Source organism: Phaseolus vulgaris, chromosome 4 (assembly GCF_051622355.1).
Source record: "Phaseolus vulgaris cultivar YP4 chromosome 4, ASM5162235v1, whole genome shotgun sequence".
NCBI classification, from domain to species: Eukaryota; Viridiplantae; Streptophyta; class Magnoliopsida; order Fabales; family Fabaceae; genus Phaseolus; species Phaseolus vulgaris.
This window is the reverse complement of record NC_143501.1, coordinates 2,013,381-2,082,436: the sequence shown is the minus strand read 5'-3', so window position 1 is coordinate 2,082,436 and position 69,056 is coordinate 2,013,381. Positions and strand designations below refer to the sequence as shown.

Below are 69,056 nucleotides of genomic sequence, written 5' to 3'. Positions count from 1 at the left end.
TACATGTGCTTGAGGAAGAAAGTCAATATATAGGAAACAAAAGTGTAAATGTGCACATGTACGCTTGAGAAAGAAAGTCCATATATAGAAAACAAAAGGACGATTATGGTGGTTAAAGAAATGAAACAAAGATGATTATAATTTTAAAATTTAGTTGATAAGTCATTTGTACTTAGTATTCTAAGTGTTATACTTATAAAATTTGCAAATGTATGTTATATTATATTGAATGGATTTTAGTTTATCATTTCACATATTCCATATAAAGATTTATTAACATGTGTCTAAGATTTGATTTATAAAAAGGGAAAGAATATTGATGATAATTGTATTAAATCTTAAATTATTTATTTGAATAATTTAAAAAAAAAAAACATATTTTTGTAATTCATAGGTATGTTGAAATTGTTTCTTCTTAAATGTGAGTGAATTAAATTATAATATTCTTCGGTTATGTTGTAATAGTTTATGGTTGAACAAAGTAATATACACTAAAGAGAAATAAGAATTCACACAAAACTTCATTTGCAAGTTTGATTTGCAAGTTTGAAAGAGGTTTGAGACCTTGAGACTCTAACAAGAAGAAGCAATTTAGTTTGATATCTCTCCTATAATTAGAGTCAACAACCAAGAGAAATCATTTATGTTTTATATCTAATAATAAATTGAGTTATAGCTTAATCATTATTATTTCCTCAATTTTTTTGAAAGATTTTTGGAGAAGTTGTTATGTAACATGTGTCTTTCTCCATAAAGATATGATCACTATACAAAATCATTGAATTTGAGTGGACCAAAAACACATAAAAATAGGAGAATATCGACTGTAAAATAAATATTTTCGTGAACTTAACGTCGCATAAACAATAGATGTTAAACTCATCGACACAAACACACTTGTGTCGCAATTGAAAGCCCACACTATTTTGCGTAGGTTTAACCCATGCAACTATTGTAGGCTAAGTTCATACAAAACCGACAATATAATATAAAAATATAATATGTAATAAATCTAACTTTCTTCCACCAAGACCACAATTGTAATTATTGGAGGCTAAACCTACACATAACCGACAATATAATATAAAATATATAATAAATCTAGCTTCCGTCGGACATCACCACAACGGAAATTTTCTTTCAAAATTATAGCATTTTATAAGCTGACACTTATGTAAATGGATCCCAATTCCAAACTAAAATTGAATTTTCAATTCTCTATAAATATAACATTTATATCTCCAAATATAAATTCCTTAGCAAATTAAAATTAAACTTTAATTTCAATAATAAAATCTGTAAATTTCTTAAGTAAAATTAAATTTGAACCGAAATTAATTAAATAATAAATCAAATTTAAAAGACCAACACCATCTATCATGGAGGATGGATCGGAGGACAAGTTTAAAAACAAAACAAAACAAGTGAAATTGTGAACCCTAAAAAAAGCCCTAAATTGTCTCTCAACCGGTCACACCTCCGTTGCAGGTGTGTCCTTCATGCGCACCTGTTCTCCTCGCCGTCAATGGCGTCGCTTTTGTTTAAGATCTTGTTGTTGAAGATATCGTCACTACAGTTGTCTTCGCGCTCACCTCATGCAACCATCGTTCGCGCTCGCCGTTGTTGCAACCCCTACTGTCGTGTTCGTCGTCACCAAATCTCGCTTTTAATTCCAAATCTCGTGCGACAAAGCTTCAAACGGTCAACGGAGCCCGAATCACCACCATCTACCATCGCTCACCTTCAACGAACTACATTTATTGAATAACTATATTTATTGAACTAACTACAATTTGTACAAATTGTCCTTGTTTTTTTCTTTCATTACATGTACTATTTCGAGAATCCAGTAAAAAGATGTTATTGTTGATTAAGACCTCACTAATTGTGGTTTAGCAAAAGTGTGTTTCCCTAGCTCCATTGTTGGATTCTTGAGTTATTTTTCGAACTAGCCGTCGGATATTCTTTAGATCTGTTGTTAGCTTGATGTCAAGACTACTGATGATCGATTATCCACCTTATATTAAGAAATAAAGACAATTTTTGCAAAAGCCTAAATAAATTTAGGTTATATTATAATACTTTGAACTTTTTTAAGAAGTCATGTTGAAATTTATTTATTTTTACTGATAAAAAAAAACTAACCAAAAGCTCTCCTAGGAATAATGCAACAAAACAAAAAGGTAGTTGCAGCAATTGAGAGATCTTGAAGATTTCACATTCACCTGGGCCAAACTGCACTTAATATTGTCCATGCTGCGGTCCACACTGCATCCACTTCTTTCTACCTATATTTTCTCAATAACTTACATGTTCTTATCTTTCTATTTCATACTACTTTATTTATTTCACATTTTATAATTAGTAATCATATATTATATTAATCTTCATCAAAATTTGATTCTCAATAGTCTTATTATCTATTTTAGAAGTCTAAGTTTCAAATTAAATAATAACTGTTTGCATAACTATTTGTTTAAGAATATAAATTTAAATCATTTCAGAAATTAATTTCTGAAGTTGCAAAAATTTTGTAAATTTTGCGAAATTAAATTAATTATAGAACATGTACATATTATCAAATATATAATAATAAAAACTAATTTAAATATCAATAGTTTTTTTTCTTTAAAATAATATATAAGTTAGTCAGTATAACAACTAATTATTTTTTGTCTCCAGAATTTATAAACTAGTTTATAAATTGGTTTTTAATTAGCTATCAATTATTTATATTATAAAATTAGTAGTTAATTAGATATCAATTTATAAATCATTTATCAATAATAGAAACTAATTCAGATGTAAATAATTTTTGTAGTATCTAAAATAGTATATGATTAATCAATATAGCAACTAATTATTTTTTATGTTCAAAATTAGTTTTTATCTAATGATTTTCTTGTATGTTTGAAATAAACTTTAGTAAGAAAAAATATTTAAAAATACAAAATAAAAACACACAAAAATTGTAGTGAGAGGAAAAAAAATTGAGTGGAAAAAGAAATATATATCCTTGAGCAATTATGTTGTTGGGCCCAAAGAGGTGTTTTTTTTTCTTTCGACACCTACTTCTTAAAGAAATATAAAATTGCTTTTAATATGAATAGTACACAATGATCTTTATCTTCCATTTTTGATTTGGAATCATTGCTTTTAATATAAAATTGAATTTTTTTTTATTATCCTTTTTGTATAAAAACAAAAGGCATCACCGTCTTGAAGTCACTTTTTCCATGGATTGTTGTTTGAGAATAATGATAATGAAGAAGCATACTTTAACTTGTGGCCACCATGTTTCAACAATTTTCCATTCCTTCAAATGCATCACTAACACAAGATTCTTCTTTTTCTTGTCCTCATGCATTCATTTTTTTCTACCATTTTTATTCCTTTGTTCATATACTTTCATGTGTGTTTGTTGGCTATAAATCTCCTAAATTACACTGAAATTATTCATCACTTGGTAATGATTATATCTATGGAAGATTTTCATGCTATCATTTTGTGATAATCTCAAAAGGATGAACATTTCGTATGAACTTGAAATGGGTGAATTGTTGGAGAATCTTGGAGTTACGTACATAACTAAATTTTATCATTATATTGTTTATTATTATTATTTTTTATCCATAAATAATAAATAAAGTTAAGCATCTTCCAATTATTATATAAGAATTTCTAGCCACCACATTATTATAAATTATTAAATAAAAAATTTAACAATTAGTTACTATAATAACTTTTACTAATGTTTTAAAGATACTAATTTAAAGATAAAAAAAAATTCCTATCTAAATTATTTTATATTATTAATAAATAGTTTTTAAATTGATATATAATTAGTTACTAATGCTTTAACTATTAATTATTTATATTTAAAATTAATAGTTAAAATCTTGGTAATTAATTAGACTTCAATTTAAATATTATTTATTATAATAAACAATCATTTAAATTTTAATAATTCTTTTAGTGACTAAATAGTATCTAATTTAATTAATATAATAATTAAGTATTTTATATTTTTTAAATGAATTTTTATATAATAATTTTTTTTAGTGAAGATAAATCACAACTAATTAGAGAAGGAGGAGGCAAAACTTCTATATTGTTATCAATTTAGTTAATGATATCAGTAAGAACTTGATGAGCTTTGGTGATTAGTGATAATCAATAAAGAAAGAGGTGTTTATAGTTTATGATCATTATTATTAAATAAATGATTGTCTTTGCACTTTTTTTTATAAATGATAGGTTTAATAACTTTTTTTTTCTTGTTTTACTATTATAAATATTTTTAATTTAATCTCATTTTTAGAAGAAAAAAAAAATCTTCTATGGAATTAGTGTTTGTATCAGTTTTTATCTCATCAATAAGTCAATTTTAATTAATGATGAGTCATTTATTGTTTATTATATGTTATTGTTGTAGGGTCATTTTTATCAGTTTGATATGTCATTATTATGGTGTCATTACTATCAATTTGATACGGAAAAAGTGTATTTATTTCCTATATCAATTTGAGAACGTTTAAAATATGTGACCAAAATTGAAAAAATCATCATAATAATAAAATTAAAATAATTGAATCTAAATTATATAATATATTTTATAAGATTCAATTCCATTCAAATAAAAAAGATTATTATTTTTTATGGTCAAGTATATTTTAAAAAAATATTTAGATGATGTGATATATATTATATATGGATTCACTTTGAAAATTTTGATTAGAGTTTCTTAAAGGCTATTTTTATGATAAAATATACTTTTTGTTGAAATGTGCGAAGTAAGTAATGGCATTATCTCTATAATTTATTGTTGAAAGTCACATAATTTTTCAAAATTTATTTAATTAGTATTAACAAAAATTTGATAAGAAAGAAGAATTTCAACTTGCTTTACAAACTAATAATAAATAATTTATAATTAAATAAATTATACTCATTAAATATATGATTATCACATGATTGATCGTCAATATATATATATGAAATAAAACGTTTTGGTGATTATTATGTTCTAGTCCTGTGTGAGATCTAAATGACTTTTTTTTTCATAAGTTTGATATTTAAAAAGTCTATCATAATTGTTTGAGAAATGTGTCTTGTATTAAGTGAGATTTAATTCCACAAAATTAACTTGAAATGTGTTGTTTAGAAAGATCGATTAGATATAGTTATTTTAGAATTTATAAATAGATTCTTGAATTACCACACTACTACAAACTTTGAATTTTATGACCCAAATTAACAATAGTCATCATCAGAAAAAAAAAAAAAAAGTGATGATAGTTTTGTAAATAAATGAAACTTTTTTACAACAATTGACCCATGATCGCGGCAAAAGTGATAAATAATGACAATTTCTCATATAATCATCATCAAAAGTCAAAAAAATAAAAATAAAAACTTTTTTTTTCATAACTATTGTCGTTAGGGTCAAAATTGTGAAGTTTTCATGTGTATTTTTTTTAGTCAAACACGAGACGGATCTATACAGAGCAAATCGACCCATATTATCACTTTAACCACAAGAAATAGAAAAAGGTTTAGCATTTTTTCAACTTATCACTTAAAAAAAAATACAAAAACCATTTTAAACATAGAATATGGTTTGAATGGAATCCCATTATCCAAAATATTGAGATGAAGCAATAGGCAAGGTAAAAAAGAAAAAGGTATCTAAAGTGTTGTAGGGTTTTCTGATTTTAGAGCTCTGATGAATGGACATGTATGTTCCACCATTTTGTATGCAAGTTGTGGTTTGTTAAAGGCAGCACGAGTAGTGTTCTACTTTTTAAGAAGCATCAAATTCACCAACTTTTCTATAATTAACATGCTTCCGTCACTTCATCACCGTCCTTTATCTAATACTATACTCACCTCTTTCTTACATTTTATTGGAGTAAAACTAATCATCAAAATTGATTTTATTACAAAATGGAATTTAAGTGGCTTGATAAGTCCAACAAATACTCGTTAGGATAGGCTCAAGATGGATCTGATACCATATTACGGAGTGAACTTTCAACTCATGAAGTGAGGTTTACACCCACTTATCTCTTCATTTTGAGGGGAGAGGATATTTACTGTTCACAGGTATATCCTCTCCTTCACTTCCCTGCACATCCCTTGATCCAAATCATGGATATCCACTCACATCCTTCCTCTTGAACAGTACATCCATGAAAGCAAACAAGGGATAAATGTTCTTGCAGAACAAACAAGACCACAAAACTAGTAAAAACATGCTCACATAAGATTTCAAAAAGTCATCCTCATACAAGTCGTAGGATCAAAGCACCTGACGACGTGTATGTTTTTTGAAAATTCCATACATAATAATTAATAAAGAATAATTATATTTTTATTTAGATTTATTAACTTTTCATACAAGTGGGGTTATTTGGATTGAATTTGATTAAATTAAAAGTGTAGCTAGATGAATTGAATGGAGTAGGTTTAGATTATAGATTTTGAGATTGATTAAAAAGTGTAGACATCTTTGATTAAAATTAGGGTTAGGGTTAGGTTTGTGTGGCAAATAGGGATGTGTTGAGATGGGTTAGGCCCACATCGAATTTGTTTGTTTGTGGATTTTCTTGTGTCCACTCAAATCCGCGTAGATAGAAAGCAACTTCTATACCTAGCATAGCTGTGATCACAAACCCAAATTTTTTTTAACAAATATCATATTTATAAATATATATAATTAACATATTTTGACTATTAATTATTTTTCAAGTTAAATTTGGATTTTGCATAGACGGATAGATAAAATAACATTTATAAATAAATAAAGTAAAAAATTCAAGATTTTAATATTGAAATTGAAATAGATGAATTTTTTAAAATATTATATAATAACAAAAGACTCTGCAAAAAGAGAATCAAACAATTTAGTTAAATTATTGTGTTGGAAAATGTTCTAAAGAGGTAGCTATTATAAAATTAAGAAAGCAATGTACTTTAAGTTTGTATTTTTCAGTCAAAGGTAGTTAATATCTTGAAAAAAAATGTGAATTTAGTACGTTTGAATTTTTAGTGGAAAGATCATGTGTTCTTAAAGAATATTAAATTGGAATTAATTTATTAAAATTTTGCAAGTTTAATGAAAAATAAAACTATATTTCGAATAAATAAATAAAACAAAATTATGTTTCCAATAAAATGATTGTATTTTTATCGTTATATACTTGGATTATAAATAATAATTTTATTTTGTGTATTGAAAATTTAAAATAAACTATTAAAAATATGATTTTACATTAATGACATTTTTGGTAACGGTTTTAAATTTAAAAAAAAACGTTGCATCAACTTTTAAACTTATAACATAAAAATTAAATAATAAAGAGATGAAACTGAACTAAATGAATAAATAATTATATATATATAATTTAACCCTTTCTTTTGTAAGATTTGATGGTACATAATGGTAAAATATTAAAAAAATTATGAAATTTCTAAAATAACCATATAAATGTAAAAGACTTTATATTAAAAAATGAATTACCTTATTTAATCATATAATACTTTTTCTGATATTTTTATAATATTATTTTTATTTTATCACATCAATCATCCTTGTCACTTCTCTTTATTATAATGCCAATTGTATGAATTTATATTATAACTATTAAAAAAATATATATCTATACCTTCTCTTTAAATAAATGACAAAGTTTTTTTTATATTATCATTCTATTTATAATAAAAATGATGATTTCATATAGATATTTACAATATAATATGTGTAATTTTAACTTTTAGTGTCTTACTTTTTTTTTAAGGCTCTAAATTAAAAGTTAAATCGTAGAAAAATAAAATTCTCATTACGTCAACGCACTTATGTGATTGTTGATATGACTTAGAATATATAAGTTAACAATTATTTGTTTCAAAAAAATAATGAAATGTAAATTTACTTTTTAAATTATTTTGTCTAAAATATATTTTAAACCCTAGAATATAGATCAAATTTGTATTTAAACAACTACTTAAAATTAATTTTTTAATTTCTCAAATTTAAAAGTATGTTTTCAGCTTCCAAATTTATTTTTGATTTTCAAAATTGATGTGATTGGAAGTTTATTGATGTAAATAACATGTTATTTAACTTTTAAGCAATTTTAAAATAGTATTTGAAATATCTTTTTACTTTTATTTTTTTAATTCATCTTCTCTTTTTTTAACAATCATAAAGGGTGATTGTTATTACAACACAAGTATCTAATCCCTTTCTTATATTCTACTTTCTTTATTAATTGTTTGCTATATTGTAATGAATAAAATTTTCTCTTAAGATTTTATTTTAAGATTAAAGTATAATGGTTGTGATTAGAATGTGTAAATATGATGTTTTTTTTTAGATTTGAGTGGTTAAAAATCATGAAACATTTTATTTTAAAATATTTTTCAGTAATTTAAAATTTGGAAATTTGAAATTGTGATAAATGAAATTTCTAAAAGTGTTATAAAAGATATTTTAGTGACTTAAATCTATTTTATATATACGTTATGGGCCAGTTTTATACTTTTTTTCATCCTTGAAATTTTTTTTCCCCACGAAGAAGATGAATGAAGCAAAACTTTTACATTTAATTTTAAATTAGAGATGTTAAATATATTTTTTTAATTTGATGGACTAAAAAATAATTTTAAATTTGAAGGCTAAAAAATTAATTTTAAATTTATAGACTAAATTACTTTTAAATTTGGAGAACTAAAATAAATTTTGGCCTAAATTGGAATGATTAAAAGGATGTTTTAGTACAAAATTAAAAAAAAAAAATTCTTAAGAGTATTTTAGTTACATTTTAATACGAATATCATTAACCACGTGAACAACAATTGTAACGTAAAGAGACAAAAAAAAATATTCACAAAACCCAGAAACTAAAAAACCCATTTTTAATTTAAAAAACTATAAATAATAGCCAAATTTAAAATACTAAAACATATTTAAACTTATTCTAAACACACTAGAAAAAAAAAAACCTTTAATCATAGTGTATTACTATAAGAAACTCATTTTTTTACTAAAAAACGTTAGAAAAAATAATAATATTGTCCTCAAAATCTTTTCACATTCATATTGGTGAATTTAGTTGTATATCTTATTAAGATTTATTTGTGTATGAAAATCTTCAAAACAGTAAACTCCCACTGAACAGAAACATGTGAGCAACAATTATGATATTTGCACCAATTTGATCAATTTGATTTTGGTCCACTTTATGCTATTTGCACCACCGTTCATATGATCGTATAGTATAGTATTTTTATACTTTAACAGTACATGGCAGAAATATTGGTCACGTGTCCCAGGTGGACCAACCAGAACACAACATTTCAGATAGTTAACTTTGAAAAAGACAAAAGCAACAGAGAATCCGATGCTAACGGTTGATTTCTGTTGGATATTCTCCAACTTCAACGTTAACCAGCCACACTCTTTTCTCCTTCACGGTTTCATAACCATGATAATCTTATATATATACCATGGAAAATCTAACATGGACTCTTAAAGAAACGCAGAGTTGTTGCCTCTGTCTCTTGGAACTCTAAACTGACACACACACTTAATAATATTATAGTGAAAGATAGCCAACAAAGTAAGCTAACTCCTTTTTTCATTGGACTCAATAGGTACTTGTTTCTTTCTTATTCCTCATGCTTTTTTCTCCTTGGAAACTGCAAATCTCATCCATTTTTCTGAAGGGTCTTTTTGTGTTGCAAAAGGGTTCACAAAGATCACTCTTTTATGTAATATATCTCTTTTGCTTGCATATGGTGGGTGGAATAGAGATGGAAACTGAAGTCTTTTTCTGGTTTTTTGTTGCAGTAAGCCAACACAGATGCCGCTGAATATATTTCAGGACAGAGATGGATTGCCAAGGATTATATTGACTGAGCCAAAAGGTTCCTCAGCTGAGGTTGGTTTCACCTTTTGTGTTTTTATTGTAACTATGATCTAAAGAGTCTATTTTGTTGTAGGAAAATGGGATTTTCCCTTCATGGTATTTTATGCTCATGTTTGATAGGTTGGTTATGAATTTTGTAGCTTATTATCAACTTTAGAAATTAGATACAAGTTATAGAAGCTCTAAATTGGCAATACTTTCTGAAGATATTTGAGAGTATTGTTTAAACTCTGGACTTACTAATGATCATCTGATGCAGTCAATGCTAAATCTTAGAATTTTTGAGTAAAGATGCTACAATCCTTGTCATTTGAGTAAAGTGTAAAATGGTATTCAACACTATTGGATCAAGATCAATATAGTTTTAAATAAATCAGCCATGGTTTGCAATATTGATCTTATATGGAAGTGGTAATTTCACTTATAAACAGTTTATAACTGTTTGAAATATATGATTTCAGGTGCTTCTGTATGGAGGGCAGATTGTTTCTTGGAAGAATCACAGGAAGGAAGAACTTCTGTTTATGAGCAGTAAGGTAAAAAAGAATAGTTTAAACTTCAAGTAAAACCAAGTTTTTTTACATTGTCAACAAATTAGAAATCATTCAAAATATATGTTTTATTAAATTAAAACAAAGATTAACATTTGTATCATAGTAACAGTATATGATCAGATGACAATGGCCTTCTAAATAAGTTTTACTTGATATTTAATCGATAATGTATATAAACATGTCCTTTCAAAAATCCATAGTTATTTTAATATTAAAAACATTTATAAGAATCACTACAATACAATGATATGCAAAATTAGTTCTTGAAGTTGAATTCATGTTTCTCTATTTTATTGCCAGCCTTGAATCGTGTTTGAAGATCAAATTTCTTCTTAATTCTCATTATTGTCTTTTGCTTAATTTTACTTGAAATTTCTTACAAGAAAATAAGGATGTGAGAATGAGTTTCATGCATTCTTTTGAATGTTGTTTCCTTTACTTGCAATAGATTTATGCATTGTCAATGCAAATGGTGATTTTCTATTGAACAGGCTAACTGGAAACAGCATAAAGCAATCAAAGGAGGAATATCAGCTTGCTTTGCACGGGTTAGTTTCATTTCATCACACTGGTGGTGAAAACATATTTGATTTCTGTTGCTGGAGTCCAACATTTTTAATACTATTTCTGTTTCAGTTTGGTGATCTTGGTTCACTTGAACAACATGGATTTGCAAGAAACAGGATGTGGTCATTGGATAGGGATCCTTCACCTCTTCCTCCCTTGGACAATCAGTCATCTGTGGATCTAATATTGAAGTCAACAAAAGTTGACTTAAAGACACCCCATAGGTACATATATATGGATTCAATCAATCTGTGTTTGTGCTCATAAGAAATCATCTGTGTTTGTGCTTATAAGAAATGAAGTGCAGTTGAATCATCCACGTCGACTAGAGATAAAAACATTTCATAGTATATAACTGATACAAATCTCACCTTATAAGTCGATTTTACAAGTTCGAGTGTTTCCTCTGCTTTTGCATATCTAAATGTCTAACTTCTGTTGCTGCTTCTGCAGCTTTGAGTTCCGGCTTCGCATCTCTCTCAATGCTGACAAGCTAATTCTTATTCCACGAGTCAGAAACACAGATAACAAAGCTTTTTCTTTCTCCTTTGCACTACGCAACTATTTATCTGGATCAGATATTAGGTGTGCATCTTTACATATAGATTAACTGCTTTTTGTTCTGATATGATGCCTAGATTGTTCCATTTCATCATTGCTGTCTTCTAGAATGATCTTGCTTAACTATGACTCTAAGAGAGATTGAATGAATTTGCAGTGAAGTGCGCATTGAGGGATTGGAGACACTTGATTTCTTTGACAATCTGATGAACAGATCACGATTCACAGAACAGGCAGATGCACTTACATTTGATGGTGAGGTATAATATCATCTTCTGCTCATTTCGTTCAGTTGATTGGAGGCGTCTTCCAGGCTAACAAAATTGACATTACAAGCTAATCTTTCTCATAAATTTTCTCATTTCTGGAATATATGTAATAGATACCAAATCATGTTTTCAAGTGGTCTCTAAGGACATGTGTGGTTTACCTTTTGTAGATTGACAGAGTGTACTTGCACAGCCCAAATAAAATTGCCATCATAGACCATGAGAAGAAAAGAACTTTTGTACTCCAGAAGAAAGGAATGCCAGATGCAGGTAGTTAGTTTTGCATGGCATTGTATCTATTTAGCATTCACATGTACACTTTTTTGTTCTTTTAATCTACATTTGATACAAATAAGAAAATAAGTCAGTATTTCTCATCTGTTGTAATTATGAGACTGCAGTGGTATGGAATCCCTGGGCTAAGAAGGCCAAGGCTATCCCTGATTTGGGAGATGATGATTACAAGATCATGATATGTATGAGTTCTGCAGCTATTGAAACCCCTGTTCTCTTGAAGCCCTCAGAAGAGTGGATGGGATATCAGGAACTCTCTACTGTTTCATCAAGCTATTGCAGTGGACAATTGGATCCTCGCAAGGTTCTTTATGGCTTTCATTGACTTGATCAATGCAGTTAGTGGAGATTTGTGGCCCTTAGTTACCTAGTTGGGTGCATGCACATGCACTACTTTGTCCACATAGTGGCTTTCATAGACTTACACTATCCTAATGACTGGATGAATGTGATGCTGATAACACAGCAAAAAGGCTTCAGCAATATGGACATCTATTTTTGCCACTTTACAATAATTGAGAGATGCCTCTTCTTATTCAGTTGCTTGGTGCCATGGCAATTCTTACAATATTATTCATCGGATCCAGGGTTGAAATGCTTACCAATTTTTGCAATGTGTCTGTGAAGTTCCAATGAAACTTTCTGCTTAGAAACAAGATTATGTTACGAACATGTCTTTATTGAGCAATGACAAGACAGCACAGAAACAACTTTTTGTTTTTGAATCCTTGTCAAGACAATCTACTCCTAGATACAATGTAGGCCATTACCATGCCCTGAAGTTCACGATCAACCTTCCTGACTTTCTCGGCCATCACTGAACTTTATGAAAAAGGAAGATGGAACATTTTCATTTTTGTTTGGAAAATCTACAAATTTTATGTCCTGTGATTATGAACATATTATTGTACTGTACTACTTCATCTCTCCATGTAAACACTAATAAGATCTAGTAGTTCGGAGGTAATATGATGGAATTATAAAAATGAACTACAATCTCACAGGAAACAGTTAATTTTAGGGTTTGGAAGTTGCTATAAAAGATTATGATATCCTAGTTGAGTTATTTTTGTGCTTGGTCCAATATTGAACTTTGTGTCACTAACATAACTTTCCTGGAATATAGAAAATAATTTTAGCATACATAGTAACTCCTAAGAACATACAAATTGTACAACAGAATTCTCATCTAAATATATTAGAAGAATAAAAATATTGTCCTCTAAATTATTTCTCACAAATTGCATACGTTTACAGTACAAAATAGAACAAAGAAAATGAAGAGACAACTTAATCACCCTGAATATGGCAAAAGAAAATGAAGAGACAATTTAAATCACCCTGAATATGGCAAAATAAACCAGCAATAAACAGGTCCTCGACGAATCATAATTTAAAATCCAACTTTGGAATATAAGCACTGATCCGTTCTCCAAATTTTGAGTTAGACTGTACAATTCAACATAAAATGTATAAAGTGAGGCAGAGATAAAAATCTATTATTCCTCGTCTTCAGCACCGCCAGCAGCCCCTGCATCATCTCCAATGCCTTCAAGTAGTTTGTCAACGTCCTCTCCCAACTCCAACAATCTAGCACTAAGTTTGTCTACCTTGCTTTGTTCTTGCCCGAGGCATACAAGCAGATCATTCAGTTCACCCTCGCTCTCCTTCTGAGCTTCTTCCCTAGCTTCAGACTTTATTGCTTCCACATCTGGGAATGTTGAGTGCCCTTCTTTCTTCAGTGCTTTCACTTCATTCTCCAGTTGCAAGTTAGATTGCTCAAGACTATTATAGGCATCAGACAGACTCCTTAGATCGGCTTCCATCTTTCCAGCTAAATTCCGATAATGTATTGCCTCTGATTCAACTTTGGCCCTTTCTTCCTTGAGCTTCTCCAATCTTTGAGATGCTTCTTGGAGATCTCTACGGAGTGTCTCTATTTGGATTCTGTCTGAGGCCCCACCCACTCTTTGCTCGGGCTGCAAAGTACTGCCTGTCTTTGCCAGGTCCTCAGCCAGAGTAGCATTTCGATGAACAACATCCTGAGATGATGACATGAAAAACTAATCACCAAATCATATACATAGAGCGGCAAGTGCATAGCCTCCTGCATCCTACATACTTCCTATTGTAATGAGATGTCACTTTTATTCAAGACGGGAACATGTCAAAGTAATAATTAACATACCAAGGTATTATTAGTCCATAATTATGGATTAATGTGAAAACCATCATAAAACTTACTAACTGAACAAATTCACAAAGATATAAGCCGGCTCCAGTATATAGTAGTAAGCAAATAACAAGAATGTTCTTGGTAATATTATTATGTGCATACCGTTTAAAAATAATTCCAGAATCTCATTTTAAGAAAATGGAATTTGAAGGTTTATTTTAGTACATTCAACCTACACCTTCCTAATTGAAGTCAGGTAGAGTACCTAAAAAAACAGATTCATGACTCACCTGTATCTCAGAGCACTGTTTCTCAACAAAAGCCTTCAGCCGTTTTATGTATTCACCGTCACTTTCACCACTCCTCTGCTCTAATTCTGCTGGCACTACTGCCACCTTCGTTTTTGGACGACTAAAGACCTCCACAATCTGTTCTCTAATATCTGCCTCTAAACTTTTGACAAGGTTCACAAAGTTGGAATCCAAGATTGAAGAGAGAATTGGATGGTCCAAATTTTTCTTTTCTGACAAATCATTTTCATCTACATCTTCAATATCTACCATGCTAGATGCTGAAGATCTAGTGAATGATTGGTAGGTCAGGGATGACTTCACACTGACAAAAATTGAACTTTTCTGCATCTCATCAAATTTTAAAAAGTATGAGCTAAGCCCAATTTTCTGACTTATTGCATCTACAATGGCAAACGCATCTTTTCCACTGTCAGTGGATTTGTTATATATCACGCATTCACCCAAGACAACTGCCGCAAAACCCCTTATACACACTGTTTCAGACAAATTTGATACCAGCTCAAGAAGATAAGTAAGGTGGGGGCGTGCATCTAGGAAGCAGTTCACTGCACTGGGGCAGTCTGCTAGCCAGGTAATCAGTAATTTCAAGATAATGGCCTGAACATAAGAATTTTCTGATGTACTAGACTTTCCAACTTGCGATTTCATGGAAGAAGCAATAGCCAAATATTTCACCATTCGATGCATTAGCGGCTCTGGAGCTCCTAAAGATTGCATGGGTGCTGCCTCAATTTCAATTCGTAAAACCTGCAACTACTCTCGTAAGATTTCTCAAAAACTTCCTTTTAAATATCACTTCATACATACATAAATGTGGAAAAACCAACATCTAGCCCAAATAAACGTTTGGGGTAGAACATGCCACAAACTTCTGAATAACAAATCATACATGCATAAAATGCATTTACAAATTGAATGTATGCATTCAACAATCTACCTAATATTTATATGCTAATGAATAAAACCTGTTAATTTCTCAATTTTCAATAAGCTATGGCATGTCAAATAGATTATCAAATTTTAACACTTACGGTTTAGTTTATTTGTATAATTCCTTTTACTCTTTAGTCATCTAATCTTGCTATATTATATAATGATAACTTCTCTCTATAAATTTAGTCCTGAATGCATAACAAATTATCAACTGCAATATTTAAAATAATTATAGAAGTTCCTAAGTGTAGGATCTCTATGGTTTAGATAATTTTCTCCTCTCTTTTCACTTGATAGAGCAAAAGCAAATTTTGGGGGTTTTGGGGAACTTGAATTTAGAGGATAGCCAAAAAATCAGTGAGTGTACTTCAGCTGATGTACTAGAAACACACACACATATGAAAAGATGAGAACAAGTACGATACAAGAAAAAGGCTGCAACCTATGACTCTTAACTCTAAAATTAGATACATCCAAAAGAGGAACCTTTATAAAAGCTATACAAGAAATAATAAACAAATATTTAACACTCCCCCTCAAGTTGGAGCATATAAATTGTATGCATCAGACTTGGAACATATAAATTGAATTATCAACCCTTTTAAAGACTTAGTTAGAATGTTTGCAGGTTGATCATCAGAGCTAATAAATTCAATACTAAGTTCCTTGGACGACAACTTCTCCCTAACAAAATGGCAATCGATCTTTGTTTGGTTCGCTAATGAGATATTGAATCGAGATCAATATGAAGCACGGTTTGATTATACAACTCCGTCGGCTTAATTTTACAAAATTTCAACACTCATGAAGGAGTTGTTTAGTCCACACAAGTTCATAAGGGGTCAAGGCCATAGATCTATATTTAGCTTCCGCACTAGATCAGACAACAACACTTTGTTTCTTACTCTTCCAAGGGATAATGTTCTCTCTGATGAATACACGATATCCTACGGTGGATCTCCTATCGCTGGGATATTCAACCCAATTTGCATCACAATACCCAAGCATTCGAGTATTTCCCTTGTCCTCGTAGAACAACCCTTGTCCTAGAGCCTTTTTGACATATTTGAGAATGTGAAGCGCAAAAAATATAAACAATCATTTAATAGGGAAGAAGAAATTGTATACCAAATGCCCGTGTAGGAACTTGCCTTTATAGGTTCTATAATAATAGTGAATCCATATATTATAATTTTATCATGTTATGATTGAGTACTTTGATTCTTTATGATGATTTGTTTAGCTATAAAACTCATTATTTATGCATAAAGATTAAATCCGATGGACTGAAGTCCTCAACTCTGTCATAACAAGTAGCAAAATATAGCTCAAAATATAGTAAGTGGGAAACATTGGCATACCCTTTCCTTGCATTGGAGATTGTCCTTCAATATATGAGATAAAACACTAGCAGCTCGGCAAGAAGTCTACATTTTTAATATAATGTCAGATAATTATCATGTTAAAATGTCACAACAATTGACTTCCATTGTATAAATAAAAATGCCATAGTTTATTAGAATTTCCACCCAATGGCATTAGCACGCAATGCAAAATATAATTTGAAATAGACACAAATTTCAAATAGGTAGTCGAATACATATCACATACCTCAAGATCACCATTTTCACCCAAAGTAAGACTCTGTAATAGCATGCTGAAAAGGAACAGTCAACAATCTTTAATCTGACTGAAGATAGCACATTATCAAAAGGCAAGGGAGTCATTAATGCACCACCAACAAAACAAACCTGCCAAAAGACATACTGACATCCTCCTCAAGGAATGCATGATTCGCTGAATATGGCTGTGGAATTAATGTAGACGCCAACATAGATTGACCATCAGCATTTTTCTGTTTTAGATAAGATTAATCAAGGGAGGAGCAGAAACCATAAGTATGTAGTGAAAAGCAAACACACATCAGTCAAAATTTATTAACTGGTGGGATGTGGTGAAGAGGAATTTTGTAAGCGATAAATCAAGAAAGAAGTATGCACAACCAACCTCACAAAAGCTTTTGAACATATAATCAGCAGCAAGGAACTCTTGCATGTTAGATGTTCTCAAAAGGATTCTAAGTATAGAGTTCAGAGCAGGTTCAACTTGGGGCTCCTCTCCGAGAACTTTGCTTGCAAGAAGGTCCCGATTCTTTGAATCTCCAACAATCAAATCACCAATACATTGCATTGCCTGAGAAAAATAGCAAAATATAAAACCAAGCACCCTTTGTACTTCTTCACAACACAGAAAAAATTCTCACAAACTAAGCATTTCAAGAACAAAAAAATAACAATGCCACAACTAAAATGGAAATGGAACTACTACTACAACAAAAAAAGAAAATGCTCTTTGAAAACTACATGTGAATCAAAAGTGAGGTGGATGCATCATGCATAGACCGTTTAGTAACTCTACACTCCAAGTTCAACTGATTCTTTGACAACAATACTAGTTTTTTGCTTAATTTTACAAATGTCTCTTGAACAACAACTTCTATTGCCAAATATAAGCATAATATAATTTTCTCATTACTTACAACATCTAATCAATATACAACCACATCTAGATGTCACAAGTAATGTAAGGAATGAAAGATAATGAAAGCATGAAGAAAAATTCTAGTCTGTGTTAGTGTTTGAACATTATTTACTACAGATTTTTTATGTTAGAAATAAATACATCAGAGCATTGTTGTGAAAAAGGCAGGTTGTCTTACCGCACAGCGAATGGCAACAGGTACCCATTGGCTTTCAACACCTAATATTAACAAATGTTCCAATACCTTTTTCTACAACAAATCCACAAAACCACAGAATAAGATCACCAGATTGCTATTTTATGCAAGCATCACAAGACTAAGTTCATGACAAACCTGAACCAGAGTAGTTTTATTTGCCTGTTTATTCATATCTTTCCCAGGATCAGACTCAGAACCTCCCTTTAGTAACAATTTAATGGTTTCTAATGCACTTAGAAGATTGATTGTCTACTGGCATGGTATTTATAAAAAAGAGTTAGCTATAAGGGTTCACCAATAGCATGAACTAAAGTGAAAAATTGAAAGAATCTAACCTTTTGTTGATTAAAAGTGAAACTACTTCCTCTCAGCTTTAAAATCAATATCAATGAGTCAAGACCTACAGTCTCTCTTAGTAGCACCTGAACCATACAGAGTTGAAATTAGAACCAGGTTTAGCACTGGATAAACACAGTAGAACGAACAAACCTGATTGGATGAATTGCTACGTAGCAAATTGTTCAACAACTCAAGACAATCCTGCACAGCAACATAAGAATAACTATCCAGACCAAAAGCTATATAAAGCTTCACCATGCTCAAAATATATTACATGAATAAGAACTATATTTATCTAAAAAGGCCTTGGTCAACATTGGGAGGGAATTTCAGTGCCTTGTACAAACAAGACAAGATGACAAATAATACAATTTTGACTACATTTCGTTTTTGCATATTTTTGTTTTTTTTCATGTTTTAATTTACCATATCTAAATCTGAAAATGTGGTTACCCAAAAAAGAATCTGAAAATGGGTTATCAAAAAAAGAATCTGAAAATGTAATCAAGTGATGGTAACAAAAAAAAAAGTCCATAAAAATTATTTTGAGCAATGGCTTTCAAACACTATTGTTGAAAATCCCACATTGACTAGGTATATAGCCAAATTATAGTATCTAAGTGGATGCAAACTTCATTTTACAAACCAATTTTGTGAGATTGAGTTAGAGTTAAAGTCCACTTTTTAAAATGGTATCAAAACTTATCCAAACAAGTTTTTTTGGGCCTATCAAGTCAGTATCAGATTACCTACAAATATCCAATCCCATGCTCGAGATACTCCATCCTTGGATTAAAGGGGTGTGTTAGAGACCTTACATTGACTAAGGATATGGTCAAACTATAGTATATAAATAGGTTAAAATCTCACCTTACAAGTCAGTTTTATGAGGTTGAATTAGACTTATAGTCCACTTTCTAAGAACTATTGACTCTCACAATATTTAGAAGCAGGAGCATGTATGCTCACTCACTCTTTATATGTATATGAAAAAAGGATTTTACCAAAAGAAAAAAATACAAGTACATGTTCGTAATCATTGACAACTTGCTTCGAGTAGACCATAATCGTGCATTAATATCATTCATCATGTAGGTTATACAGCAAATTAAATAAAGTATCGTCATGGTAATCATTTATTACCTGTACTACAACACCACCATCAGAATTTCCCTCTTCTCTTACGATACTGAAAATCTTCTCAAATGCACCTTCAAAGACGACAATCTTTTGAATCTCCTATAATCATTAAATTCATTTAGATGACACACAACAACTACTCAATAAAACAAGTTTTAAAAGGAAAAATTTGAAGTGGAGATAAAAGTACGATTAGAGCAAAAAAAGTTACCTCAGCTTCGCGGGTCAGATGAGTGAGAAGCAATAATGCCTCGTTCCTTATTACCTGGAAGGTAAACCTTTGTCATTTTCCCAGTATAAACAATAGTCCCAGGTATCAATATTCTCAAACAGAATTAGCCCCTTTGGGGCTTTCTCTTAAAAAAATATTAGTGAACAAAACTTATCAGATGATTTCCAACAGTATATATTGAGAATTTAAACAAACAGATTGCACCATCAATTAATTACCGGTGAATATGTTAAACAAATATATTTAGTACATGAGACAAAAGACAACAATTCATTCTGAAAAGGTTACTAAAATTACTAGAACTTTGAAGTCTTGTACCTCACGATCCATAAGCATGTCCATTAGTCGAGTTATACCGCGAGGGATGGTCAATATTGCTTCTTGTAACCTGAAGAGGAAGCCAGCAAGGGTACAGTGAGCTAGATGATTTATCAGTTCTGAGATTAAACCAAAATGGAAGCTATAAAGCCAATACCTCTGTGGAGAATTGGTGAGAAGGGCAGTCAAAATTTGCAAAGTGTAATACCGTACATAGAAATCATCCTCTTCCTATCAAGGTACACTCGAAAGAAAAAATAAATAAGACAATATTTTAATTTATATACATATGCCCAGAAATGAAGGAAACTTTCAGTGATATAACTGAGAGTACGTCCTTGATTCTAGTAAAGAAATTCTTACCAACAAACTTAAGAGAAGCGAGATACAGTCTGCTTCTCTAGAAAGTAAATCAGTGTTCATCAAAGCTGGCTGAACTTCATTACTTGATCCTTTTGCATGATTAATAGGCGTCAATGCACTTACAAGAGTTTCCAGGGCACCGCGAACCTGTTGGAATACACTTTGCAATTAACACATTGTTGGGACTTGATATATTAAAAGCAAATGTTACAAACCTAAAGGGAAAAAATCCCTCTAAAATATGAAGGACTGATAGAGAAACAAAGAACGGTAGAAAGACTAACAGTTTTGATTCAACAACCATAATCAAGAACCTTCACAATCTAACTGAACTGTATCCATCATTAATGAGATTAGCACAGCCAGTACATGATACCACAACAAAGTAAGTTGTCTATAAGAGTACTGCATCGGCAATATAAATATATATATATATATATAATATAATATAATATACCTTCAAATATGAAAAATCCTAGAAAAAATAAAACAAATGCTAGAGCTCAAGAGAATATCATAGAACCCTTGTGTAGGCTGACTAAAATAAATTTCAGTACATTGATTCATAGAAGTGTCCACAATTCAGTTAAGTGAAGAAGCTCTATGCTAAATACAAAAGTATGAGCCCAGAAACTCCTTTACATATGACAGATGAATTTGACATTTGACCATAATACCAATTTGGTACATAAAATGATAGTCCTGAAGTAAAGACTTCAGAATTTAATAATTGAACTATTGAATAACAAGATCACACTTTCACTTTTATAGTTTTCTTTTTTTACATTTTTTCATGTTGTCCTCTTTACAGAAGTGGACTTCATGATCTGGATCCTTTAGTACCAAAAAGAAACAGAAAAAACAATTAGACAATAAAAATGATAAGGAAGAAGTTGTGTCACCATCTCAACATCATCGCGTTCTTCCTTTAAGACACTTAGCATTATAGGAAAGCCTGAAAAAATATCAAACATATTAAACCAGGGGAGAGGGTGAAAAAACTAAAACTGGTTGAGAGATAGGACGTACCCATTGCCCCAAATGCTAACTGGAAAGGTTGACTTTCTGAGACAACACCCTGAAGCTCAGCAATAGCATTTCTCCTGTCATCTGGTAATTTACCATTGCTTATCCGGTCAAGCAAGCGCTCAACATATCTATTCAAATAAGACAAAGAAAATGTACATCACACTAAGTATAAGGCACTCCGTATAATAGTTAGTTAAAAAACAAACAGACTGCTAAAAAGATATTCATCATTATGATAATTGAAAACTATAAAATAAATTCAAGAGACAGAGTTTCTTATTTTAAATAGTCAGAAATGATATATTTAACCTAAAGAAAACTAAAAGGAAGGCAGCAGATACAAGTCAACTAGCAATGAACTTTGATTTCAACGAACAATAATGTGGATCAAGCAGCAAGGATCAATGATACCCATCTAAAAAAACGTCTATAATCCATAATAATAATCAGTTTTTTTTTTTTTTTATAAAAAGGTGAATATTCTTCAGGACCCCTTACTCAGCAGAAGCAAGTTACTTTACTAGTAAGCAAAGGAACCGATCAACAAACAGAACATGATACTAGCAGAAAATCTCCAATTACATTTGTTCAAGAACGCCGCATGAAACAGACATGAAGAGCTGTGCATAACACAGCAAAACAGTTTTTAGAACATTTACAAAAAAAAAATACCTATCTTCGTTTGAAGAGTTCTCGTTGCCAACAAGAAGCCCAACAACCCCCTGCACAATAATTACCAAACTAATTCATTTCTAAACAGAGATAAATCAACATTAGCTCGGGTTGCACGCTGTCGTTATCTCGAGCTACAAAATTTGCAAATTCAAAAGAGTACTCAAGATCAAATCATACCTTGTAACCAGACATCAAATCCATCCTCATAGATCACAAAATGGCGCAGAATCCTTGAACAAAAACAAATTTAAAAGGCAACAAATCCAATTCAATTCACAGTTATCACAATCGGAAACAATTGGCTCATTGAGATTGCAAATTGTGGGAATTGAGAACCCTAAAAGTGATAGTGAGAGAAGAAATGTACCGAAGCTAAGAATTGGTGATTTCTTTTACCGCAATTCAACATCAAAGCCACAGACACATGACGATGCAGATTTCTTATTTTGTATTTTTTTTTGTCTATTATTGGTTTGGGTTTCATTATGGGCCGTTTCTGGAAAATAAATCAATCCATGCAAATTTCTTCCTCCACCTCCATAGTTTCTTCCTACCCCACCTTAAATTTTAAGATTCCAAAATTACCCTTGAGTAAAAGATGTAGGATTTTTTTTTTTCATTTTCAAATTTTATAATCCATACACTTTTTGAGCTCTAAAATTTAAAATATAAAATTGTATTTTCATTTTTAGAGTTTTAAATTCAAATACTAGAATTGAAAAAGAATTTTTTGAGTTCAAAAATTATTTTCAGATTATAGAATATAAAACACAATTTTGTATTCTGAATTTTAAAGTTTAGAATGAATTTTTGAACCTAAAAAATTCAATTTCACTCTATAATTCAGAAGGTATGAATATAAAAAAAAGATGTGATAATAAAAGACAAAATTAACATTTCACGTGTTCTATGTTTCGGCACGTGAATTAGCTAAAGATTACTTTTATATTAGATTACTTTTATATAGTTAACCAAAAGGGTGTTTTAGTCTTTTTAGCTGCAGCAACAGAGTTGCATGAATAGTTATGGTGTTGCAGAAATTAATTTCTTAATTTTGAAACACTTATTGTAGGCAATTACTTTTTGTACCTTCATAACTTCTTCTTATATTCTATATTTTAATTGATACATTAAGTAATTCATGTTGGTTAGCATAATTAAGAGTATGGTGAAGTTCAAAAAAAATAAAAAAAATTAGAGGAGAATAAATCGAAATATATAACATTTTTTTAAATTTTATTGATGGTGTAGTTTGAAACACATTATTTTTTTACTAGATTGTGTAATCCATTAAATTTATCCAACTCAGATGTGTTTCAAATTGAAGGGTTTATAATTATAACATTGATTCTACCATCCAAAAAATTTATAAATCATTCAATCTAAAAATACAAACAACAAAAAACATAAAATAAATAAATAAATAAAATACATACCTTAACCGAGAAAAAGAAAGTTAGCATAGTGATACCTAATATGAAAGCATTTTATAAAAAAAAACAAAGAAAAAGAAAGAAAAGTGGAAAATAGAAGCAGGAACAATAGACTGTTTCTTCCTGCACCTCCATATGTTCTTTTGTCACGCCATACAAAATGTGAAAATACATTTTTATCCTTTTTGTACCACCTCCACAGAGTACCTTCCGGATTATATAATCCAAATACGTATTTGAAAAAGAACTTCCAGATTACATAATACGAAAGTTAAAAAAAAACTTTCATATTATATAATTCATAAACTAATCATACATCTAAAAAAAGGCTTTCAGATTATGTAATTCGGAAGCTAATTACGAATTTAAAAAAATACTTTCAGATTACGTAATCCAAAATATTACAGAGAAATATTTTTAGAAATATGAACATTTTTGGAAATGAGAGAAGAACATATAGAGGTGCAGGAAAAAACAGTCGGAACAATAACAACTAAGAAACCCAAGAAAGGGAAGAAACAACTTTCTTTCTTCAGAATGGGGTGTTTAAAGTAAGAAAATACGATAGGTTAAATTGTATATATTCTAATAAGGATACTTTTGTCAATTCGATCATTCGTGGAGATGCGTCAAGATATTATAAGGTGCATAAAGTAACTTCCTTTTCTGTGTTTTGCTCCATTTGTAGCTATACCACCGTCATTTTTTTAAGTTTTACCATAACTAAAGAAATTGTGGACTTATCAGGCCACCTGCTATCAAACTGTTGTTGGATTATCCATAATATATAGTCTCATACACGAGTTGGTAGTCTCAATGTAAGTTGTGTCGGAAACTCCATATCATTATGACCTTTTATAGTATATAAATGAATACAAATCTCACATTTTTATAAGGTTAAATTATATTTAAATTACATTATTTTTTGAATAGAAGATTGAAAAAAAGTTACCATAACTAAAGGAATTGTGAAAGGACAAAAAGAATGCAAATCTAGTATTTTATTGTAGCATTTGATTTGATTTATGGTAAAACATTTCCTCTTATCTTTTGAACTCATCTAATGGGAAGAACTTTTGAATGGTTCAAAGGGTATGAAAGGGAAATTTCCGTGTGTTGGAATTTTATGTTAATTAGGTTTTGGCTCTTTTCTTTTTAGTAAAGTCAATTTCTACCAACAATTCTTTTTTTTTTTCACTCAATAAAAACACACACAAAGGTAACAAAGGTGAAAGATAAAAAAAATTAAAAATGTTACAAATTATATATTTACTATTCCATTTTCTTACACTCCCCAATAATTTTTTTAATAAGATTGACTTATCTTTTTAAATAAAAAAATTATTTTTTCATATTAATTTTATATAATAATTTTTATTAGTTTTTTTTCTTAAATAATTGCTTTTAAAAAAAACATCACTATTGTTATTGTTGGAAGTTGCAAGACTATTTCTTAATATTATATATATATATATTGATTAATTACATATCGTTTTCTCAATATCTGTATTTATTTATTATTTTTTGAAAAAATATTACATCGTTTTCTTAATATCTGTATTTATTTATTGATTTATTATTTTTTGGAAAAAAGATTATATCGTTTTCTTAATATCTGTATTTATTTATTATTTTTTGAAAAATATTACATCGTTTTCTTAATATCTGTATTTATTTATTGATTTATTATTTTTTGGAAAAAAGATTATATCGTTTTCTTAATATCTGTATTTATTTATTGATTTATTATTTTTTGAAAAAAGATAAATATAGATGATAGGCACATAAATAAAAGAAGCATTTATTTTTTCTAAGAGAATAAAAATGAAAGAAATGAGAAGAATAAAAGAAAAAAGGGAAAGAATATACTACCTATAAAATGTGTTTATTTATTTTTGTGGTTTCAAACAAATAATGACCTTAAATTAATACTATAAATGAATCTAAATCATATGTTAATATTAAAATTTAATTAATAATCACATAATAATCCAAATCAATTATTTTTTAAAATTTTAATCATTTACATATACTTTTGAAATTAATTATTTTTTATCTTATTTTCCACTGTATAACAAAAATAAAAAATTGTAAAAAATGGACCCACTAAGATCCCTTTCCCTCCTTCCTTCGTGGAATCTTCAAAATTAAATAAATATCTATCTTTTAAAAATTGTGAGCAAAATTCAAATTTTAAATTCGAAGACAAAAAAAGAATATGAAAATATCTCTCTTTTAAGTTTTTTATTTTTAATATAATTTTAAATGAGATACTTATTGCATTTCTTTGGATTTTTTTTGTTCAAATGTACATTTATGTGTTATTAAATTTTTTATCTTTAATCATAATTACTTTTCTTTCTTCCTATTAATTAAGTTAAGGATATAATTAAAAATTAATTATCTTAAAATATTTAAAAAGTAACATATAGGTACATACTTTTCTTAAAAAAAGACCATTAAAAAGGAAAAGACTATTAACATTAATAAAAGTAGGGGTTAAAAGTTGGAAAGAAATTAAAGTTTTATTTAGAAATAAATAAATAAATAAATAAATAAAAACTGTCATAAAAAATAAATAAAAGAAAAAATGGTGCAGAAAAAAAAAAAATAGAAAAAAAAAGAAAACGGCTATGCTATAAATGTAACTGACGTTATGTTTTGCACAGTACTGTGTTTGTGAGGCTTGAGAAACTCAGAGTCACACAAAAACAACACACTTCAACTCCAAAGGCCTCAAACATTGTATTCAACTCCATAAATTCTCCTTTTGTTTTTCTTCTTCTTCTTCTTCTTTTGTTCTTCTTTCATTCACCATGTCTGAAGGTTATTACAATTCCAAGAAAAGTGATGACATATGTGGAGATGTTTGTAACCAGGTACTTGCACTCTCTCTCTCTCTCTTTCACCACTTTCAGTTTTGGAATGGAAATGGTTACTTCAGATTTTCTTCTCATTTTAATACTAAAATGGAAACTTCAAGCATGATGCTTTTCATTTCCCATTTTTTATGTTATAAAAAATAATGAAATTGTGGGCTGGTGTGTTTTTTGTTTTTCCTTCCCAATCAAAAAAACTTAATTTTTTGGTGAATTTTCAGTGTTTCTTTCACTTTGTTCCTCCATGTGACCCTTTGTGTGTATTTGGATTGGTTATGGACATGCAATTTCTCTTGGTTGTCTAGTTTTTGAAGTTTCATGTGTAGGTTTTTTTATCCAGCATTCTTTTGGAACATGGATTCTGTTCAAGTTTGAGTTTTTGGAATTGGATCTTTTGCCCTTTTCAAACCCGCTAATTGTATTGCCCCCTGCTTCATTTGGTTCCCCTTTGCTCAGGAAAAAAAATATTGGGAACTGAAATTTCTGTGCTTTTCCTAACTTTGTTTTTTTGTGTGTTCTATCTTTTTTTATATTCCATTTTCTGGGGGTTTTCCAGATCCTATTTTCAAGAGAAGATGAAATAGTACCAGGGTGTGGTTTTTTAACTGTTGCCATGAAATGTCTTTGTCTAACATGTGCTTGTGGGGATGATTGGACGGATTTTCATGGGCTGCTACTGCTTGATACTGGTTGTGCTGTGATGCATGTAAGGTATTTGAGCAATGAATTAACTTGGGAGTGGTTTTGTTTTCTGTGCAGCAGGAAACTCGTGCAGCATTGGGCATGTCAAGACTTCGTTGCATTTTGCGAGGGTTGGATTTCAAGACCTGCATTTTTCTGTTTGTGGTTGTTCCAATGGGAATCTTCTTTGTGTATTTTCATGGATTGAAAATCTCATATTTTCTGAGACCCCTTTGGGAGTCTCCTCCGAAGTCCTTCCATGAAATCCCTCACTATTATCATGAGAATGTGTCGATGGAGACTTTGTGCAGGCTTCATGGTTGGGGAATTCGTGACTCACCGAGAAGAGTCTTTGACGCGGTTTTGTTTAACAATGAAGTTGACATCCTTACCATTCGCTGGAAAGAACTGTATCCATATGTGACACATTATGTCATCCTGGAATCAAACTCAACTTTTACAGGAATTCCCAAACCTTTGATTTTCGCAAACAACAGGGACAAGTTTGGGTTTGTCGAGTCTCGGTTGACATATGGGGTGATTGGAGGAAGATTTATGAAAGGTGAGAATCCTTTTGTTGAAGAGGCCTACCAAAGAGTGGCCTTGGACAGGCTTCTCAGGACAGCAGGAATAGAAGATGATGATCTCTTGATAATGTCTGATGTTGATGAGATTCCCAGTGCTCACACCATTAACCTCTTGAGGTGGTGCAATGATATCCCTTCTATTCTCCATCTTCAAATGAGGAACTACTTGTACTCTTTTGAGTTCTTTCTTGACAACCAAAGTTGGAGAGCATCAGTTCATAGATACCAAACTGGCAAGACATGTTATGCGCACTATAGGCAGGGTGATGTGTTGTTATCAGATGCTGGCTGGCATTGTAGCTTCTGTTTTCGCCGTATAAGTGAATTCGTGTTCAAGATGAAAGCTTACAGCCATAATGATCGGGTGAGGTTTGCACATTACTTGAACCGTGACAGGATTCAGGATGTGATTTGCAAAGGGGCTGACCTATTTGACATGCTCCCTGAAGAGTATACATTCAAGGAGATTATTGGGAAGATGGGACCTATTCCCCATTCTTATTCAGCAGTTCATCTTCCATCATATTTGTTGAATACTGCAGAGAAGTACAAGTTCTTGTTGCCTGGTAACTGCAGAAGAGAAAGTGGCTGAGCATGTTAGAATACAAAATCTTCTGATATAACACCCAAAGGAGCAGTGTTGGATGACTCAATTGTGGTGTGTTCATGGTACAACACACCTTTATGCCAAGCAAATGCAGGCCTTTCTTTGGAGGAGTATATGGAAAAACCTGTTGGGGTCTTATAATTTGACATTGAAATTCTCGAGTGAGGAGGTTCTTGTGTGGGAAATAGTGTTGCATCTTTTGGCAAACTTTGTAGCTTGTCCCCCCCCCCCCCCCCATTTGTTTAATATAGTAGAAAGACATTCCCAATCTTTTCTGATGATTAGACTGGGTTATGTTCACATAATTCTTACCACTTTTGTTAAATGTCTCATCACTAGTTTTAGTTATTTCTACAATTAAATTTTGATGTATTTCCATTTCCCCATACTTTATGTATACTCCTATTCTGCACTGTACTTGTTTTGTGTGGCTTTTTTAATTTCTAATGATAACAAGGTGGTAAGTTTAGCCCCTTAACTCTGCATCTAAATTCAATTGAACTATACTGATTAAACCATAAACAGTGCAAGATAAGGTGTGCTGCACTTTAGAATTGGCCATGATGATTTTATTAAACTGTTGCAATTCTTTTTGTCCAACTCTTGTTATGCAATCAAACTCATCCAACAATAAGGCATCAAAACCTTTTCCATAGATTTTCTTGTGGCTAATTTTATTTCTTTTCTTTTTTGTGAACAAGCCCTGAATTTTTTATACTGAGTGGACTTCATTGACTTGGCTGAGCTGTGCCAATGGTTGGATAATTTTCCTAGGAAATTGACGTTTTATTTTTTCTTTCATTTTTCCAAAGACTTGGAGGAAGCCATCTGAGTCCCCACCACCACCCAAGACTCCAAAACAGCTCTTAAGATTAAGATGGACACAAAATGGTTACTTTTTCAACTGTCAATTTAATTATGTGTTTGACTCTTCAACAATCCTTTCCTTGGCATAGTTTACTAGAGCTTCCAACTGCTGAAGAAAAACAGCCGAAAAGGGTATCATACATAGCCTGCATTTTGACTGATAAATGACTCAGTATTAAACCAATTCTTGTATTAATTTCATCAATCTTTATCTTGTTCTTACCGAATTTAAAATATCCTGATTTTTTTTATATTATGAAATTGATTTTTGGTTAAAAAGTCTAATGAAAATATTTGTGCTTGGCATGAATAAAAGGTATTTAAGAATTTGAAAAATATGTGAAGGGGATGATGCATTTGAGCTAGGTAAGTTTTCTTTCCACCGCCCAAATTGATTATTAGTGGACAAATTAGCATCACAACTGTCCTATATCCACCACTATCTCAGTCTCAATCTCAATGTGTTTGTATTGTAAATTGTAATGAACATCTAACTCATAAACTTGGTTTTAGTGAATGAGTCAAGTCTTCTATGCTACATTATCAGTATTTCTTTCACACCTAAAGGTTTTTCATTTCTTCCAACCAAATTCTGTGGTAGATCATTACTTAAAAAATATCTCAAATTCTATTTTGAGCAAGTTGAGTGTTTCCTTTGGTTTTCAAATTATAAACATTTTCTCTTTCATTGAAAAATCTTATGTTCATTTTTCATCCTGATATTTTTAAATTTACATATTTTAGTGGAGATTTGATAAAGATAGAAGTCTCTTACAAGATATATTATACATTGGTTTTATATGGATTTTGATGATTTTAGATTTTGTAAAATAAGTAAATTTTGATTGTGTCCTTGATATTTTGGTTTTGGTTTATATGAAAAATCACTACTACTAATTATTATTATTATTATAATAGTAGTTAACTTTTATGTCTTCTACAAAGAAAGGTCAAGTGAGCATTCCCATTTGTACATACCATAATATAGTTGAAAAGTCAATTTGGTTTACAATGTACTTCTAAAAAAGGACCACTTAAGAATTCAAGTGGCAAAATTGATAAAAGAAAAAACAAACTAATTTTGTTTGATTTTAAAATAAAAGAACAAGTTTCTGAAAAGTCTTAAGAACCAAAAGTATACGTCACGCATAATCAATATAGTAAGAATAGAATTAAATGAAACATCCTTCGTTGAGAAACTAATACACTTTAGGTAGACTTCATGACTCTGTAGAAAATGTACAGCAGATGATGACTGCATTGCATGGTGTGACAGGTACATTGAACAGTACATTTTTATTAGGAGCACGGATTAGGTTGAAAAGGTGTGTCTAAAAACACCATCATTATTCAATTATGTTCTCTGCCCTTTCATTGAATGCCTCCATCATATTTTCTTTTTCAAATACAATGATTAGAGAATCAATTATAAATTTCAGAGATTAAAACCAAATTATCTCTAAAACTAGAAACATATTAAAGTTAATTAGTATACTTAGCTTATATAAAAAGGTTTTCCATTTAACTTTCCAGAACTAAAATTTAGAGATTGATTTTGAGTTACATTATTTTTACATTATTTTCTTCTTCCATGAGACAGCTTAAGACCTATATTGATGTGTAGCTTTCAATAAATAAACATACCCCTCATCTCTTTCAATTCCAATTGATTAACTCAATAAAAAAATGCTATAAAACAATATTCTTCTTCAGATAGTCAAAGTCTGAGGCTTCAAACACCACCAAGAATAAGCCACATACATCACATGAGTAGTAGGCTAGCAATTACTTGAGGATTTATGCAGATAACATGTGACAGTGGTGAGAAAAAGATACCCTGTGAGAACTGAATAAAAGGGCTGCATTGTGCATTGGGGTTCATTTCAAGATTCTGTTTGGACCAATCATTGGGTGTTTCTTCCTGATCTCCACAATTTTCTTGTGAGACCTCCCATGCATTTTGGAATAGACTTTGCATTCTGAACTAACCTTCTAGGTTTAAAAGAGAGTATAGACTGATACTTGTTTGAGTGCAGGAATAAACGACCTAAAAAATACCAATGCAATGAGGTCTTGCATTTACTGGACTAATCACTGTCCCAAGCCTCATCTGCCTGTTTTGGTGTTCTCCTCTTAGGTATATCACTTTTGATCACATTACTATTTTGTTTTGTAGGGTAGTCTCCTTCATCCCTAGTGTCCTCTTCAGCATCTGAAGGGCACAGCCAGTTTTCTGAACCGCTAAATTCATCTATGGATTCAGAATCAACTTTGTTAACTCCGTGCTTACCTCTCAAACTCTTTGGTGCACCAAAACTATTATAATGTTGAGCAGAATCACCAACCTTACCCTTATGACCCTTCACACCACGCTCGTTTCTCATTGCTTGATGTGTATACTCATCATCACTGCTACTACTCTTGTAGTTATTGTCACTGGACTTTCTCAAATGTCCTGAGTGATTATTCTCATCGTCCTCAGACTCCCACATTGCATTTTCAACATCACTGAACATGCCTTCTGACTCCGAATCTTCCATGCTCACATTGCTCCTAAATTTGGCTCCAGCATGTCTATTTGAACTTGTGTTATCTCGGTGTTGTCCCATTTCAGGATTATTCTGCTTTTCTCTCTTCCTCCTACTTTCCTTGAACCTTCCTCTACTTCCCTCAGATCCATTAGAATTTCTGTCAAGATCATTAGCATCATCAATATTATTGAAACGCCACTCATCATCTTCACCATCATCATCATCATTGTCAAAATGAGCATTCTCTTCATCATCACTATCCATAGCGTAACGCTTGGGTTGCCTACTCTGCCAAACCCTTGAGCCGCTAGCCTCAACATCATGGTCATCGTTTCTAGAAACATCTGAGCTTCTGTATCTTCCACCATATTCTTCTCTGTTCCAGTATCTAATTCTACCAAACTCTTCTTTTTCTTTTGCCTCTTCAACTTCATACTCTTTATCTGCTGCATCCTCTATCTCAGCAATGAATCGATCAAGCTCTTCCTGATCACTATCAACAGTAGGCTCTGACTCTTCCAAACCTTCAGCAGGTTCTATTATTGACTGCTTACCTTCACGGAAGACATAAGGACTTCCTTCTTTCTTGTCGATGGCATTGAAGAATGTGGAAGCAACTCTCTGGATGCTAGCCATGGCAGCTGGATCCTCAGGATTTACTCCCATCCGTCGAAGCTGCTGTTCTATTTTCTTTATGTTTAGCTTCTGAGATTCAAGAGCCTGCTCAAATCTGGCCTTGAATAGAGCCTGTGTGCAATGACAAGAACAAAGACATTACCTCCTCAAATATCAACTTCTTTGAATAGTATGTAAATAGCTAGGGGCAAAAATAATGATTTTTCAAAACAAGGAAGATAAAAAAAGACCAAGCAAGTTAAAGCAGTTAAGCCTAACCATAATAGCTATATTTTCATAAAAGCTGTCATGTAAGCATAATCAATAAAACAAAAGCATTTAATTTGGTTAGTCACTAACAAACTGTCTTTAACTTTCTTCCCTTACATTCTTCTAGGGATATTTTTTGTAAGCGGGAGTAAGTTTACCAACACAGCTACAATAAACAGGCAAATATAATATTTTTTTGCATTATAATGAACAATATTGGCCCATAAACATCACAGATCATGATTCTGAGGTATAGCCTTAGGCAAGCTGATGGAGATCCACTACAGGCAAAGAATCGCTACTGTTTATATACAGAGAGTGATGCAGTCAAATAAGGAATATATAATTGCAAGCTTACCTTCCTCTTTGTAAGGGTGTTAATAGGTATCAAATTTTTGGGTTGACGATAATTTCTTCCACGGAACATAATGATTGTTTTCACATTATGAACGTTTATAACAATCCCCCCACTCAATCTAGCAAGCATTGAAGCCATTTCTTTTATTTTTTCCTTGGGGAAATTGTCACAACAAACTTGCACAGTCTCATGAAACTTCCAATGGAGATGCATATTTTGCACAACCCCTCCAAAGACACCACGAACACCGACTGGGACATAGTTCTTATTCCGGAATCCAATTTTTTTAAATGCCTGAAGCTGTTCAGGTGTAAAGAGCTCTGGATCATGCCGAGGAGGAGGCAGATCTGGTAGGTCATACTTCTTGAGCTTTTGCAGAAGCAATGCCACTTTCTTCTTGGCCTACAAAAGTTGGAAGGTAGGAGAATAAGATTTAACCAAATGTTTATATAACAAGCACTTACAACAACATTAAGTTAAAAACGTATCATGATTTGAAATTTTGCATTTCATGATTATCAGTATATGTGCTAATAGCTAAACAATCAAAGCTAGAGAAATAACCAAGACGAAACAAGTTAAAGTTGATTGGGAAGATTCAATGCCTTAAATGAAGAACAAGAAGAATCTTAAGTAGCACCCCCTCCTCTCTTTCAAACATATAGGTCTCTCATCTCAAATGCTTACTTCCTTGAGGCACCTTGGCTTCATTAATTTTCAAACAATCAGCTGAATTTCATTAAGAAAATGTTATAAGCAGCAATCATGAAAACTGTTGAGATGCCCCATTTTACTCAGAAACCTAAGTTTAGATATCTCATGTTATAAGCCAATTCTCTATACCACTTTCACTTAGAAACAATGTACATGAATATTTTCGTTTTTCATTTTTTTTCAATTTTTGTTAAATAGTCTAAGACCTTCAGAGTTGGAATAAAAGATTGAGGAAGACATCTACATTCAGAAACCATATAATTATTTTTTTAACACAAATCTCAGACACTTGTTCCAGCACATAACATTAGATGAACTCAAAACAAGAATCACAAATTAAACTCCAAAAAAACAGTTAATGAAAAGGCAGTTGGAGAACACACTCTTTTGAGATTGTAAATGAGCCTCTCCTCCTCAGTCATGAGTTTCTTCTTCAACTTTTTCGCCCTCCGAATCTCCCTCAAAGTCTTCCCAGACTCTTTCTGCATTCGCCTCTCCACCTTACTGCGCATACTCCTTCCTTTGGAAGTTGACATTGCTCGGGACAACAATGATCCATTCAAAAGATTCAACTGCTTAACATAACAATACAAACCAACTCCATGGCATGCCTCTTCAACTTTAACAATGTTGCTGCACTCAGGCGTGTGAGCTAAAGGCACAACATTTCTGAATAAACACAAATCACAATCAACCCCTTTTCCTTAAAACACACAAACACAAAACATAGAGTGATTTCTGATAAAATAGCATCAGTGTACATAAAATAATTAGAAAAAAAAAAGAGATTTTTATTCTCTGTTAAATCAAAATAAGTAAAGTTCACACAAATTGATTAAAATCAAAGCGAGAGAATTTGTTGGCCAGTGAAGTAAAGATGAGAACTTTGATGTGAGAGAGCAAAAGGGGTTTAAGCATTTGCTAGTAAATAGAGAGAGATAGAGGGAAAAGAAGGTACGATTGAAGTTGAAACAGAGAGGAAAGGGGTTTGAAGCAATGTTTTTGAAGATTTCTGGCACCAAACATTGTTGCTTTCTCTTCCTTTGATCACCAATCATCCACAATTCGCGTTTCTCGTTTCTGGGTTTGACATTGGCAGAGGCCAAAGAGTTGCAGGGTTTTGAACTTTGTCTCCCAAACGCGCCCTAGTTATTCTCTCTTCATATATTCTTTTTGGACGACAAATAATTTTTAAAAATCCAAATTTATATTTTAAATAATAGATTGAATTTTTATGGATTAAAATCTAAATAATTATTTTGGTTTCAAATCCAACTTTACATTTGAAAAATTGTTTGAAAGTTTATAAATCATTTTGATCGATTTTAAAATTATTATATTTTAAGTTTAAAGTAATTTAGTATGTAAAAAGTAATTAAAATATAAGTTAAATTATACCAATGTGCTTATATCAAATGTTACATTATAATTAATTTCATGTAAAATGTTTATCTTATTGATTCACTCGTTAAATTATCATTTTGTTTGATTGTAATTATTCATATCAATTTTATTAAAATAAAATATTAATATTAAAGTGATCAAATTATTCGTATTTTAATGTATTTTAAAAATATATTACATTAATTTTATTATATATATGTCAAATAATTTTAAATTAATATAAACTTTTGTATATATGATTTATCTAAATGAACCTTTTAATCTAACAAACACTTTTTAAAAAAATGATAAAATCGAAATGTATTAAACAATGGTAAATGTTAAATCGATGTAATGTAACTGTTATATATATTTAACCTGAAAATTTGATTTATTTTCCTTCCTTATGTCCTTCTCTTGTGACTTGTTCAGAAGTTTTCTAAAGAAACTGCATGAACTTGCAAACATGGCATTACCAAGAAGAATGAGGCACTGGAATAGAAACAATTGGAACAAATTCAAAACAATTCCTCACATACAAATGAACTTGAAAAACAAATTATCAATTGTTTGTTTTGTTAGTCAACTTTTAGATTTCCAACTTCTGCATAATAGTTTATGACAACATATACAAGTTACAACAACAGTGCAAAAACATGACACAGCCATAAAGTTTGTGCTTGTGAGCACCACATCATGAAAATTTGAGCTTTATACACACTATCTTAGCATCTTGGAGTAGTAAAAATGACTGCAACAGGTTAATCTGTTTTCCATAACACTAAGGGAGTAAGCATCATAACATAACCAACTAAGAGTTGCTTCATTCAAAGCAAAAGCTTATAGCTTGTCCATCCACTGAAGGGTGCTGTCTTGAGAGCCAAATTGCAAATTCTGCATGAAAATGAGAATCAAAGAGCAATGAGAGGATGTTAACAACCTATTGGAGAGCTCTAAAAGAGTGAGTTAAAACTTACAGAAAGATCAAAATCTGGAGGAGATTCCAATTCCAGGGTGTCCAGGAGAGAAACTCCAGAAGATGCATAATCATTAGTGTTTCCTGGTGCAACCAAACTGTTTGCAGTGCCATTCAAAGGGGAGGCCAATCCAGAATGATTAAAAAGAGCAGATGAATCTGACATTAACAATATTTCCTCTAATTCATGAAAGTCACAATCAGGCTGTGATTCACCAGCCAACCATGCAGGGTCAACCTTAATATCCTCATGCTGAACATCAGATGGTGGGGCAAGTGATTCCCCAGGTATAGGCTTGGCATCCTAATTTGTGAGAATCAACAACTTCACCATGAGTAAATGTAGCAAGCAGATATCAGAAATACGAATCATGTCTCTTTCTTTCTTTCTGATAACCTTTCATTTAAATCATTCCATATATCATAATTCAATGACCAAATATGTCTTAAAAGTGAAGCAAAGATCACAGTTGTTTGGAAAATTAGTGAAAAATGTCAATTGACTTTGCCTCTTTTCTCTCAAGAAAAAATCACATAAGTCACTGGTTTTTCATGATGTGTCCATCAAATGTGCACAAGTAGAAGCTGAAATGTAATGGACTCTTAAATGCAATAGATGCATAAAAAATAACTACACACCTGGATGAATGAGAGAAGCTCATTTTCATCAAAATGGTCATCACATTTGCCTGTGCAAGGTCGAGTTGGGGGATTTGGGTTTGGGGTACTTGGACCTGCTTGTGCTGCTATGTTAGAATCTTCAACTACTGTATTCTCCTCATTCTTCTCAGTGTGCTTCTGGTGCTGATAAAATACTTTTGAAACCACATATTCACCATCCTTCTCCTCTTCTTCACTCCCTAGATGGAACTGATGCATCACCCAATTGGTTTTATATGCCTTGGACCCTTCCTTAGACCTTATATAAAGGACCATGATCTTCTTAAAGCCCTTATGAACTCCATCTTCTGTCACAGATTTGGTCCTACCAGTCTTGTGCCAACGAACATGCTCCTCAGTCAAACCATCTTGATGATGAATCTTCCTACGTTTCCTTCTCCCAGTAGCATATGCATTAGCTGTTTTGTGAAAGAAATGAACACTGTTCCCATCTTTCCTAGCACCTGAAACAAAACATGAATAACATATTTAGAGAATGTGCTCAAGGGAAACATAATGATCTGATATCTTTTCCTTTTCTTTGCTCCATCTTGATCTGGTATCTAGATATAGAAATCAATTAATTTTTTTCTAAAACTTTGTTACTTATAGTTTAAAGACAGTGGGAAAATTATCATCTCTTAGACATTATGAATTTTTTAAATTGATAATCAATATTTATACCTTCTAAATTATTTATAAAAAGTTAATCAAGCATGACAATTTGAACATATTGTTGTCTGTCTAATACAAAAATGAACCTAATTCATCCATCTAAATCTAGAAAATCTAATTCATTTAAGATATTCCTCCCCTTATTTAATAATGAAAAAGACACTATAGTTAAAGTTGATCTAAAAACAAATTAACAACTTTCAAAGAATTTCATAATATATAAAAATAAGATGCAAGAATAAACATAAATGTTCCTAATAATACATACATAATCTAAGATTATAGGATATGCTCTACTTATTTCTACAATTAAAATAGAAACTTATACAATCAATAAGTTTGAGTTTCTAACTTCTAAAAAAGATTCACCTTGTCTACCCTCATTAATGGTGTGTTGGAACTATGTCGGAGCTATGTTAGAGTTGTGTTGATGACGAAAATAAACCTTTTTTAAATTCAAAACTTTAGCAGAGTCTTCAATATATGTTGTATGAGTGTTACTATCATATACATGTCGGACATGGAACACAACATTGAAGAGGTTTGTCCAAGTTTCATAGAATAGGACCCATAAGCCAAGAATGTTTGTTATATGTTGATTGAGGTTTAACTAGACTTATACTTTATGATTGAGGAGAATCAATTTTTTTGTTACTTGTCTTTTGTCTTAGTCAGGTATCAATGAGCAATACTGCCTGATAAGGTGCAGAATACACACTGATTTTACATCCATTTTATCTTCATAACACTTCACAGCCTATTCAACCAAGGACCATTATCTTAAGGAAGTGTTTAAGTAGCTTCTTTGAGGTCTTTGGCAGGTTCACTACCAGTCCATTACTCAATGTTTTGTGGAACAAAATGGTTAGTGTTAAAAGTATTTTAAAAGGGGAGAAAACCTTTACCTGGAAGATTTTCTGGATGAGTGTAGCAAATACCTTGCTCCCCTTCTAAAGTTGGGATGAACTCATGAATAAACACGTGCTGCTCTCTGTTTCCAACACAACACTTTGCTTCCAAATGCTTTAAAAGCTCAATATCAGAAGGATCAAACTTTACACCAACAGGAAAGCCAGGCCACTCATGAGAAACCTGCACAGGCAAACAAATATTCCTAATGAAAATTATGCAACAAGGTAGTTCTTGGATTTGTCTCCCCTAAACACAACAACTCACTTTAAAGTATAAAAGTAAATAATACCAGTCATGGATAGGAACATCAATTCTCAATACTATATATACATGACAAATCATGAATGCATTGAAATACCAATAATTGATGAGTGATTTTTTCTTTAACGATTGAGTTTTGTTAGTTTATTGGTAATGTTTGCACTTTACTCACCAACTCATGCATAAATAATCATGAAACCTGAACTGTTTCCAGAATTTAATCCTGGTACACAGGTAAAGTCTGCAAACTTTAAGGACTTGAATTGATTTATTAGACTAAAAGAAAAGGTGGTTGCATTAACTACTTTATAGCATTTTTTCTAATTTAGTGTATGTGTGAATTTGAAGAACACCACACGATCTGGGATTAAGTAGATGTTGAATTAGGACGTACATCAGTGTTATTAGAGTGATAATGACATTTGGGGCATTCACGATATGTTTCACAGTTCTTCATTTGATCAGCAGCTGAGAGAGTGGTATTTTTCACTTTCGTTGCAAATCCTCCAATGTCATTAAGCCAGCTCCTGCAAAACAAAGTCACCACTTCAAAATCGCACATCGTTTACCTGAAGAACTTCATGTTATGTATGAGAAAATACACTGAAGTTATCAGAAGTTCACAAGAACGACTCAACCAAATAAGCTTTTGAAACTTCTATTTATTTACAAGATGACTCAGAAGGGAAAATCCATGTCTCTTGTGATGATATTCAGGATGTTTCATGACATCAACGGTGTCAATGATAAAAGACAAACAGAGACAGGGACAAATGAAGAAAAACATGCAGAAAGTATCAAAGAAATTTTGGGAACACAACATTTCATGTATACTCTAAAACTAGGACAAACTTTCTTTTCCACTACTTCTCTTCATTTTCTTTTCTTTCAGTTCATGCTTTTCTTATTTCTCCAAGGTATATTTGAGAGAAGATCACTAATCCTTGTAAACTGAGATTTATTTAAGGGATTAACCTCTCCAAATGTATCATTCCATTTCCATAAGTATCCAGAGATCAAACCTAATCATCCCTCAACCATCGTACGAGTGCATGTATCACAAGGTAAATATCCTACAACTTCACATGATCACATCTACATGACAAGTGATTGCATTTTAACCACCCAGAAAGCCACAAATCAGCATTTGGCATTCCACAAGTGTTTCTTTCCACAGTGCAGTGCTAGAAGTAGAAAGAAGCTGCAAGTATTTCCAACTTAAGCAGCACACACTAAACTCCAAATGAGAATGTCACACTATGTACCCGCTAACAATCTCTCCATAAATGGAATTAAAAACATTCAAACATGTCAATATGTTATACACTAACACCATCACCATCAAGTCATCAACCACAAAAGCCAAACCTCAACTTCACCCTACAAAATACACCACCTTACTTAACCGATTATTTCACTAAAAGAAGCACCTACAAAAACCGAGCAAGGTGACATTTCTCTGACACAAGTTTCCGAAACAAGACCACCCAGAAAACGAACAAGTGTTTTTTCCTCATCAACTCAACAAAGGGACTCCGACCCACACTCTAGATCATTCATAAGAAGAAGATACAACCGAAATGTCCAAATGGGGTGTGAAGAAAAAACCAAAGCAGAAAACTTTGCACGCAAATTATGAAACTTGCATCGCAATTTTCTAATGCTAAACATTAAGCTCACCTAGCCATGGTTAGAGAAGAAGATGAGAAAGAAAGACACAAACGCGTTTAATGGGGTGAGTTATATAAGGTGTTTGAGTAGTTTACTTGGGCGAGTGGACAACGTAGTGAGTGTCATTAAGAAAAAAAAACCATTATAGTCAATGCTTTATATTTATATATATATGTATATATATATAAACCATTTAAAACAAAAGTGAATATAAAAATATTTTTTAGTGCATGAATATTTAGAACCATGCTTGTATAATTTGAATTAAATTAATTAATTTTCTTATATTGGGTTGTGTACTTAAGAAGCACAAACCTTGAAGATGAGTGGGACCACTATTGACTGAAGCTGTTCGAGGCTGGGCTTCGGAAGTTACGGTGTTGTCGCTCTGAAATGCGAGCCAAACAGAGATTATAGTAAATTACGTTACTATCCTCAGTGACTAACTTGTTTCCCAAGTTAATGTAATTTTTAAGATATTTTTTTTTTTACTATAATGTAGCTGTTATTAATTTATGATATCATGCTGTGACAAGAGCTGTTATAGGACAGTTCTGAGTGAATGGAAGCGTGTAGGACCCATGTTGTTCAGTGCAACTTCAAACTCAAGAAATTAATTTTGTTATCAGTGTAAGGAAAATTGCAGGATTAATTATTGTAAATATGCTTTTTTTTTACATAAAAGTAAAAGTTGCTTTTAAAATGATTAGTGTGATCAGTGTTTGTTTTAGTTATATATAAAAGTGTGATTAAGTATAAATAATACATTATCAATATATTCTCTTTATCCCAAAAATATTACCTTTCTTTTACAAGGTGGGAATGGAAAACCAGTTTTTCTGCTTGCTGTGATATTGATACTATGTTCATTGCAAATAGATGCATTATTCTTGGATGAAAGAAAGAAGCGTGAGAAATTGGCAACCATACATGGTTCCATGAATGCAACACATGAAAGGCAATGTCACATACATGAACAAGAAAGAGATAAAGGTCTTTGGATGAGCCTTGCTTTACAATGACATTTCATTACATCTCAGTAACCTTTACCCCATAAGTTTCTGGTTATGAGTCAGAAGAAAGTTAACATGATTGTTCAAGAGAGCTTTGCCAACAACTCTTGTTGAGAGCAAAGGTGCTTTCTTAGCTGCTGCTTGCTACTGAACTCGGTATCTGATAACAGTTGACAATTTTCTCATTAAGATTCTAGCTTACAATCTGTGAATGTGGTTTTATTTAGTTTTCCTACGTATGATCTGGGACAGCCCCAAAGTGAAGTGTTTTTTGAGGACTCAGTAACACTGGTTAAAGCAGAAGAAAAACCCCTTAGGCCTGTCTTCAGCTTTGGCTGTTGAGGTTTCTCCAGAGTCATCTCTTGCAAGCATTAGTGCACTTGTACCAGGAGATTCTGGTGGCAACACCACATTATCTGATGAAGTCATCCGCAGATGAACAACTGGCTCTGGTGGTGAAATGGAGGAGAGATATCGAAGGAGCATCTGTATGATCTCACTGAAATTCGGTCTATCATTTGGATCTTCCTTCCAACATGAAGTTACAATCAGAGCTAAATCCTCAGGAAGGTCTTCAGAACTTGGCCTTGTATTCTGAAATAGTTGAATAATCAAGCCATGAATCTGAAATAAATGTATGATGAAAATAGCCTAATGACAACTAAAAAAGTGTTATGAATCTGAAATGCCAACATTTGAATTAGACTACTCTGGCCAAGAAACAAAAATGATGAAATGGTCTTTTTTCTTTATGGTTGGAAAAATGCATATTTGCACACTGATTACATTTAAATGTTTCACACTTTCAAGGATCATAAACTGTGCAAGTGTGATGACCTTAATCAGAAGCATTATAAAGTAACTATAAATCTACCTTAAAAGCAGCTGCATATGCAGCCTGTAGATTAGACATGCCTTCAAAGGGCAACTTATTATGGATGAGTTCCCACAACACAATTGCAAAGCTGTAGGCATCCACCTTGTGGTTGTAATGCTTCTTCTCACCTTGTCTCAGAGTAACAGTACTGTAAAGCTGCCACCAAACAGATAGTAACGATCAATTACATAACACAAAACTGGAAGATCTATAGTTGTTCATAGTTTAAAGTAGTTAAGACGTACTTCAGGAGCCATCCATCGATACGTTCCTGTTTCGGCAGTCATCATCTCTGTTAAGGATTCTTCTCTGGCTAGTCCAAAATCAGCAAGTTTAACTGTCTTATGATCAGCTGTCAAGATCAAGTTATCTGAAAAGGAAAGAAGCAAGTTATCAACACTGTGTTGTTCTTTGATATGTAGAGCAGATTGAATGGCAACACTTCTACTAGATAGTGCTGCCAATTGTATGCTAATTTTCAGATTTGTTTCTTATATAGCATATTCACCATCATCTCAACCCAAACTCAATAGCTCAGAAATATGGCCTAACAAGGGATTCAATTTCATCAAGGATTGGACTCTATAATGAGACAACAATGGACTAAAAACTAACATGCCCTAGTTCCAGAAGTCTCCCCTGATGCAAAGGGACAACGTCAGTTTTCATAGTTTGATTACTTTTCCATTAGGACAAGGATTGTGGCATTCAAAAATCAACAATGGCATTTCCAAAGAAAAACACACCTTCCAATATAAACCTATGGTTGAGACTAATATGGCTACATAACTTCATTACATTCAACAGTTCAGAATTAGTTCGATCAAGATCAATTCAATCAAACATCAAAACAAAATAGGAGGACAGTGTAGTGACCAACAAGGAAAAGAGGCCAAATTACCAATCATTTTTAAAATTACTTGAAGGATCTACTAAGGAAGCATGTACAAAGGAAACATGTAACTGAAACAGGATGCAAAATTCCACCAAATGTAAGTTACAATCAAGCTAAAACTCAACAAAAACCACTAAGTTCAACATTTACATAGACATACCAGGTTTAAGATCGCGATGAATGATCCCATGGGAGTGTAAACACTCCATTGCTCGGGCAATATCAAGAGCAAATCCAACAGCCATGGCCATATCCAAGCACTTTGGCCGCATATTCAAGAGATATTTGCGCAATGTTCCACCTGATAGAAGTTCAGTTACTATAACCATGACAGGTTCTTTGCAAGCCCCGATAAACTGGAACCAAACCAAAAATAAGACCTTCAATGAGACAAAACTTTTGCAAGTCCATCAATACCAACGTGATCTAAGTACTAGTTAACCTCAGTCTATTGCCAATTCTGATTAAAATATATATATATATATATATATATATATATATATGTATATCTATCTATCTAACTATACCTTGTTAAAAATTAATATACAACCTTAACCAGATTTTTGTGTTGAACTCTCGACAACATAGCAACCTCTCTGGCAAACCGAGCCTCTCTCCTTGAAATCTCTTCCGGGGTTTCTCCCTTGTTGATGATCTTAACAGCAACGTTTTGATTTTTATATCTGCAATCAGAAAATCAGCAATTCAAGAAGTAAATAACTTTATCTAATGGACACAGAATGTTTATTTCTCCAAACAGATAGTGTACAACACATGAGTGTGAAATTGGATGCAAATATAGAAGAAAGGAGAGGCATGTTAATGTTGACTTATAGGTCAAGACAAACTTTGCACTAAATATTTAGAAGAAAATTGAGTTAGAAATTTGTGTAAAAGGATTCAAAACAAAAACTGATTCCAAAAATAGAATCTGATGAAATAGGTTTGACTTACTTTCCTTCATATACTTTGGCATGAGCACCCTCTCCAATTTTGGGGCCAACAAACAGTTGTTTAGGATCTACAAGCCACTTGGATTCCAAACTGAACTCCTCAACTGAGTGAACCTCGTTGCCAGATCCCATTTTCCTTGTTTTTCCTCAAAAAAAATGTGAATCTATCTAGCATGCCATTCTCTGCATTACACAGTAACACATGTGGAAGCACACCAACCTACTAAAAGAAAAAGACCCTTAACTGGCATGAACTATGAATCAGTTGCATAGCAACATGCAAGAAAGCTATAACCCCTAGGAGTTTATGAAAGAGGAAAAAAGGCAAGACTTTAGCACACCCCAGAGGCGACTTTCCCAACACACACTCCTATCCCCAAAATCAGGAACATGGATCATTAAAAAAGAGGAAAAAATCAACACTTGCCTTTGTTTGGGAGGCAGAGAATAAAACCCCACATGTAAGGAGGCACTCAACAACAAACCCAGAAGTTATAGCAGTGTTAAAAAAAGAAAGAAATCAAATCAAAGATCCAAAAACAACAGCCTTGTCAGCAGAAAACTATTCACAATGGAAAAAACAACAATATCTAAAAACAAAAGCTTTCATTTTTTTATGAGAATGCAAAAAAGAGGTTGAAAAGTGAGAGAAAGTTAACCACCCAGATTGAGAAATGAAGAAAAGAAGGTGGTGGAAGATAAAAGAAATTGTCTTTACTATATTTTATTAATCTCTGCAACGCGTATTCAACATTCAATGAGTGCCATTCAGCTGGTAAAGTAAAACCGCGGAAGGAGTTCAGTCACTGTCACAAACTAAAAACAGTGTTTTTTTAGTTTACTTTTGTTTTCTTCTTAAATGTTTTTTTTATATAAATTTATTAAAAAATTGATTTTAAATTTATCTCAATTTTATCAAATTTATTCATATAATAAATTTTATATAATTTTAACTTTATAAAATAAAATTTACGAGATATTTTGAAATATGATTATTTTTATATCAAAGTAAAATTTTAATATATGACGAATTTTGAAAAAATCTTTTATTTTTTTTTATTAGTATGATTTTTTACATATACGAATGGCAAAGTCAATGGAACTGTAGTGTTGACCTGAATATTTAAAGCATACGATAATAGATTAATAAATTAAAGAGTAAAGATGAGAAGAAAATGACTTTAAAATGAAAATATTAAAAGAAACTGTGTATGCTTTTAATTAATCATAAATGGATTATTAAAATAAAATTTCCATAAATAAATAACATGTGAGGTGGTGGTATTGGTTAGTTTGACTTTTTTATTCAAAGATTTTTCTTTTTTCTCTCACAATAAACAATGATAAATCAACTAATTTATTTAAAATAATTTTATTGTATGTACTCTTAAGTGTAAATTTATTTATGTATATAATTTTTTACGGTAAAGATGATTAGGAGTATTTAATTATCTTATCATTATTTATTTTAAAGAATAAATATGAGTATTTCAATTATTTTATATGGAAGATAAAAAGTGTAGTGGTTTTATCTTCCACCTTATAATTAGTAGGGTTTTGTTTTTAACTTTAAATGTTTTCTTTTATTTGTAAGACTTTATTTGTATGTGATCAATGTTGAGATGGTTTAATTTTTACTTTTTTCAATAAAAAAAAAATATTAGAGAGACGAAGTATTTCTAACATTACATAATACAAGTTTGAAATATATTAATAGTCACTTGTATAATAATATCTAATATTAAAGCTTTTGAAATATGTTTATTAGTACTAGCGAAAATACAGACACTTTTATATATGTATATTCACATTTTTTTTCATTATATATACTAGTGAGAACACATGCATATCATGTATCCATATTTTTTATTTGTATCATTTATATATAATTATTAAAATTGAATAAACGATATCATTATTTACACATTTATATTATTCGTATAAATTTATAGTTATTTTAATAAATATAAATACACGTGAGAAAGACACATAAATTTTATAAGTGCACCTAGTAATATATTATTATCAAAACATAATTAACATAGTAGTAATATATGATAAATTTTCCGATTATTCAAATTCATTTAATTTTAATTAAATATAAATTTTAATCAAATTAAAATAAGTTTTTACAATTCAAATTGCCACCAATACCAGTATGAAAAACTAATAACAAATATGGATGGAAGATTGGCTCATCTATAATATTACAAATATAACATATTCAAATTTTAAAATTATTTTAATATATTTATCCTCTACTCAGTGTTGTGTATATCTTCTTCTCGCACCTATGTATTCACATTGTTTATTTTTGTCATTGTTGTATATTTTTATTTTTATCATTATTGTGTATTTGGTTTTTTTTTTTCATCATTATTATGTACCTATTTTTTTTATCATAACTGAATATTGCATTTTTTTATTTGTGTATCTGTATTTTTTAATTTTATCGTTACTATATGAGTATTTATATTTATTAAAATAAACTATAAATTTATAAGGTAACATTCTAATTCATTATAAATTGTAAATTTACGTGTTTTCATATTTTGTTTATTTTATCATAAATATTGTGTATATGTCATATTTAATTTTATCACAAACTTATTTCAATCATAATTAATTTATAGGTATATTGTGGTTACAAACAAAGTGTAAATACTAAAAATAAAAAAAGAATTAGGTATATGAAAAAATTAGTTATAATGGTGCTTATAAATATAGATATTATTTACTAAGTCTTATAATTGAAAGAAAGAGGTGAGAAAAGAAAAGAAGAGAAAAAGTTGAAAATGGTTACAGACACAGAAGCCATAACGCACAAGGCTTATGCAAGAGTTGGCTTACTCGGAAACCCAAGCGACGTTTATTACGGCAAAACGATATCGTTTAGCCTCGCCAACTTCTCCGCCACCGTCACCCTCCGCCCCTCTCCGGAACTCGTCATCCAGCCCCACCCTCTTCACGATCTCGTCCATTTCTCATCGCTCCCTCAATTGGTACCTTCCTCATTCCCTTCTCTTCTTCAATTTTCATTCTCTTCTTCATTTTTCATTCTCTTCATTGCACCTTCTTCTTCCGGTTTCAGGTCACGCGGTTGAGCTCCGGCGGCTACTATGGAGGCGTGCGATTGCTCATGGCTATTTGCAAAGTGTTCTACGGTTACTGCAGAGACAACGCTATTCAACTCTCCGACGCCAATTTCACGCTCTCTTACGACACCAATATCCCTCGCCAGGTACTTGCGTTTGCGTTTGCTTCGTTCTTGAGTTTCCGTTTACTTTGTTCTTGAGTTTCCGTTTACTTTGTTCTTGAGTTTCCGTTCACTCATCGGAATTCTTTTCTTTCTTGATTTCTTCAGGCTGGTCTCTCGGGATCCAGCGCGATTGTGTGTGCTGCGTTGAGCTGTTTGCTGGATTTCTTCCAAGTCAGGGACCTTGTCAAGGTCCAGATCAGGCCCAACCTCGTTCTCGCCGCCGAGAAAGAACTCGGGATTGTCGCCGGCCTTCAGGATCGGGTTGCGCAAGTTTACGGTGGACTGGTTTACATGGTTGGTTGCTTTGTTTCTTTCTTTCTTTTTTGATTTTTTTGAACCGATCAGGGATTTTTGGAAACAGAGATTAAGGTCTTGATTTTGGTTGCGAGATTTGCGGTCTTGATTTGGGATTCGGGAATTTTGGACTCTTTTGAACCGTGTTTGTTTATCGTATTTGCCTGCAATTTCTTGTAATGTAATGAGATTATGATTGCTGCTACTTAAAGATTTTGCTCTGTGTAATCAACTAATCGTGATTGTGTTTAGGCACTAGTTTTACTATGTTCACTTGCTCTGCTTTTGTAGGACTTCAGCAAGGAGAACATGGATGAGCTGGGCCATGGTGTTTACATACCCATGGATTTGAGTCTCCTTCCTCCTCTGTATCTCATCTATGCGGACAATCCTAGTGATTCTGGAAAGGTCAGTCCATGAGTGACATGGAATGGCTTCATCTTTGCTTTTACTCAATGCTCCTAGAATCCCATTTGCATGTTTTGTGTTCTTGAAAATGTGTGTGTTTTTTAATTATTTCTTGATATATTGAATTAACTTTCATGGTCCTTTTATCTTTTTAAGTGGGCTTTTAGATTTATGGCACTGGGTTAGTCACTATATGCTACGATGAAAGTGATATTCTAAGACAGTGCTTCTAATAACAAGAGTAGACTTTTCGATATTTAGAAGCTTTTTTTGAAAAGATAAATAAATGTTTGAAGTGACGGCAACTTTGTAGGTTCATAGTAAAGTACGGCAGAGGTGGCTGGATGGTGATGAGTTCATCGTTTCTTCGATGCATGGAATTGCTAATATTGCCGGAGAAGGAAAAACTGTATTAGAAGAAAAGGACTACTCCAAATTTGCAACTCTCATGAATCAAAATTTTGACCTGCGAAGGTGATTCAAGTTTTTCTATCTCATTATACATGGATATCTGCATTTGGACCATTTAGTTTCTTTGACAGATACAACTTTGACACTTCTACGATGATTAAAAAAATCACATTACTTGCTTATAGGAAGTCATTGGTTCTTCTCACAACTAAGAACACTAATCTATAACCAGAACTTATACTGTGTTCTATACTTTGTTTGGATAAACTTCACTATAGGAGGAAAATTAGAAAATAAACAAATTAAACAGTGATAAAAAAAAAGTAGTTATAAAGTTAGGGGAGTCAACTCGACCCCACAAGTCACGTCCCATTATGATCTGCAGTTTGTACGGCCCTCCCCCAGCAAATCTAAAGTCTAGACTATGCTCATCAATAGTGGATTTGAAGGGCCATGGGTCCTTTCACTTAAAAGTTACAGAGGAATTAATGCATCATGTGTACCAAAAAACATTTCATCATGAAAAAATGGAATTGTGGGCTTCTTTTAAACTTTGTTGTTGGGACGTGCAGGTCAATGTTTGGAGATGATGCCCTGGGTGATTTGAACATTAAAATGATAGAGGTTGCTAGAAAAGTTGGAGCTGCATCAAAATTTACAGGTAGTGGAGGAGCTGTTGTTGCATTTTGTCCTGAGGGAACTTCTCAAGTGAAGCTTCTCGAGGATGAATGTCAAAAAGCAGGATTTGTGATACAACCTATTGAGCCATTTCCTTCTCGTCTCAATGAAATCGACTTGAAAACCTTGCAAATAAAATAATGTACGTCATACTCACTTGCTTTTTTACAAAGAAAATTGTGGATTGTGTTACTTTAATAAGAAGAATGTTCAAATTTTTGTGATGTTCAGAATAATGGTGGATGTTTGACACAATAATGAAAGAAATTATAGTGTTTGCAAACTAAAAAGAAAGATGGGTTGGCCAACTACATGACAGCTATTCATAAGACTACTGTTTTATCTGGATAAGAGGATGAGGATGACACGTTAGTGTGATATTTCTTTGTATAATGAGAATCATGTGCGCAATGTAACTTTTGTTTTTCTCTCTGCTTTCTCCTCATTATTGGTGAGGATAAGAAATGACAAAAAATAAAGTATAAATTATTTGATTGATGTAATATAATATTTGTTTATATATTAATATATTTAGAAGTAATTTATAAAATAAAATTTTAAAATAATTTGATTTATAAATTAATTTTTAAAAATATATCTAAAATAAAATTTAAATTAATATAAAAAAATTATATTTAAAAATAAGAACATGTTAAAAAAATAAATTTATAAAATATAGAAAATTTAGATTAATTTATTTGTTTTATTATAATATACAAAGCATGTATGTTAATAAAATATTAACTTAAATTAATTTATATCTTATTTTAATATTTTTATTTTAATTAGTTACAAGAGGATGAGGATGAGATTAAAAAGGAAAAGAAATGAGAGAAAGTAGTTTGTATATTAATATATTTTTGATTATTTAGAGGAGCACGAGGATACGTAATTTTGATTGATATAATATAATAATTTTTTATATATTAATATATTTAAAAAGTAGTTTGTAAAATAAATTTTTTAAAATATAATTAAAATAAAATTTAAATTAAAAAAACTATAATCAAATATTAATAAATAAAAAATTTATATTTTACAATAATAATATGTTAAAATAAATTACTTTATAAAGTACAGAAAATTTAGGTTTATTAATTTAATTGTTTAATTTAATTAAAACATATATTAATAAATAATAACTTAATATATTAAATTATTTCATTTTATTTATCATTTAGCTATTTATTTTATTATAATACAAAAACATATATTAGTGAAATTTAATAGTATAGTTATATATAAATTATCATATACATTTATAATTTAATTATAAAAAATATTACATGTAAGATTTTTTTTATGTTAATACAATTAAAAAGTCATTTTAAAATAATATAATTTAGCTTAATTTTTATTTTAATTTACTTATGTTATAAAACACAATATTAAACAATAATTGATTATATAAAAGATATCTGATTATCTTTTGGATTGCTCGATAGTTGCTAGACAACTCTTTTCAATAATGTATGGAAAGTTGAAGTTATTAATTTCTTATCATTTTTGCGTGTTTTTTTTTTACTTTTTAGATTTTTACACTTTCTTTGCTTTTCTTTCGTTTATATCTCTCTGCCTTTAGAAACAAAGAGGTGAAAGTGATTTTTTTTGGCAACGGTGCAAATGTGATATATTAACACTTTATAATATACACTTTACGCCTTAATAATTTAATATTTTATTTTTTAATTTAAAAATATTATTATATTATTATAAACAGTGTCAAAACTATGTTTTTTTTACTGTTTATAGTGTCAACAAAACTTTTTTTTCTCTTTTAAGCTTTACAGTGAAAGGAAATGCGTGAAGATACCTCTAAAGCTTGAAGATTTATGTTGGAACATGGTGCTCACTAAAAAAATGTCTAATGATAAAACAAACATAGACTAATTTAATCATGTCAACATTAGATAAACTATAGATATGGGTTTTATGATGGATGGAAAATTGTAAGGCAGTGGCTTAGGAAGAAGAGGCATACGTACACATAATCAAACCTCAGAGGGTTCTTCCAACTATCATGTATTTGAAAAAAATTTGAACCTTTATTCTAAATTCAGCAAACTCAGAAGTATTGAGAGGATGAATTGACTACGCTTTGTGTACCATTTTCTTATATTAGACTTACTCATTTCTTTCATATGTAACTTCATTTCTTAAATCATTTTCAACTTCTAATCCCTAACTTGTCTACAATGTTTCATGACTTCAAACCATACATAAATTTCATTACTCAACTAGTCAAATAAAAACAGAACTACAGAGATTCTATTTTTAAGGGCGTCACATTTTGATCTACAACAACAATATACCTTGATATACAAAATACAATAAGTAAGCTACACTTATTTTATCAAAATAGTAACATACGATACATATTTAAAAACATATAAACCTGTGAGAATCCAAATCAAAATCACATTTTTTTATAAATTGTCTCATAAAAGTATCTATATTTCATAGGTTTGGCTACCTCATCGATGTGTATCGATGGTATATCCTAAAGTATATGGATACACAAAAATAAATTGAAGAACTGGTGCATAAGATGCCTCATACAATAAATTCATGGTATCGTATCATCATACCTTGAAGGTCGTCCAGTAGTAAGGATAAACAGAAGCAATGTTCATCATATACTCAAATGAGAAACACTAAGAAATCAATCACATAATTAGATTCTAGAAATTAATGAACTTTATACAAAACCACAGATTCCCTCTTCCCCTCCCTTTTTCTAAACTCATCATATATATGCTCATGATTCATCAGCCTAAAAAGGTTTAATATTCATCATAACACAATCAATCTAAAAATATATTTACCACTCTGCCAAATGCCTAATCTACACGAAGTCACTGTGCTAGAGTTACACTTACAGATAATAAAATCGGTTGTGCTATTGTGCGAAGCAATAGCGGCTTCAATCATCATCATCATCACCACATAGCACTTCCATGAGGTCATTCGGTGACGCCCAAATTGGAAGATCAAACAAGGTTTGTTTAAACTGTTCTTCTCTCTTAACGCACACAGCTTCTGCCACGTCGCATAAATTCGACACATCACGAATTATCGCTTCCTGCGCTTCCACCTGTGCAATTCAAGCACGCACTCAGCTCATTATCGCATCCACATTCCATCCAATTCAATTATAAACCCTAAAATTTCACGTAGAACCTGGATTTAGCGAATTAGGGTTTACCTGCAATAGGAGGTCGCGGAGGAGGGGGGAGGAAGTGGAAGGGAGGGATTGGGCTTGGTTTAGTCGTTGTGGCTGTTGCTGTTGTTGATGATTAGAGTGGAGAGTGGTGCGTTGTTGCAGTGCGCGCAAGGTGTTCGACAATGATTCCCAGTGAAGAATCTCTTTCTCGTACTTCGATCTGAGCTTGAGTAGGGTTTTTTTCTTCCGCTCTCTCCGAAGGTTGTCCGCCGCCGTTTCGTCTTCCTCGTCCGGCGGCGGAGGGTCGATGCGGCGGCGCTTGCGCTTGAAGACGAAACCGTCGTCGTTGCAGAGCTCCCATTGGTGGTCGTCTTCCATTTTGAATAATGGGAGAGACCGCGAGTTTTTTATTTTTCGATTTTCAATTTCTTCAAATATGCCGCTACTACCCTTTCCCTTTCTTTCTACACCTTTTTCGTTTTCTTACTTATTTTATTCTAACTTTTAATTTCTAAATTTTAATTTCCAAATTTTAATCCCAATAACCAAACCCTTTTAGATTTTTTTTTTTAAAAAAAGGAGATGAGAATAAAATTACACAAATTATATTTTTTAATTTATTTTCATTGAATTTTATAATAGTTTGATAAACTAACGTGGAATAAGTTTCCTTCTTTTATAATTTTTATTTTAATAGATTTAAAAACATTAAATTTTAGTTTTTATATTTTTGTCTTTCAAATAAAATGTTCTGACTCTACCGTTATTGTTAATTACCGATAAAATATCATTTTATAAAATTAATATTCAAGATAATAATATCGTTTAATTATATATAATTTTTTAATTAAAAAAATAATACAATAACTTGAATTTATTAATTTTTTATTCCATGATTACATAAAATATCTTTGTTTTTTCATATAATTGGTGTAATTGTTATTAGAGAGTATGAAAATTAATATTTTTCTTTTATTTAATGAAATGGATAAATTGTGTCATGGTGACACGATTTTGTTTGAAAAAGTCATCTAACATCAACACAACTTCAATGTTATCATTCATTCACATTATTATAATTGGTATATGAATGAGGCAAATGTTTGTTTGTGTAGAAAACGCATGTTTCATCAAACAAAAACACAAACGTTAAAAAGCAATAAATGATTCTTAATAGTTTTTCGTCGTGCATTAAACCATGCATAAAACAATGTGTGTATTTAATGGTTCTATATATGAAGAAAGTGACACTTAAATGATTATCATTGTGCAAGGATGGTGTCGATACTTTATCTCTTGCTAACCATGGTTCTTGGCATGCAAGTGAAAGGCATTGATGGTGGAGTGGTGGCTTTTGAAGCAAAAGATGGACTTTTTCCATCGAAAGTACTCATTGAAATGATGAATTTCATAGAGAAGGAGCACTTGATTGTTCACTGCAAGGACAAGCACCATGATCTCGGGGCTCATACAATCAACACTGGTGAAACATACAGCTTTGTTGTTACTCCTAATGTCTTTGCAAAGGTAACATTGTACTTCTGTAAGTTTTATCTTGGAAGTTCAAGTCACTATTTTGATATTTATAGACAAGATCGAGATAATTGTCCTGGTCATGATTGTTACTGGGGCATATTTGAGGATGGACTTTGTAGGCTTAATCTCAAATCTCGTCAATGCTACGGCTGGAATGAAAACTGAGTATATATATATATATACATATATATCTTCAGGAATCAAACATGGTTTTTTTCTGTAACTTTTACATTCTCCCTTCATGGTGTAGAATGATATCATAAATAATGAAAATGTATTACTTTTTCTCTGTTAGCTTATATACACTTTTCTTTTTTAATCCATTAAATTTTTTACAAAACTTGAAAAGAAAAATATTGCTTTGTATTTCGATAAGAAAATTTACAAAATTACTAAAAAAAATTTACAAAATATCCTAATTACTAATTTCTTAACATCTAAATATCATATCAAATTTTTAAGGCTATTTTTTATTTGTCATCATCCCAAGCTTCGTGACCCATATAATTATCATAGTGGCTATTAAAAATAATGATAATAAGTGTGAACCCAAATTTATGGTACCATAAAAGTTAAAACTCATAAATACAAATGCAAGTAGAATTAACAAGTTTCAACATCATAAATATGCATAGATGAATATTACTAATGACTCGGATCACCTTATTGAATGTTCATTGAAGAAACTTGATTAAAGGATAAGAAATTTTTACTAATGTTTAAACGAGTTTTTTAGAATTAAGATTTTATTTTATTTCATTCACTTTATTTGGGTCATTTATAGTTGTAAGATTATTTCATAAAATTTTAATTTATTTTTTTCTTCTTATGATTCATTCCATGTCATATTACTTTTAAACTACTTTTTTTCAATTTTTAGCTTAATATAGAAGTTTTATAAAACTAACATTCTAATTAATATTTGGATTAAGTATATTCTTTTTCTCTATATACTATAACATGAAATTGATTATTGTTCATAGTTTAAACTTTTGACTTTTTAGATATTTATAAAAAGAAAATTTAGTGTTTTTTTCTTCTTACACAACAAATAAATATTTTAACATGAAATATATATTATAATATTATAATATGTGATGAATCAACATAGAATATATTTATGCCAATAAAAAAAAATATTAAAGAGAATATTAATCTTATCACATCTTTAAGTCTTGAAAATGATGTAATAACTCTTAAATGAATAAAAACATTAATGCTTCATTAAATAAATAATAAATACTAACTAGTAATAAATTAGTCTTAATTGAATTCATTAATGCATTAAAGACGTTCGCACATTACTATGAAAACATTAGTTCCATGTCTTATAAGCATTTATTTATCAACAAATTTTAAAAAATGTCTAAGTAAATAATAGTGTGAGTTTTATGAATAGGTATAATAGACTCCCAGCTAGTCTGTTCTTAGAATTCTTTATAAATAGGTATAATCTACCTATGTATCGTTTGTGTTAACATATGGGTTTTGGTCTAGTCCCCCCATATTTTTGTATTTTCTTTCTTTTTTCTTTTTTTTTAATAATATTTTTTTTCATGTGATGGCAGATGATTGTTGTTACTTGAGGTGTCAGCTTAGTTGAGATGTCAAGTTGCATAGTGATGCCTAACACGAAAACTTTATAATAAAAAAAAAAAATAGTGTGAGTTTTACACGAGTGATTCGTTGTTCGTTCGCACAAAATAATAAGTCTTTTTCTTAAAACAATGAAATTTCTATTTTTAATGATTTTCTTATTTTTATTTTTTAATATATATATATATATTAAAAACAAATGAATCATGTAAATATTTTATAAGTTTTTAATTAATTAATATTTCTAATTAAAAAAATTAAAAACTATTAGTTTTCACATGTTAAATTATTCCATTACAGTTGTTAGTTATAATTTGATTTATAACTGTTAATAATTTACTATCTGCGTTACAATATTATTATATATTAGTGTCATTCAAATAATATAATAAAAAATTATATTCTAAACGTTTTTTTATTTAAAAATATAGTAACATATTTTATCTAGTTACGTTTCTAGCTTCTCTATCAACTCCAACTTTTTCTATAGTTTCATTCACTTAACACTTAACACCATTTCCATTACTTAACACTTAATAAATTGTTATTTTATTGTAATATAATATAATTTTTTTAAAAATATTGTAGAGTAGTTGTTTTTTAGGGTTAGAGTGTGAAAGAAAATTTACTTTATATATCCACAAACTCATTCACTTAAAAAGTTATTGAAAAAGTATGGTCTCATTCTCCAAAATGATATTACTTTCTTTGTTTTTAACAACACTTCTTCCTTTGCAATTGAAAAGGAGTGAGGGTTGAGGAGAAGAAGAGTTTCTTCCTTCCAAAGTGCATGTTGCAATAACCAATTTCTTAGTTCACGATAACTTGACTGTTAATTGCAAAGACAAGCGTAATGATCTTGGGGTTCACACATTGAAGGCCGAGGAAACATACACTTTTATTTTTAGACCTAATTTATTTTTCAATGTTACCTTGTACTTTTGTCGCTTTGTATGGATAGGAGTAAGTCATTATTTTGACATTTATAGACAAGATAGAGATAAATGTGTTGAGTATCATTGGGACATATTTGAGAGAGGACCATGTAAGATTTATCCAAAGAACAATGAATGTTTTTTGTGGAATAATTAGAAGGTACCTCTATTAGAAGTAGGTAGCTTATGAACATGAAAATAATTTCCTTATGCTACTTTTTACCCTTTTGATTAACCATTATTTGTATCATTCATTTTGATTAACCATAATCACTAATCCAAAACAGACTTGTGTAGTTTCTCACGATTTATGTGTTACTTTTTAATAAAAAATTATTTTCTTGTTTTACGAAAACTTTAATTTTATTGAATGACAAGAGTTGAAAATTATATTAGTATTAAACATTTTTTTCAAATAAAATCGTACCTCCATTGCACGACTCATCCGTTTCAACAAATAAATAAAAACTTACCATTTTGATAATACCAGAAAAAGTTTTCACCAATTTTGTGAAAAAACCAAATGTTTTTGGTCCTTGAAAAGTGGGAAGACAAACTCATTGACATTATTAGAATTGGTATATGAATGAGGTCAATGTTTGTTTGTGTAGAAAACGTATATTTCATCAAACAAAAACACAAACGTTAAAAAGCAATAAATGATTCTTAATTAGTTTTTCATCGTGCATTAAATCCATGCATAAAACAAAGGTATATTTGTAGGGTTCTATATATGAAGAAAGTGACAGTTAAATGATTATCATTTTGCAAGGATGGTCTCATTACTTTATCTGCTGCTAACCATGGTTCTTGGCATGCAAGTGAAAGGCAATGATGGTGGAGTGGTGGTTTCTGAAGCAAAAGATGGATTTTTTCGACCTAAAGTAACCATTGAAATGACGAACATGCTGAAGCAACACTTGATTGTTCACTGCAAGGATAAACACCATGATCTTGGGGCTCAGATAATCAAAACTGGTGAAACATACAGTTTTGTTGTTACTCCTAATATCTTTAAAAAGGTAACATTGTACTTTTGTAAGTTTTATTTTGCAAGTTCGAGTTACTATTTTGATATTTATAGACAAGATCGAGATGATTGTCCTGATCATGTTTGTTACTGGAGTATATTCGAGAAAGGACCTTGTAGGATTAATTTCGTATCTCCTCAATGCTTCCGCTGGAATGACAAATGAGTATATATATACCTTTAGGAATCAAACATGGTTTTTTTCTGTAACTTTTATATTCTCCCTTCATGGTGTAGAATAATATCATAAATAAGGAGAATTTATTACTTTTTCTTTGATACATTTAATAGTCTTACATCGTTAAAAAAAATTAAGATGAATGATAGTTTATATAATATATTTTTCTTAATTCATTCAAATGTCTTTTAAAAATAAAATAACGAAACTTCGAACAAAAAATATTGCTTTCTATTTGAATAAGAAAATTTACATTTTTTTTATGATATTTTGAATTGTTTGCATTTGAAATTGTTTGAGTTTTTAAATGTTTTATTTCAATAAGTTTTTACTTTACTGTTGTTGATTTTTTATTTATTTGAATGAAGTGTTTTCATTTTCATTAAATATCAAAATTACGATTATCGGGAAAAAAATTACAATTTTCACAGAAAAATGAAAATACTGTTTGATTTCATAAAAAGAATCTCAATGGAGAAAGCATTCAATTGAAAGATAATCATATTAAGTTAACCCTGATATTGAAAAATAACTTCTTTGTTTTTTAAAAAATACTATTATTTTAATATTTTTTATATTATTTAATTACAAATTTATCTTTTATTATATATATATTTTTGTCTAAACCATCACTATATATAATTCTAGAGTTGTGAAATCATAATTTTCCATTAAACTCTTTAATTTTTCAAAAATTTGAATTGTTTACTTTTTTTTTTAATTCTTTATACATATAACTTATTTTTATCATAAACATACTATAAATTATATATAAAATCAAACTATCTTCTACAATTTATCACTCAAACATACTATTATTATGAGAGTAAAAGAATATTGAATGATTACTATGAAATCAAAATATATAATTCAAATTAAAATACTAAACAAGTTTGAACATCATAAATATGCATAGATGAATATTACTAATAACTCATATCACCTTATTGAATGTTCATTGATGAAACTTGATTAAAGGATAAGAATTTTTTTACTAATATTTAAACCTTTTTTTATAATTAAGATTTTATTTAATTTCATTCACTTTAATTGGGTCATTTCCAGCTGTAAGATTATTTCAAAAAGTTTTAATTTACTTTTTTTTTCTTATGATTCACTCCATGTCATATTACTTTTAAACTATTTTTTTTTTCAATGTTTAGCTTAATATAGAAGTTTTATAAAACTAACATTCTAATTAATATTTGGATTAAATATATATATATTTTTTCTATATAATATGATGTGAAATTGATCATTGTCCATAATTTAAACTTTAAACTTTTTAATACTTATAAGAACAAAATTATTAAAGTATTTTTTTATCAGTGTTTTTTCTTAATAATAAATCAACATAAAATATATTTATAACAAAAATTAAATATTAACGAATAATATTAATCTTATAACATCTTTAAGTCTTGAAAATGATGTAATATCTCTTAAATGAATAAAAACATTAATGCTTCATTAAATAAATAATAAATACTAACTAGTAATAAATTAGTCTTAATTGAATTTATTAATGCATTAAAGACGTTCGCACATTACTATGAAAACATTAGTTTCATGTCTTATAAGCATTTATTTATCAACAAATTTTAAAAAATGTATAAATAAATAATGATTGAAGTGTGAGTTTTACACGAGTGATTCGTTATTGGTCCCCACAAAATAATAAGTCTTTTTTTTTTAAAACAATGACACTAATAATTTTCTTATTTTTATTTTTTAATCTATATATTAAAAACAAATGAATCATGTAAATATTTTATAAGTTTTTAATTAACTAATATTTCTAATTAAAAAATTAAAAACTATTAGTTTTCACATGCTAAATTATTCCATTAAAGTTGATAGTTATAATTTGATTTATAACTGTTAATAATTTACTATTTGCGTTACAATATTATTATATATTAGTGTCATTCAAATAATATAATAAAAAATTGATATTCTAAACGTTATTTTTAATTTTAAAAAAAAACTAATTAGCAAAATATTTTATCTCTTTCCGTTTCTAGCTTTTTTTTTATCAATTTTAACTTTCATTACCACAAGTTTCATTCACTTAACACTTAAATAATAAATTATTATATTATAATATAATATAGTTTTTTCAAAATTTAATCATAGAGTAGTTGTTTTTTAGTGTTGGAGTGGGAAAGAAATTTACTTTATATATCCACAAACTCATTCACTTAAAAGTTATTGTAAAAGTTATTGAGAAAGCATGGTATCATTATCCAAAATGATGTTATTACTTTCTTTGTTTTTAACAACACTTCTTCCGTCGCAATTGAAAGGGAGTGAGGGTGGAGGAGAAGAAGGGCTTCTTCCCTCCAAAGTGCATGTCGCAATAACCAATTTTCTAGTTCACGATAACTTGACTGTTCATTGCAAAGACAAGCACAATGATCTCGGGGCTCACACATTGAAGGCTGAGGAAACATACACTTTTGTTTTTAGACCTAATTTCTTTTTCAATGTTACCTTGTACTTTTGTCGCTTTGTATGGGTAGGAGCAAGTCATTATTTCGACATTTATGTACAAGATAGAGATAAATGTGTTGAATGTCATTGAGATATATTTTATAGTGGACCCTGTAAGATTATTCCAAAGAACAATGAATGTTTTTTTGTGGAATCAATAGAAGGTATCTCTCTTGGAAGTAGGTAGCTTATGAGCATGAAGATCATTTCTTTATGTTACTTCTTTTTAATTTCCTTTTCCAAATTTATGGAAATTAAATAGTGATATAATGAAATAATGGACGATATTATATGAAGATGTGATTGTATTATTTTTATTCCATTCTCTACTTTTGTTTATCGCATTTTTTCGATTCTTATCAAATCCAACATTAACAAATACTTATGTTCTGAAGTTTTTTTTAGGGCTAAATATGTTTTTTTTTCATGTACTATAACACGAATTTAGTTTTTGTTTATAGTTCAAACTTTAGACCTCTTGGATATTTGTGGTAAAGAAAATGAGTCCTTATTAGTGTTTATTTTTCCGTAATAAATGATTTTTCAACGTGGATTGTATTATAATATTATAAGATTCATGTTAGTGATGAGTTAACATAAAATATTCTAACATCCTAGCCACACTCGTTGTTCACAGATAAAAAAAAACTAACAATGACCAATTTCAATTACAAGTATCCAAGAAATCTAAAATTTGAAATAGAAACAAAAATCAATTTTACATGAAAATTCAGGGACGAAAAACATATTTAACCATTTTGTTCTCTTGAGCTTTATAATTATAAAACATTTATTTTGTTCTATATTTACTATTGTGAGTTATGCTATACGGATTAAACGAACATTTATTATTGTGAATTATGCTATAGTAGATTAAACAAAATCCCAAATTCCACCTTGATTACGTAAACTAAGGTAGCATATACTTTGAATGTACACTATTCATTTATTTATTTTAGGTTTAATTAAATATTTTTTTATAAAAAAATAATTATTTTTAATTTTCTCTTAAGTGTCTAACATTTTTATATTTTTTTAATATAGTTTGATTTGTTTATTGTGTGTAACATTTTTATATATTTTTGATATAATTTGATTTGTTTATTGAGGTGACGTTACCATACCTTACATTATCTTTACTTGCACATGTTAATCAATAAACAAATTAATTAAGTTTTAAATTTCCTTTTAGATTTGATTATTTTAAAATTTTGTTCTATTGAGTATTTTCAATTAAAAAATATATTTTTTTTGGACTCTAATAATTTTTCTTAATACTAACTCAATTAAAATTGTTGATGCATGAAAACTTAAATTTTAATTTAAGCTTAGTTTTTTAGTTAGAACATGAAAGTGGTGGAGAGAAAAAAAAGAAAAGAAAAGTAGAAGAGAAGATTAGTGTGAGTTCAGTTTTGAGGAATTTGGTGTGGTTTTGATTTGATTGAGAGGTAAAATGCTGAAACCCACTTCTCTTTCTCTATCCAACATTTCATCTTTTTTCTTCTTCCATTCCCAACCCATGCCCTCCACGAAGCTCGGATTCTTCTTCTGCCATTGTTACAGACTCTTTCCAACGCTTTCTTCTTCTTCCTCCTTTCCCTTTTCACGCCCAAGACCTCTCTCCACAACCCCATATCCTCTCCAATATGAGCTCATCATCAATCGTCCAGCTTACCCTCGCCCACCAACTGTTCGACCAATTGACTCACCGGAACCCGACGACCCCACTTCCGAGACTCGCCCCCAACTCGACAAGGCGCAGAGGAAGTACTACAACAAGCGCAGGAAGAGGATGTACGGCTCCGATTCCGACCAAGACGAGGCGGGGCGCCGTGATGAGGCGTTTGTGGAGTTGAAGCCCGAGGTGGTGGAATTCCCCACGCTGCACAAGAGGGAGGAAGAGTTGTACTTCCACGACGCGTTTACGTATCCCTGGGAGAAGGACAAGCATTACAAGATGGTTTATCAGTTGGAGAAGAAGTACTTTCCTGACCAATCGCTTGACAAGGCCTTTCTCCAACCGGGGCAGTCGAATGTGAATGCTGCAAATGTTAATGTTGATGCAGATGGAAAGGGCGAGGGTAGGAAGAAAGGTGTTGGTGTTGATGAGAAGTTGGTGTTTTTCGAGGGGAAAGAGAAGGGCGAGGAGGGTGAGCGTGGAAGTAGAGAAGTGAAGGAGAAGAAGGTTGAGGAGTTCTTCAAGGGTTTGAAGAAGGTTCCTGGTAGTGGCAAGGATGTTCAAGTTGGAGAGCCTTTTCTTTCGTCAAGGAGGACTGGTCTTCCTCCTGTGTGGGATAGTCCGCATGGCACTGTGGTTTTGGTCAACAAACCGAAAGGTCAACTTAACATTACACATTATACTACATTCATTTCTGTGCTTCACGATGAAACTGTAGTTACCTGTGCACTATGGAATAGATGGTGTAAAATGCATGCACGTTTTATTCTGGGCAGGGGAGAAACTATTACATGGTTTTGGACTTATGGGTGAAGAAGAATTTATTATATGATCTAAAACTACCATAGTTACTACCAATCTGTAGGAGACTAACATTTAATAAATAACTATGGACATATTTCATTTAGAGATTGGTCAGGACTATGGATACGTGGTTTTGTCAGACTATATAATAATTTTCTGGGCGGGGGGAGTACGGTTGATGCTCACGAATGACAACTATTGCAGTAGATATATATAGCCGCAGTTTTTTTTCTCAAATTTTCATTTTATAAAAAGGCATTGTAAACTTGAAAGGTCTGGAAGAATTGATATTTTTTGGCGTGGCAACGAAATTGAACTGGGATGTAACTCTTTGGCAGGTTGGACTTCATTCACGGTTTGTGGAAAGCTACGTCGCCTTGTCAAAGTGAAAAAGGTTCTTTCCACCGCATATCTTTATTTTTGTTTGCTTCTCTGTGAAGACTTATATAGTTGATTTTGCAGGTAGGTCATGCTGGGACCCTTGACCCGATGGCTACTGGTTTATTGATTGTATGTGTTGGCAAGGCAACGAAACTGGTAGACAGGTGATTGAAAATTTGAAAGTTTCCTGTTTGAGTACTTAATAGTATTGCCTGTTTCACTATCTTATAGTTTTTATTTGTTGTTAAAATGTTTTATTCGAGTAACTTTTCTGGATACTTGAACTTCTTTGTTTCAGATATCAAGGAATGGTTAAGGGTTATAGTGGGGTTTTCCGCTTGGGGGAGGCTACTTCAACATGGGATGCTGACTCACCAGTGAGTTAATTTAGTTTTCTCATCGTTATGAACCAGAAAAAAATGTACTTTTACCCATCAATGGAACAAGATAAATTCATGTATAATAACCTTTTCAGCAAAAAAATGAATGACTTTTTTGTCAATTGAAATTTAGAACATTTTGTCAAGATTGCTTTGGCTGCAATAAGAATCACTTGATCTTTAAATCTCAACAAATCACCCAAGCCAAAAGAAACTCTCAATTTAGTAAGTTGAGCCATTAGGAGAGGGATAAATAACTAATGACTTCTTTATTTTCAAGTTTCTGCTTAGCTTGAAAACTTTGAATCTTTTACAAAGGACACAGCCACTAGCCAGTCATCAACTTGTGCTGAAAGCCCGTATGTGCATTATGAAAATGGAGATACCAGTTAGCATGGATTCAACTTCAACACACCCATTCAGCAGTGTGTCACGCAAAATAATAACTGTTTGATCAATATATGTCTGAATTTGTGTTTAAAATCACACTTTGAACAAAGCATGTCTGAATATTGTATGTGCTGCTTGAAACTTGAACAATGTTCAAGAACGGAATGTTGCATGCTTGTCATTGTAATGTGACTCATTAGTCCGGTAATGGAGAATTAAAACTTGCATTTATTATGACAGTACGTTTATGTTTAAATTTTAAACATTTGCAATATTTTTCCCTCATAGTCTAACCTAATTTGTAGGTCATTCAACGTGAGCCATGGGAGCATATCAAAGATGAGGATATAAAGAGGAATGCTTTGTCTTTCTGTGGTGAGATTTGGCAAGTTCCTCCTATGTTCTCAGCTATTAAAGTAAGAACTTTTGCCTTTCTTGAATCATTTGACTTTAATAATTTCTTCTAAATTATGGTTTGGGCAAGGTGCTAAAGTATTTTTTGCCTTATACGTCATTACAATATTTTTAAGGTATTAAATTTGTATGTGATGTGTAATTGTTAATTGAGAATACTTTATTAATTTAAATATTTTTGGTGTCAAAAATTGCAACTCAATATATTATTTGTAACTAGTTTTAAACTTAGTTTAGTTTTTAATGCATCAATATTATCACCATCATGATTCATTTCTGCAGCAGTTTAGCACTGGGAAAATTTCTCTTTTCAAAAGACTTGGTTTGTGAGAAAACAGGATAGCATTGTTTACTTCATAAACTGGCTTCACCGTTTGGAAAAAAAAGACTTCTCTTGTTGCTGTTGTGGTTTTTTATGTTAATTCTTGACAAAATTTGCCCAGTTCCTTACATGTTGTCACTATGTCTTGATAGGTTGGAGGTGAAAAGATGTATGAGAAAGCAAGAAGAGGAGAAAGCATTGAACTTTCACCTAGACGAATTTCAATTTTTCAGTTTGACACGGAGCGCAGCTTAAGTGACAGGTAGTCGTCTAGTACTCTCCATTCTAAACTCCTTGCTTGTTTTATTTTTAACCTAATATATCTGTGTTATTATTTTTTGCAGACAAAATTTGATTTTTAGAGTGACATGTTCCAAAGGGACATATATTCGGTCACTTTGTGCAGATTTTGGGAAGGCTCTTGACAGGTATTAGTTTATTATTCCTTTTTTTTTTGCATTTTCTTTCTCATAACGAGAACAACATGACACAGTCATTACGAGAGCAACATGGCTTGTAGAAATATTGTCAATCTCTTGTTATGATTTCATTACTTCATTTATCTGTTGATTTAGTGTTCTTCTTGCCTTTATAATAGTCCATGATAATTTAGTTCTTTCCTGCTAGAGATCCAACATGGGTAATTTGGATTCACCAGATCTAATATTAAATATTTCGAATGAAGTCGATGTTTTACTTTTAGTCTGAAGTATTCAGTTGGTGCAAAAATGAATGGTCATGAAGACGAGAAAATACTCTAATATCCTCCAAAACCAAAGTCGAGTTGCTATTGTTGACCTTTTGTTGTAATTTTGCAGCTGTGCTCATTTAACTGCTCTCCGAAGAGATTCAATTGGTAAGTGGGCTTCCAGTTGAGGTGTGACTTCCAAGACTGATTCTGTAAAAATGTTTATATGGTTCTCTTCTTATCTTCAGGGCAGTATTCAGCTGATGATGCATGGGACTTTCAAGAGCTGGAAGAGGCTATCACCAAAAATTATCTCTAACTTGCTTGCCATGTTGCTCCCTCCTACTATAATGGGATTGAGATCCATGACATGCTCTAGTTTTTTGGGTAAAAAAATGCAAAAATGGGGTTGCTTTGGTTTGATAAAATATTTTTCGGTTTTCATTTTTAATCACAAAAGATGTCATTTTTATTTTGTTTTCTGATTTAAAGACTTGCATAGGAAGCATTGAATACATAAAATGAAAACAAGAACCAGTGAAAAATGTTTTTGCTGTTTCTTATTGTTTTCATTTATTTCTATGCAAACTTTTGAAAACAGAAAGTGGAAAAGGGTGGTATTTAAAAGAAAAATTAAGAAAAGCTTTCACAAACTAAGTATGACTCCTAATAAACCAAATCTCAAGCATGTATTCCTTTCTCTAAACTTTTTATTTTCTAGTTTTTAGTGTTCTTTCTCTGCATCAGGTATATAAAATCAAGAGAAATGTTCTGTAAACTTTTTTTTATTTGTATGGAGAATATTAATGTGCTGTTAAGCAAAATTATACATATGTGGTTTTGTAGATGAAGTGTCATTGCCTATTGTATTAAATTTGAACATTTTTACTTGAGAGCACATAATTTTTATTATAGTTTCCATTTTATAGATAAAGTGATATATAATTAAGCTTAAAATAATGAATATATAATTATACTGTAAGAGTGTTAAGTTATCTTTGAAGGACAAACTAATTATGATTGTTATTAAACATGTGAATGACCAATTTAAAAAATAATAATTTAAACTCATCTTCAATACAAGATCATATTATGATGTCTGGTTTTATTTTATGTGAGTCTTTAATGAGTTATATAATTTGTAAGATTTTCTAGCAAGTTTTGTTCTAAGGTAAGGGTTTTTATAATACCTACTCTATAATATATATATATATATATATATATATATATATATTTTATTTATACTTCAGCTTTTCAAAGTTTAAAAAACATTTTTATTGTAAGAAACGTGTCATCTTAAATTTATGATTTGCATTGGAAATGATGCTATTAAATAACAAAATACAAACATTATTAAATAGTAATAAATGATCTTTAATTATTCATACAACTATTTATATCTATTTATATGTGTGTTTTTACCTGAGTTCTGAGCTTATATAAAAGAAATTGGTGTTCTTTGAAGTTACCCTATCAAACAAGGAATTCAATAATGGTGGATTCAATCTCCAAAGTTATGATAATACTTTTTCTCTTGTTAGTTCTTGCTATGCAATTGAAAGGTATCGAGATTGGAGACCCAATTATTCCTAAAAAAGTTACTGTTGAAATAACCAACAAATTGAATATGACGTTCTTGGGTCTTCGTTGCAAAGAAAAACATAGAGATCTGGGATTTCACATACTCAATGTTGGTGAAACATATAGTTTTCGATTTTATCCTAATTTCTTGTTTCCTGCAACCTTGTACTTTTGTCACTTTAAATATCCAGGTGGTGATCATCATTTTGACATTTATGTACAAAGAAGGGATTATTATTGTTTTCACAATCGATGTTCTTGGGAGATTGTTGAGAATGGACCATGTAAGATTAAACCTAGATCTCGTGAATGCTTTAATTGGAATGTAGCTTTTGTTCCTGCAAACAAATAATAATTTTATATCTTCCTAGTTATTTATTAATTTATGCAGATTAAATAATATTTACATCATATTTAAATTTATAATTTGATACCAAAATCTATTAATAGGTTAGATTCATTAAAAAATGTTAGAAAATAAATTTTATATTAATTAAATATCTTAATGCTGAAGATAAGATTTGAATGTTGTACCGGTCGGGATTATGTTACTCAGTATCGGAAGCTGACCGACCGGATATATTTAATACATTAAGATAATATAAAGAGATACGTGACAAATTATGTAATATGGTATTAATTCTGCAACACGCGATAAATATGGTGATATTGTTCTAGCAAAGATATGCACTAACTATGACCCATAAACGAAATAACCCACTATAAGCACTATAAATAAGTATGATTATACAAGAAAAAAATGATGCTTTTATCAATAGGTTATTCATTTTAATACAAAATACTTACTTGATCGTTGGAGAACCTTTTGCAGGGTCACCCTCGACTAAGTACAAGAGAACGAATACGAGAAAAAAGATAAAGGAAGAGCGATCTAGGTATGAGAAACAATTGTTCAGCCAATAACAGGTACTATCTAGGCCTTATACAAGTACAATTAGTGCTCACTATGAACTTGAGATAGTATTGAAGAACAAAAATTAGTATCAACAAGGCATATGACAAGCGAGAGAATGACGGAGACTGAGCAAGTGACTATGTTCCAAACTTTACAGAAAGAAATGACGGAGATGCACCAAAAGAACAAGGAGAAAATGTAAGTCATTAGTCAAAAGAATGAGAAAGAAATGCGAATCCTTCGAGAACAGAATGAGCAAGGAGGCAGCAATTGACCGAGATTATACCTGAACCAAGGCCTCAAAGGCTGGATCTAGAAGCCAGAGAACCATAGAATCAGGAGAAGACATCTACTCTGAAGGTCAATCCATCACTGTCAACTCATTTGGATAGAGACTCATGCATCATTCAGGCTTCACCAATTGGTACACACTGTTATTTTGGAGGAAGAACCTAAGAGATATCCCTTTTCTGATGAAATCATGGAAGCACAACTTCCACCTAATTGGAAAGAGTTGAACATTGTTCGGCATGATGAAACTACAAATATGGACGAGCACGTGGATGTATATAAAACACAGATGAGCCTCTATATATTTGACAACTCATTGTAGTGCAAAGTATTCCCCATTTCATTGAAAAGAGGGGCACTCTGTTGGTTCGCAAGACTTTCCCTAAGTCGATGGATTGCTTTAGAACTCTTTTATCCAAGTTCGACACTCAATTCTTAACAAGCCAACAACAACACTTAATATCTATTGCACCCGTCAATATCCAACTAAAAAAAGTTGAATCACTTCGAGTTTTCATGAAAATGTTTAACAAGTTGTCTTTAAATATCTAAAACCTTAAAAATGATATGAAATAAAATTGAACATCTTAAATCAGATAATACATAATAGATAAAATAAAAAATTTGTGAAAATAAACTCTAATGCGAGAGAGTATACTTAAGTCAACTTCATTTTGATTTTATATTAATCATCATTTTGTAAAATGAAATTTAACTTATATTTTTTGAAAAATTATATATAATATGTAAACTTGCTAAGAGATGATATTATCATTAACACGGTTTGATAATTTTATTTTATTAAATATATAGTATATTTATATTAGTACGCAATACTAATAATAATAACATTAATACTATTAATACTATTAATATTAATACTATTAATAATATTAATATTAATATGAATATTATTAATATTAATATATGCTTAAATGTATTTGCATTTTGTAATTATATTAGTATATGTGTAATC

The 69,056-nt window shown here is 30.7% G+C and overlaps 11 protein-coding genes across 17 annotated transcripts; 6 read left to right on the top strand and 5 right to left on the bottom strand.

Annotated features, from left to right (window-relative positions):
• Nucleotides 1-9,397: 9,397 nt before the first annotated feature.
• LOC137836659 (putative glucose-6-phosphate 1-epimerase) lies at nt 9,398-12,716 on the top strand. 2 transcript variants are annotated; one of them, XM_068645338.2, is made up of 9 exons: nt 9,398-9,657; nt 9,854-9,944; nt 10,394-10,468; nt 10,978-11,034; nt 11,123-11,277; nt 11,507-11,638; nt 11,772-11,874; nt 12,054-12,153; nt 12,285-12,716. In XM_068645338.2, the coding sequence occupies exons 2-9, from the start codon at nt 9,867-9,869 to the stop codon at nt 12,500-12,502; spliced, it is 918 nt and encodes a 305-aa protein (XP_068501439.1). In that variant the 5' UTR covers nt 9,398-9,657; nt 9,854-9,866; the 3' UTR covers nt 12,503-12,716. The 2 variants fall into 2 exon arrangements, with proteins under 2 accessions (XP_068501439.1, XP_068501440.1); XM_068645339.2 differs by having other exon boundaries at nt 9,653-9,774.
• A 659-nt stretch (nt 12,717-13,375) lies between these two features.
• On the bottom strand, nt 13,376-22,911 carry GC6 (golgin Putative 6). Of its 3 annotated transcripts, XM_068645334.2 has the most exons (20): nt 22,804-22,911; nt 22,614-22,666; nt 22,434-22,483; nt 21,762-21,889; nt 21,635-21,687; nt 20,733-20,879; nt 20,527-20,600; nt 20,370-20,439; nt 20,031-20,084; nt 19,823-19,918; nt 18,830-18,880; nt 18,676-18,762; nt 18,476-18,589; nt 18,320-18,391; nt 17,608-17,793; nt 17,352-17,455; nt 17,212-17,257; nt 16,962-17,027; nt 14,644-15,414; nt 13,376-14,219 (listed from the first exon to the last, which is right to left on the bottom strand). In XM_068645334.2, the coding sequence occupies exons 2-20, from the start codon at nt 22,641-22,643 to the stop codon at nt 13,677-13,679; spliced, it is 2,742 nt and encodes a 913-aa protein (XP_068501435.2). In that variant the 5' UTR covers nt 22,644-22,666; nt 22,804-22,911; the 3' UTR covers nt 13,376-13,676. The 3 variants fall into 3 exon arrangements, with proteins under 3 accessions (XP_068501435.2, XP_068501437.2, XP_090158028.1); XM_068645336.2 differs by lacking the exon at nt 22,804-22,911 and having other exon boundaries at nt 22,614-22,770; XM_090301902.1 differs by lacking the exons at nt 18,830-18,880; nt 19,823-19,918; nt 20,031-20,084; ... (6 more) ...; nt 22,614-22,666; nt 22,804-22,911 and having other exon boundaries at nt 18,476-18,592.
• Nucleotides 22,912-26,534: 3,623 nt separating this feature from the next.
• Nucleotides 26,535-29,040, top strand: LOC137836655 (beta-1,4-N-acetylglucosaminyltransferase family protein). 2 transcript variants are annotated; one of them, XM_068645332.1, is made up of 2 exons: nt 26,535-26,748; nt 27,508-29,040. In XM_068645332.1, exons 1-2 carry the CDS (start codon nt 26,686-26,688, stop codon nt 28,606-28,608), a joined length of 1,164 nt encoding a protein of 387 aa, XP_068501433.1. In that variant the 5' UTR covers nt 26,535-26,685; the 3' UTR covers nt 28,609-29,040. The 2 variants fall into 2 exon arrangements, with proteins under 2 accessions (XP_068501433.1, XP_068501434.1); XM_068645333.1 differs by having other exon boundaries at nt 26,537-26,748; nt 27,511-29,040.
• Nucleotides 29,041-31,142: 2,102 nt separating this feature from the next.
• Nucleotides 31,143-35,162, bottom strand: LOC137836654 (RNA-binding CRS1 / YhbY (CRM) domain protein). Its single transcript, XM_068645331.1, has 4 exons — nt 34,937-35,162; nt 34,362-34,647; nt 33,265-33,666; nt 31,143-32,768 (listed from the first exon to the last, which is right to left on the bottom strand). Exons 1-4 carry the CDS (start codon nt 35,002-35,004, stop codon nt 31,578-31,580), a joined length of 1,947 nt encoding a protein of 648 aa, XP_068501432.1. The 5' UTR covers nt 35,005-35,162; the 3' UTR covers nt 31,143-31,577.
• Nucleotides 35,163-35,861: 699 nt separating this feature from the next.
• On the bottom strand, nt 35,862-40,618 carry LOC137836653 (NAC domain-containing protein 10). The gene is made up of 6 exons (XM_068645330.2): nt 40,526-40,618; nt 39,240-39,372; nt 38,578-38,764; nt 36,977-37,461; nt 36,339-36,641; nt 35,862-36,255 (listed from the first exon to the last, which is right to left on the bottom strand). The coding sequence occupies exons 1-6, from the start codon at nt 40,531-40,533 to the stop codon at nt 36,202-36,204; spliced, it is 1,170 nt and encodes a 389-aa protein (XP_068501431.1). The 5' UTR covers nt 40,534-40,618; the 3' UTR covers nt 35,862-36,201.
• An 808-nt stretch (nt 40,619-41,426) lies between these two features.
• ATN1 (Protein kinase superfamily protein) lies at nt 41,427-45,006 on the bottom strand. Of its 3 annotated transcripts, none has more exons than XM_068645326.1 (7): nt 44,682-44,923; nt 44,256-44,474; nt 43,852-43,984; nt 43,462-43,657; nt 42,652-42,776; nt 42,404-42,562; nt 41,427-42,123 (listed from the first exon to the last, which is right to left on the bottom strand). In XM_068645326.1, the coding sequence occupies exons 2-7, from the start codon at nt 44,384-44,386 to the stop codon at nt 41,809-41,811; spliced, it is 1,059 nt and encodes a 352-aa protein (XP_068501427.1). In that variant the 5' UTR covers nt 44,387-44,474; nt 44,682-44,923; the 3' UTR covers nt 41,427-41,808. The 3 variants fall into 3 exon arrangements, with proteins under 3 accessions (XP_068501427.1, XP_068501429.1, XP_068501428.1); XM_068645328.1 differs by having other exon boundaries at nt 43,829-43,984; nt 44,682-44,776; XM_068645327.2 differs by having other exon boundaries at nt 43,829-43,984; nt 44,256-45,006.
• Nucleotides 45,007-46,999: 1,993 nt separating this feature from the next.
• Nucleotides 47,000-49,540, top strand: LOC137836651 (glucuronokinase 1). Its single transcript, XM_068645324.2, has 6 exons — nt 47,000-47,256; nt 47,346-47,495; nt 47,619-47,807; nt 48,099-48,215; nt 48,529-48,689; nt 49,199-49,540. Exons 1-6 carry the CDS (start codon nt 47,050-47,052, stop codon nt 49,443-49,445), a joined length of 1,071 nt encoding a protein of 356 aa, XP_068501425.1. The 5' UTR covers nt 47,000-47,049; the 3' UTR covers nt 49,446-49,540.
• A 2,414-nt stretch (nt 49,541-51,954) lies between these two features.
• Nucleotides 51,955-52,928, bottom strand: LOC137836650 (cryptic loci regulator). The gene is made up of 2 exons (XM_068645323.2): nt 52,510-52,928; nt 51,955-52,398 (listed from the first exon to the last, which is right to left on the bottom strand). Exons 1-2 carry the CDS (start codon nt 52,843-52,845, stop codon nt 52,228-52,230), a joined length of 507 nt encoding a protein of 168 aa, XP_068501424.1. The 5' UTR covers nt 52,846-52,928; the 3' UTR covers nt 51,955-52,227.
• Nucleotides 52,929-53,772: 844 nt separating this feature from the next.
• On the top strand, nt 53,773-54,168 carry LOC137836558 (S-protein homolog 2). The gene has a single exon (XM_068645224.1). The coding sequence runs from the start codon at nt 53,773-53,775 to the stop codon at nt 54,166-54,168; it is 396 nt and encodes a 131-aa protein (XP_068501325.1).
• A 3,169-nt stretch (nt 54,169-57,337) lies between these two features.
• Nucleotides 57,338-57,730, top strand: LOC137836557 (S-protein homolog 2). The gene has a single exon (XM_068645223.1). It carries the CDS (start codon nt 57,338-57,340, stop codon nt 57,728-57,730), a length of 393 nt encoding a protein of 130 aa, XP_068501324.1.
• A 3,793-nt stretch (nt 57,731-61,523) lies between these two features.
• Nucleotides 61,524-66,190, top strand: LOC137836648 (Pseudouridine synthase family protein). Its single transcript, XM_068645321.2, has 9 exons — nt 61,524-62,571; nt 63,056-63,111; nt 63,180-63,262; nt 63,397-63,475; nt 64,174-64,284; nt 64,757-64,866; nt 64,949-65,032; nt 65,423-65,460; nt 65,541-66,190. The coding sequence occupies exons 1-9, from the start codon at nt 61,689-61,691 to the stop codon at nt 65,609-65,611; spliced, it is 1,515 nt and encodes a 504-aa protein (XP_068501422.1). The 5' UTR covers nt 61,524-61,688; the 3' UTR covers nt 65,612-66,190.
• The last annotated feature ends 2,866 nt before the right edge of the window (nt 66,191-69,056 follow it).

What these genes read in the sequence shown, in the direction of transcription:
- LOC137836557 (XM_068645223.1), top strand. Translation starts at nt 57,338, where the DNA reads ATGGTTCTTGGCATGCAAGTGAAAGGCAATGATGGTGGAGTGGTGGTT.
- LOC137836651 (XM_068645324.2), top strand. Translation starts at nt 47,050, where the DNA reads ATGGTTACAGACACAGAAGCCATAACGCACAAGGCTTATGCAAGAGTT. An exon ending in ACACCAATATCCCTCGCCAG is followed by an intron (nt 47,496 to 47,618) that starts GTACTTGCGTTT and finishes TGATTTCTTCAG; the next exon opens with GCTGGTCTCTCGGGATCCAG. An exon ending in ATCCTAGTGATTCTGGAAAG is followed by an intron (nt 48,216 to 48,528) that starts GTCAGTCCATGA and finishes GCAACTTTGTAG; the next exon opens with GTTCATAGTAAAGTACGGCA.
- LOC137836654 (XM_068645331.1), bottom strand. Translation starts at nt 35,004, where the DNA reads ATGTTTGGTGCCAGAAATCTTCAAAAACATTGCTTCAAACCCCTTTCC. An exon ending in TCATTTACAATCTCAAAAGA is followed by an intron (nt 33,667 to 34,361) that starts GTGTGTTCTCCA and finishes CAACTTTTGTAG; the next exon opens with GCCAAGAAGAAAGTGGCATT. An exon ending in ACACCCTTACAAAGAGGAAG is followed by an intron (nt 32,769 to 33,264) that starts GTAAGCTTGCAA and finishes CATTGCACACAG; the next exon opens with GCTCTATTCAAGGCCAGATT.
- LOC137836655 (XM_068645332.1), top strand. Translation starts at nt 26,686, where the DNA reads ATGTCTGAAGGTTATTACAATTCCAAGAAAAGTGATGACATATGTGGA. An exon ending in GTGGAGATGTTTGTAACCAG is followed by an intron (nt 26,749 to 27,507) that starts GTACTTGCACTC and finishes TTTTCTGTGCAG; the next exon opens with CAGGAAACTCGTGCAGCATT.
- LOC137836650 (XM_068645323.2), bottom strand. Translation starts at nt 52,845, where the DNA reads ATGGAAGACGACCACCAATGGGAGCTCTGCAACGACGACGGTTTCGTC. An exon ending in TCCGCGACCTCCTATTGCAG is followed by an intron (nt 52,399 to 52,509) that starts GTAAACCCTAAT and finishes TGAATTGCACAG; the next exon opens with GTGGAAGCGCAGGAAGCGAT.
- ATN1 (XM_068645326.1), bottom strand. Translation starts at nt 44,386, where the DNA reads ATGGGATCTGGCAACGAGGTTCACTCAGTTGAGGAGTTCAGTTTGGAA. An exon ending in AACACAAAAATCTGGTTAAG is followed by an intron (nt 43,658 to 43,851) that starts GTTGTATATTAA and finishes GTTTGGTTCCAG; the next exon opens with TTTATCGGGGCTTGCAAAGA. An exon ending in TCATCGCGATCTTAAACCTG is followed by an intron (nt 42,777 to 43,461) that starts GTATGTCTATGT and finishes TTTCCTTTTCAG; the next exon opens with ATAACTTGATCTTGACAGCT.
- GC6 (XM_068645334.2), bottom strand. Translation starts at nt 22,643, where the DNA reads ATGAGGATGGATTTGATGTCTGGTTACAAG. An exon ending in GTAGCAATTCATCCAATCAG is followed by an intron (nt 18,763 to 18,829) that starts GTTTGTTCGTTC and finishes TGTATGGTTCAG; the next exon opens with GTGCTACTAAGAGAGACTGT. An exon ending in AACAGTGCTCTGAGATACAG is followed by an intron (nt 14,220 to 14,643) that starts GTGAGTCATGAA and finishes TCATCATCTCAG; the next exon opens with GATGTTGTTCATCGAAATGC.
- LOC137836648 (XM_068645321.2), top strand. Translation starts at nt 61,689, where the DNA reads ATGCTGAAACCCACTTCTCTTTCTCTATCCAACATTTCATCTTTTTTC. An exon ending in CTATGTTCTCAGCTATTAAA is followed by an intron (nt 64,285 to 64,756) that starts GTAAGAACTTTT and finishes ATGTCTTGATAG; the next exon opens with GTTGGAGGTGAAAAGATGTA. An exon ending in TCTCCGAAGAGATTCAATTG is followed by an intron (nt 65,461 to 65,540) that starts GTAAGTGGGCTT and finishes TCTTATCTTCAG; the next exon opens with GGCAGTATTCAGCTGATGAT.
- LOC137836659 (XM_068645338.2), top strand. Translation starts at nt 9,867, where the DNA reads ATGCCGCTGAATATATTTCAGGACAGAGATGGATTGCCAAGGATTATA. An exon ending in GACTTAAAGACACCCCATAG is followed by an intron (nt 11,278 to 11,506) that starts GTACATATATAT and finishes CTGCTTCTGCAG; the next exon opens with CTTTGAGTTCCGGCTTCGCA. An exon ending in GAAAGGAATGCCAGATGCAG is followed by an intron (nt 12,154 to 12,284) that starts GTAGTTAGTTTT and finishes ATGAGACTGCAG; the next exon opens with TGGTATGGAATCCCTGGGCT.
- LOC137836653 (XM_068645330.2), bottom strand. An exon ending in ATCACTCTAATAACACTGAT is followed by an intron (nt 38,765 to 39,239) that starts GTACGTCCTAAT and finishes TTGCCTGTGCAG; the next exon opens with GTTTCTCATGAGTGGCCTGG. An exon ending in CTCCAGATTTTGATCTTTCT is followed by an intron (nt 36,256 to 36,338) that starts GTAAGTTTTAAC and finishes ATTTTCATGCAG; the next exon opens with AATTTGCAATTTGGCTCTCA.
- LOC137836558 (XM_068645224.1), top strand. Translation starts at nt 53,773, where the DNA reads ATGGTTCTTGGCATGCAAGTGAAAGGCATTGATGGTGGAGTGGTGGCT.